Below are 66,181 nucleotides of genomic sequence, written 5' to 3'. Positions count from 1 at the left end.
GTACCTTCCACGCTGTGCCCTGTTGTGGGGTTCCTCCGTTCGTCTGGACTTGTTTTTATGTCCCCTTGAGGAGTTTTGTGTGTTTCGGTCAGGAGAGGTTAAGAGCTGCTTCTTACTCTGCCGCCATCTTAACCCGGAAGCCTAGACTTCAATCTTTGACAGTATAAAGTCTCTTCTTTAACATTAAAAAATAAATCATACTAGGTGGCTCAGTGGATAGAATTCTGGGCTTGAAGCCAGGAAGACCCAAGTTCAAATCCAGCCCTCAGACACTTAATAGATGTGTGACCCTAGACAAGTCACTTAATCTGTTTGCCTCAGTTTCTATAAAATGAGCCAAAGAAAGAAATGGCAAAAGACTCCAGTATCTTTGCTAAGAAAACCCCATGATCCACAGTATCAAGAAGAGTTGAACACAACTGAACAACGGTAACAAGTCAATGAAACAGTCTTTATTAAATGCTACTATGTTCACTGTGCTGGAAATACAAAGAGATGTAAAAATGAAACAAAATGAAAACAAACAAAAACAAAAAACAGTCCCTGCTCTCAAGTTCATACTGTAAATGGAGAAGATGCAGAATGGATATTATTAGTTATTTTCAATTAATTGTAAGTGTAATTAAGATAAAGGGCTACTAAGACTCCAATGTGTATACTAATTTTTATGGGGAATAATAAAACTAATAGTTGGCATTTCTATAGCACCTACAAGATAATGTAGTGTTTCCTTTGTTCCTCATGATGATCCTGGGAGGGAGATATCATTGTCCTCATTTTACAGGTGATGAAACAGAAGCTGACAGAGGTTAAGTGACTTGCCAAGATCACACAGCTAGTAAGTGCCTGAGGTCAGATCTGAACATAGATTTGCAAGGCCTCTCCTTGCAATAACCCTGCAAGGTAGGTGAAGACATTGGATTATTCTTCTGATTGGCATCATTCTATCATTTTATAGATGAGAAAACAGATTCTAGGAGCTTGCTCAGTCAGCACAAGAAACAGGCTCATGATCATTTGGCTAGTACCTATTTAAGTTGGGAACTGAAACTCTATTCCCTTCTAAGTTGGAAAGACCCAAGTTCAAATCCAGCCTCTGATATTTACTAGCTGTGTGACCCTGGGCAAGTCATTTGTTTGCCTCAGTTTCCTCATCTGCAAAATGAGCCCAAGAAGAAAATGGCCACCCGTTTGACAGCTCTATCTGCTCATGCACTGCATTAATCACAATTTAAAAAATATATCCTCCACAAATATGATTCATTCATTCATGAGGTCTATTTGCTTATTTGTGGTTTCATGAATCCCTTGCAAAAACTCCCCGACTCCGGGGCTCTGTGTCTTGGGAACAGAGCTCTGTCTGGGAGGCAGGACACCTGGGTTTGCTTTTAGATTCACTCTGGCTTTGGCTTGTGTCCCCAAAGGGATAAGTCCCCTCACCCCTCAGATTCTCTTTTGGCTTCTGCAACAGAAGGCTATTTCTTTCTACTTAATACCCTAGTAGGTGTTTTGAGCCTTCCTGATAGCTTTTTAAAGCCCATCAGAAGCCAAAAATCAGGGTGCCAAATGCCACTCTGGTTGGACCTGTATTTCTCGTGCTCCCCAGGGCCTCAGTCTTCACCTCAGCAGCAGTATCCCATCAGCTGGAAATGAGGGAGGAAAGCCATCATTTACTGGCTTCCCAGGTTATGTCTTGAGAAATTATTTTTCAGCTCCGAGCCGAAAATGATCTCTCTCTTTGAATTTCTTACGGCATTTTGTCTGAACTCTTTAAACTCATCACACTCTACCTCGTACTGGACTGATCTGTAGAGATATCCCATACTAGAGCCATCACTACCTCACCGCCATAAATATAGAGCAATCCCATAACATTTCAGAATAAACCGTGAACGAAAACAGCTCTAAACGACAACAAAATTCAGCTCAGACATAATGGACAGCGTTGGTAATGACTTAATAGAGAGCTTATGAAGTCTGAGTTGCCTTTATACGAGTAACAATCACTTTAAAAATTTTGTTGGTGTGTAACTGTTTGGGGTGATTGGGTTTTGGGGTGGAATGAATCTTGAGTTTGTGGGTACTTGTATTTGTTTTTAAAGGCAGGGAGGGGAATTGGGGGCAGCTGGGTGGCTCAGTGATTAAAAGCCAAGCCTAGAGAGGGAAAGTCCAGAGTTCAAATCTGACCTCAGATATTTCTTAACTGTGTGACCTGGACAAGTCACTTAATCCCCATTGTCTAACCCTTAGCACTTCTGCCTTGGAACCAATACTTAGAATTGATTTTAAGATGTTAGATAAAGGCTTTTTTTTTAACCCTTACCTTCTGTCTTAGAACCAATACAACGTATTGGTTTTAAGGTAGAAATGGTAAGGACTAGGCAGTGGGGGTCAAGTGACTTGCCCAGGGTCACACAGCTGGGAAGTGTCCGAGACCAGATTTGAACCTAGGACCTCCCATTTCTACACCTGACTTTCAATCCACTGAGCCACCCAACTGCCCCCCTCCTTTTTTAAGAGAAAAAATGACACCTGTTAAAAGTGAGAAAAACCAGAGCAGGAAAAACAGGCATTTTTATCTAGTAAAAGATCATTTCTGTTTTTTTTCCCCTGTGGCTTGCATAGTTGATTCTGGGTATGTGGCGTAAGAAACAGGAAAACTGTAGACCATTGTCCTTATCCAAACAGAATATTTGCCAGCAGCTAAAATGTGAGTAGAAACCATCTCACCAGCTGGGTAAATTGTGAATCATGTCACGGCCAAGGTAGTCTTGGCACTATAGTCACCAAGTCACAACAAGGGTGCATCCTCCGAGGTCTCCTCAGAGATGGCCATCTTTCTTGAGTCTGAGGGTCATCAGGAAGCTTCCAGGTCCCTCCCCAAGCCCCTCATTAGCCTTCTCTCAATGTTGGTTTCCACCATATGCTGAAACACTGAACGCCTTTCCCTTTCTACTTTTATAAACTGATTTTGGAACTAATCAGCTCCAAACCAGTTTGGTATTCTTGTGTCCTTGAAGGACTCGCTGACGCCAACATTTTATAGGTGGTAGGGTGTGTGGTGTGAAAACAATTTGCCAGCCAACTTTTCTTCTGTTTCACCCAAAGTGGCTGGAGATAGATGGCAGTTACTCAAGAGCTGGCTTGTGTCCTTCTGGAAAGAACTGTGCTTTCTCTAGCAAATGGCTCAATGCCTCACCCCTTTGGGCTCCCAAAGTTTTCCTTTCCCCCTGAGGGCTACCAGCTTCCCCACACCCCTCAACCTCCAGTGGATTTGGGAGACAAACATCAAACAAGTGAGAGATACCCTGATTAGCTTACCTTTTATTAGTTATGCCAGTATACTTTGCCTGTGTTTGCAATGGTTCCACAGTGCAAAGAAGGAAATACTTGGTTCTGCTGGACATGCCCAGTTATTTATAAAGACAATGGACCCCAAGAGGAATCTCTTCTCTGCCAAGGCCATTTTATTTTGGATTTGTGGCTTACTGATTTATTACTTAACTCTAGGCACTTATGATTTTCATCCTGAGGGAAATTAAACAAATGAGATTCTGTGAGCAACTACCCAACAGACATGCACTAATGATTTAACATTACATTGTTGGGTCAAAAATCAAATTTGCCATGAGAAAGGGGGCCTTAGGAGGCCAGGAATGAGCTGAGGGGATCAGAGCCATTACTGGATAATGTTGAAGGTGTACAGCATAATGCAGTGATGGTGAACCTTTTAGAGACCAAGTACCCAAACTGCATCTTCATATCCCATGTGAGCCCCCCTTTGCCCCAGACAGTGGAGGAAGTGTTCCCTTTGGGCTGCTGGGCAGAGGGACAGCTGATGGGAGAAATGTCCTCAGGTGTGGGGAGAGGGGAGGCCAATGCAGGCATAGTGGAAAGTGTTGGACTTGGGAGACAGGAAGACCAGTGTGATGTCGGGCAAGTTGGTCAATCTGAGTCTTGGTTGAACTTCTCTGTAAAATGGAGATGGCACATAGCACCTACCTACCAGTTGTGAGGATATAATGAATTATGCACATATGTTTTTCAGACCTTAAAAATAGAATATAAATGTGGAATTATAGGAGTGGTGGGGAAAGTACTCATTAGAATCCTAGCTCCTCACTTTCCTTTTTGTGTACAAACACCTCTCTGAACTTTTTCCTAATCAATAAAATGAGGAAGGCAGACAGTGATCCCTAATATCCTTCCAAGATTAATCTATGATTCCATTATTGATTTATCTTTTGGGGAAAGAATTTTCATTAAAAAAAGAAGGGAAAAGGCACAGTCACTTGAGACCTTGAAATAACAATTTATTAGCAGAACACTGCAATGGAGACTACAACTCTAAATCTTTTACTAACCACTATGACCATAAGACTCACAAAGATGGATATTCATTTAAATACAGAGAGAAGCTGAAATTCTTTTTCCTTATATAAACTGGAAGGAAAAATCAAGAACAAGTTGACATGTTTTTACATAAACTGATGTTATTTCCCTTGACAATTAAAATTAGACTGGACTGAATCTTCAGAAAAGAAACAAATTCATTCTTTCTGCATGAGGTTCAGCATAAAGGAAAGTTTGCTCTTTTTCTCCTGGCATTTTATGATCTAGTCCAGTGGTTCCCAAACTTTTTTGGCCTACCGCCCCCTTTCCAGAAAAAATATTACTTAGCCCCCTGGAAATTAATTTTTAAAATTTTAATAGCAATTAATAGGAAAGATAAATGCACCTGTGGCCATCACCGCCCCCCTGGGTCACTGCAGCACCCACCAGGGGGAGGTGGTGCCCATTTTGGGAATCACTGATCTAGTCAAAGATACCTGTAAGTAAAACCACCTCAACATAAGCTGTTTTTCAGTCAAACCTAGAAAATGGCCAGTGTCAATACTTTGGAGCATTGCTAAAGAATTAAACTAATTCTAGTAGCAATAGTGATCTGATCCACCTCTACACACACACACACACACACACACACCCCTGCACTGCAGGGGAACACCCCAATTTAAATTGTTTTTTGCTTTTTTTTTAAAGCCACAACTCTAAAGAGTAAGAACTAGATTTAGCCACTCTGATATAAACTCATTCCAAATATTCACTTTTTTTAAAAGGCTACTTCAGCTATAGCTTAGTAAAGTGTTCATGATTTCATCCACATTGGAGGACACAAATATAGAAGAACGGCTGCCTAGACAAAAATTTGGTAGTTTGTTTCTTTTAGGATTATAGAGGAGGGGATCCCCATTTGAAATAAAAATGACATAAAAACTAAAATGTAGGACTTTAATATATCTAATATCTTCAATAAGCATTTATTAAATGTCTGTTGTGTGCAAGGGTTAAAATCAGAGTAATCTGAAGTCTGTGGCCAATTCACTTTAAATAGGATTTTGGCCAAAAAAAAAACAAAACCCAGAAACAACCTTTGTCACCAGCAATTATTGGGGTGAAGCTAAACAAACCTATCTCTATGTAATGATACTGTTGTCTCATAAAAACATGCAAGAAGAGAGGCAGATCAGTGGCTCAGTGGACAAGGATATAGGTCTGGAGATATGAGGTCCTGGGTTCAAGTATGACCTCATATACTTTCTAGACCCTAGACCAGGGGTTGGCAACATATGGCTCTCGAACCATATCTGGCTCTTTTGAGGGCTCTTTCTGCAGGAGCCATAAAGTCCATTTTTTTTCAGGCACTGTTACAGGAGCGCACTGTGAGCACTGTACGGCTCTCACGAAATTACATTTTAAAAAATGTGGCGTTTATGGCTCTCACGGCCAAAAAGGCTGCTGACCCCTGCCCTAGACATTTAACCCTAATTACTTAGCCCTTATTGCTCTTCTGCCTTGGAACCAATAAACAGTATAGATTCAAAGACAGAAGTTGTTTTTTAAAAAAAACATGCAAGAAGGGCACAAAAAATAACGACTTATACAAAGTAGGAAAAGTAGAAATTTAAGTACATTCACACGAACTCTGGGTAAATTAAAAAAACAAACAAGGACAACAAACCTTTTTAAAATTCATACATGGAAAAGAAATCTCAGGTCAAATCAAAGAATTAATTTGTTAATTTGTTAAAATTCATTACCAAGTATTTTTAAAATTTTCAACCAAAATGTTTGGATTTTCTTCCATTTGCTCCAGTTTGTTGCTGAGAATCCTGAGTTGGCAAAAAATTATTTTAGAAATAAAGGAACAAGGAATTTCTTTAAAAATTCAGACCCAGATCTTAATCTTTATTCACCAGAGATATTGTGTGCATGATACTGATTACTGATTTTAAAATGTTTTCATTGGACACACATTTGAAAAATTGATTTACTGATTTAGAAAAAAATCAGAAATGATTCACAATAATGTTCATAAAATACTAAGTTATGAATGTAGAGTCAGGTATTGGTACGAAAGTGAGCAAATCAAGTGTTTGGCAGCATTAATTCTGCACCGTTTCAAAAATATCATAACCTGAGAAGGGAATGACCACATGTAGCTTTTTTGTTCCCCTTCACCCAAATAGGTGGGGAGATGATCTTTGTTCTCACATTAAAAATATATTTTTTTCTTCAAAGGCATTTTTATTTTAAAATTTAAAAAAAATGTTACAAGGGTGATCTTAATTTTAAGATGCTACTTGGATTTGGGCTCTTATATTTTCTGGGACTAAACAAGGTGTCCCCAAAAATGTATATATACCTTTTTAAGCCCGTAACCCAAAAGTCTTTTCTTTTTCAGAAAATAAACACAATAGCTATTAATAACCAAAGTGTGTATCCGCTGGGAGGGAGGGGGAGAACCCTCCAATGTATCGGACATGGAAGTATTAACTTAACATGGCAACTATTATATGAAATTGGATGTTCACATGCCACAGTTTTAAGCAGATCCTTTTAAATCTGAACTTGCTGGTGAGGTTTCAGGTGGGATTCAGTGGGGAAAAAGTACACATGCACAAGGCAACAATTCCAAATAACATCAACGTTACATCAGGAGCACATGTTCTCCTCCAAGTTTACCCAGTGACTTTACAGAAAAAACAAATATCAGATCCCCATGTATGAAGGCAAATCCATGATGTCCCCCAAGTAAACTGCTAGAAGGAAAACTGTCATTCTCACTGTTATAGTTACTCGGTGCTTCTGGCAAACTGAAGTTATCGGGATCTGGCACGGAAAGTGGAATAACACTCATTTTTACGTGTTAAGCAGCTTATTATATATGCTTAACATAGGAGTAAGTAGGAATAGCAACTTACGTAGAGGGGTAGTTAGGAAGGATGGTTGCCCACAGGGCCCAGGAGCTATTTATTTAGGAGAGAGCAGGAAAGGTTATTCATCTTAGTAGTAAAAATGGTTGCTCTGAGGCAGCAAATTGTTGCCCATGTGAGCACGTCTACATACCTCCTGAGGCTAGAAATCTGACTTCCAAAAATATGTGGCATCTGACTGTGAGCCCAATACCAAATCAACTACACTACAAGGTATAAAATACTAGTGACTCTACATAATATCAGCCTGAACACTTGTTTTTTAAAAAATTCTTCAGTAGTCTTCCCTATAGTTAATGGATCTATACAAGGAGAAGTAGTTGCCCATACCCTTTCTTTTATGCTGATACCCACTGAGGATGAAGCTCTGGAGATAATTAATTACTGTGCCAGGCGTAGCCAGTCTACAAGGCTGGGCTGGACTATTGATGCAAGATGTCTGGAAGTCTGAACTGATTTACCTGGCTTTAATAATCCAAACTTAAAACTGATGTATATCAAGTACAGCCTCCTAAGACAGCAATGACTTCATCCCCAATGTCAAGTCCACATGGAATTTTCAGCAATTCTTAGCTTAAACTCATGTTCATTTAACAGTGTAAAGAGAGAGACAGCTATGTAGCTCAGTGGATTAAGATCCAGGCCCAGAGATGGAAGCTACTGGATTTTAATCTGGCCTTAGACATTTCCTAGCCATGTGACCCTGGGCAAGTCACATAACCCCCACTGCCCAGCCCTTACCACATGTCTGCCTTGGAACCAATATATGATATCAATTCTAAAAAAGAAGGTAGGGGTTAAAAAAAAAAAACAGCATATAGGCAAATCTGAAAAATGCATAAAGTTATTGGACAAGTTTATAAACTCATCATTTCCAGGTTGGTTGAATACAATAAAGGAATTCAGATACAGATTCCTTTGGCATTTTAGAGTCATCCAACGCCAATCGTAACTTTTTTACTTTTTAAAATAAAATTTAGGGGAAAAAAAACTCAATTGGCTGGCAACAAATGTGAAGAAGGCCAAACATTCTCTGGAGAAATTTAATTCCTGACCTCTCCTTTGTAGGGAGCTCAAGCAGGCCGTGACCCTGTGCCTCAATCCTACCCCTGAGATCTTTTGGATACATATCATTGCCTAAGCCATGCCTAACAACTTAACTGAGGAGACATATTCTAGAGAAGTCAGAGAACCGTGGTCTGAAAAGTACTCAAGCTAGCAAGAGCATCATTATGTGCCGAAATCAGGACAACTGCATCATACTAAGGAGCTGACTATTTTCCAAGGAAAATTATAAGGCCTGGGAATCTTCAGAGAAGAAAACTGGGTGGGAGAAAAACTGCTCCTCAATAAAGGAATATTGCCCCAACCTGTCATCCTTCAGTTGGGAGTATGGCTCGTGACAATTCTATGTTGAAGATGAGCGGCTCTAGAGGCAGGGAGCAAAGTCTTTCATTTGAAAGGCGACACAAAAGGAAGACGTAAAATATGGTTCCTGAAGTTAGAGATTAACCTTCTGAATGAGAACCACCTAAAAAAATTCACTGTTCCTTGTGTGCTTGGTAACAACTCAAAAGAAGCTACAGAAGACTTCACTAACAGCTTCAACTCAATGTAAGAATGTACCGACTACCCAATGTAATGCCTTTGGATCACAAGAGGCTCAGCATACATCCAGCACTGGAAGGGACTTTGGACTTGGATAGACAGATAGACAGAGAGACAAATAGATAGACAAACAGAAAGATAGACAGACAGATAGATGTATGGATGGATGGATGGATAGACAAAGAGAGAGAGAAGAGAGGGGAAAGAGGACAGGAGGTTACAGACAGTCAGAGAGAGAACTATGGCCCAGAGAACTTAAGTAATTTGTCCAGAGTTATATAAATGTGAGAGGCAGGATCTGAATCCAAGTGCTCTGACTTGCAGGGCTCTTTCCTGGGTACCGAACTGCTTCAGTGATACTCGTACAGAAAGGCAAAACACAGACTGCATCTACTAGCATCCTGTTCTCAGTATGAAACAAGTGAACAGATACATCCTACATGCTTCAGCCCAGAAAAGCATGTGAGAAAGACAGCCCCCAAAACAAGGCAAAAGCTCCAGAGGAGCTACAATGAAATTATGCCCATAATCCAATTAGCTGAAGTGTCAACATGGTATAAAAGATCTATGCAACCTGGGTCTTTGGCATTTGGCTGAGAGGTGGGGGGGAGGAGCAAACAGGAAGAGATTCTCAATTATTATCCATCCTCATTTTGGTCATTAAGGAAAACAGTATATTTAAAAGAATAAAGTAGAAATCTCATTTCCTGTTGTTGCAATTCTGTTGCAGAGAAGAAAAGCTCCAGCCTAGTTTTTTGGCTATGTAAATCTCCACTGATGCTGCACACAAAGCTGCGTGGTTGAGTTTCTATCACCAATTAGAACTTAGCCTAGTTCAGTCTTGTTCATTTTTTTTAAAGTTGGCTCAAAGCTTTCAATGAAATGAATTTACCAAATAATTAATTTTCTATAGAAACTTTTGTTTCTGGACAAAATAATGTGTAAGAAGTAATATTGAACCTGAAAATCTACCAGATAGAGAAAGCAAAATATAAACCTTTTAAGGCACTAGTATAACTACCTCCTTAAACTGCAAGCTAAACCAAATAATGGTGAGAGCAAACGCCACAGAGGTGTGCATTGTGCTATAGTAATCAACTAGCCTTTTCTAATTAATGTTCTAAGGAAATCTCACTTGGAGCTTTTACCATAAGTTTTTCCACCTGCCCCAGTGTGAAATTTGGACACACAAATCCGTATTCAAGCTATAAAGGCTGGCTGAGTTTATATGTGCTGGAAGATCTACTACCACAAAATAACTCAAGTCAAGCCTAAATGGAGATGCCAATGAAAAATACACATTGAACATGTTTCAGCTATTCTGTATACATTCAACATTTGGTATGTATGAATCTTTCTCAGAAAGGAGCTTAGTTTTTTTAAAAAGTTCCTCTTGAAAGGTTTGTCTGGATAACTGGTTTAATGTAGTTTTGTGTGTGCATGCTTTGTTTCCTCCCCAACATCCCCTTTCTCCTTCTTCTCTGTATTTGCCTGAATATATTATTCTGAATATATGTAATATATTAGCAGAGATTAGCTGAAAAGTGGGCATGTGGAAGGGCAGGCCTAGAAAAGTCATATGCTACTATGGAAGGAAAGGAAGTGAAAGTAAGACGAGCAAGTCGGAGGACACAAGACAGCTTTTAGAACAGACAGTGGATGTCTCTCCTCATCCTTAGAAAAATGCAGAAAAGGGACCAGTCCATCCCACTATAATTCATGTTTGGGCCAGGACTACTGATTCTCTATCTCAAAAGGGAATTTTCTAGGAATTCTCCCACAAATAAAAATGAGGAGAGCAGTTAGAAATGGAACTTAAACTCCATTTAGTGTTTGCTTTTAAGAGTGTTCTAGCATTTTCAAGGCAGTGAGTGTTTTTTTCCCAATTTCTTCATTTTTTCACTTTAAAGTAATGAGCTTTTCCAACAACACTTATAAGGAACAATAAAGAACAGGAAAGGAATTCTAAAGTGCGCATTAGAATTTATCACACTAAAATATTTTATTGTTAAAATTATCCTCCAACTTGAGGAATATTTTCGATTTGGATCTTTTTAAGAGATAATGCCAATGAACAAGAATGTTGTCACAGAATATTTTCTTCCTGCTGCCACCATAATTCAGTGATAATTCAATCTGACTTGTATTTATCAAAGGATTTGGGAATAATTAATGATCATTTTAAAAACTAGCTTTCAAAATGGAGATCATGGTCTATCAGAAATTATCTTACTTTTCTAAGAATCAATTGAAATGGAGCAGATACTAGTGATTAATAAATACTGGACATGAGCCTGACCTTTCGGGAGTGCACTGACTTTTCCAGATCATGAGGTTGTCAGTCATTTCTTTATGGCAGCTAACTACTCAACAATCTCATGGTCTGAATGAATACTTTCCCTTTAAGTAAGTAGTTTACTTAACTCTAAGAACTGGCCCAGGATAAAAACTCCAGATCAACAGAAATCAGCCAACCAAAAGTCTTATTCATTGTTGATACCTCATTTAGTGTAATAAAAAAATTATTGTACTCTAGAAAACACACAAGGAAATCTAAAATGAAAATATTCTCATTAACATTATTCACATTTCAGTAATAAATTAACTTCCTTAAAAATACTTGTCAATTATTTCCTAAACTCCATCCTTATTTGCAGACGCAACAAGGATGAATTTTAAAAGTGCAGTAAAAATCCCCTTGGCTTCCTTCTCTGATTCAGGCAGGACTTTCTTTTCATTTAGTGGTTTCCAAGACACAACTTCTTGTTTTGGTGACGTTCTTCCTCCATTAACTTAGGTCTCAAGATACCATCTAAAGCACAGGAAGTTAAAATGAAGAAAACGACTTTAAATTGGGTTAAAATATTAATACCAGAAGACCAGGGTATTGTTAAATCAAAATACAATTTTAAAAAATTTGTTTACACTTTGGAATACTGAACTAGAAATTTTAGTGGCTTGTCAGTTTGTATGGCAACAGGATGAAGCCTGTTAAAAGCCATGTTGCCCTTTCTAGACCTGGATAAATGTTCTGACAATCTATGACCAACTCTACATAAACAAGGTAGTGCAAAATGCTTAAAAAAAAAAGTGCAAAAATCTCAAGGAGCCTATACTGAACCTACAACTTTGTGAATTATGATCTTAATCAAAACATGCATATCTAAAACCTGATAAATACTAAAATACTAATTTCTAAAAGTCTAGAATTCCATTTTTAGACATTCTTTTACCTAATTCCCTTCAAGAAGCTCAGATGCATCATTAATACCAGGATGGGTTTGACTTATAGTCAAAATGGTACTAATTATTGAATAAACATTACTTTGTTGTAACATAAACTTATGTTTATCTATAGCAAAGGTTCTTAAACTCTTTGGCAGCATGGGAAAGCCTAAAGAGCCCATCTTAAAACAACAGCTTTAAATTCTTAATTGAATTAATTTAAATTCTCAATTACAATTAAGAGTTCAGTGAAAGTAAAGATGTAATTTTTTCCTTTACAAGTTTAGAGATCCCCTGAAATATATCCACTGACTCTTTGGGTTAAGAATATTGATCTGGAACAAGATCAACCAAAAGGCTCATATAACTCAAATTTTTGTAGAATTATACAATAATCCAGGTTCTTCATTATGAGTCTGGAAAACCACAAAATGTTACAGCTATAAGGGACTTTGGAGATTATCTAGTCTAACTCCCTCAGTTTATAGATGAGTAAATAGGTCCAGTAAAGTTGGGTGAATTGACCAAAGACCTACAGGTAGCAGAACTAGAATGCGAACTCAAATTTTCTGACTCCAATTCTTTTTCCACTATATAAAGATGTCTTCTTTATCTCTGAGATATCTTTTGAATCCAAGATTAAAACAAACTCCATACAGCTAGAATGCTAGTTGTACTGAATCATATTTGAATTCTCTGAAAATTGGAAACCTAAGCATGTAACATATAACAACTCTAAGTTAATCAGAATCTTTCTCTCCCCACTCTATTGGTCTGAATAAATGCAAATTCCTCTGTTAACAATGCATATATTTCCATCATTTGATTCCATGAAATAACTTTCTTGATCTCTACAATAATTTTAAGAGCTGATTTTGATATTGGATACTACTTTGTTTTAACAATTGGCTAATTACTAACCAATTTTAATGGCTTTAATTGTTGGGCCTAAATGTACAGATTTGACTCATAAATTTGGTTTGCATAACTACATGCATAATCAGGCCAATTATTTATATGGCAAATATCTACTTAGTAAAGAGAAAACATCCCATAAGATAAATTTAAGCATCATTGTACTCAATGACAGGTTTCTTAACAGTACAATACTTATACTTACTCTCTATCATTTCAGACTCATTTAGTCCCAGAATATGAGCTTCCGTTGGATTCAATTGCCACTGTAAAAAGCACAAACATTTCATTTATGTAAAAAAATACAAAAGCACTGCCAAACTCCAAGTTTTTAAAACAATGAAAAAAACAAGGGGGCTGGTAGACCCCCAGAGGCATTTTCATTATAGCTCTACATTCATTACTGAATGCTTTATTATTGTCTCCTAGGAACACCTAGAAAGGACCCTAGAGATGATCTAATAATCCCGCTCATTTTACAGTGAGGAAACAGGCCCAGAGTGGTAAAGGGATCTGCCCAAAGAAAAGAAAAAGGCCCCTGAGTGGCTCTTGGGCAGAGGGAAAAGGAGAAAGTTTCCCTTCCCAGAAATAGCTTTACCCACTAGGCTGCCTCAGAACTGCCCTCCCCTCCTACCTGGCTTGACATTCCCATCCTTAGAGTTACTAAAGGGCCAGGTAAAGGCCCAGGCACTGTCTTCAGAAAGCTACAGTTCAAATGCACGTTACCTGGGAGCCTGTTTCCATGAGCACATAAGCATGAATTAGTTTATCACATTAGCTAGTTGGTATCTTGGGCCCTAAGGGGATGAGACACAAGACAGATAAATTTCAATGAAGGGCACATGGGAGCAGTAAGTTTGGGGTGGAGGGTGGGCATGGGGGCTTGGGTGCCTGGGGGAACAGCAGGGAGAGCGGGATATCTTACAATGCCAAGAGAAAGGCCGGACAGACACTTGGCCTACATTACAGTTTGTGCCCAGGGTCTGTTGCACTGGGGGCGAGCTGTTGTCTTTGAAGGGAAAAGGCACCGCCTCTCCATACTCCAAACAAAAAAAGCAGTGTGCTTTCAAGGACCCACTATGATATCCCACACACAAATGGTCTTCCCAGCTGCTCAACAGTAAGCCCAGAAAAAGAACATCCTGAGGGAAAAGTGAGGCAGGCCACTGACCACTCGGGCACCTTCCAAGACATTTACAGGGGGATTTTCCTTGTTTTCCCATTTTATAGGAATTTAAAAACAAACAACAGATTCCTCATCTAATTTAGTTTCAGAATCAATCTTTACTTCCAGTGCTCTAATGAGAAGGGAAGAGAATGGGTGTTTATATTATGTGCCTATTGTGTACCAGGTGCTTTTTAACAATTGTTGGCTCACTGGATCTTCACAACAACCCTGGCAGGTAGATGCTATTATTATTCCTATTTTACTGATGAAGTAACTAAGGTAGATGGAGATAAAGTGACCTGGTTAGGGTCACACAGCTAGTTAGTGTCTAAGGCTGGATTTGAACTCAGGTCTTCCTAATTCTAAGCTTGGTGCTTTATACCCCTGGTTGTTTCAGTTCTCTGATGAGGATATACACGGATTTAGGTAAGATAAAGAGTTTGGTTCTATGTGGATCACTTAGAAGTAATCTGGGAAATGGCCACCAATTTGCGGTGTAAAATCAGTTTTTAAGATAGTGCATCCCAGGCCTGATGTGGCAGTATTCCAGAGCAAAAACCAATTACCTCCCAATGATGTGGTGAAAAAGAATCAAAATAAACATCATGTCAATTCACCTTAAAGTTTAAAAGCCTTCAATTATCATGTGTCTTGGTGATAAGTTATTGCTGAGCTGAGTTCAAAGAGCTCTAGTACCACTCCAGGGATGTGTGGCTCATTGGAGGCCTAGCACACAGAGGGGTACCCGAGTGCAGAAAACTTCTGGAAAGCCTGGGCTGGGGGGATGGTGTGGCCAGAGGACAAGCTAAACAAGTACACTAAGAAATTCACTGGGAAGGGCTCACTACAGGATGGCAACCCAAATGATTTGTCACAAATTATCACTAGAGAAAAAAGCAAACACTGACAAACTGTGAGGGCATATAACTAGATGGCCAGTTTGGGCTATCAGAGGTTCTGAGCTGCAAGCATGTCAGGAGCTGGGAAGGGAATGGCATCACAGAGATTCTGGGAGCGCAGGCTAGCCCACTAGCAGCGGCAGCAGCATCTAAGGAAAAGATCACAAGGCTGAGTCTAGGGCTAGGCATTTGGCCCAGCCATGTTTACAGGTACTGGGAAGGCAGAGGCTCTGCTATGTTCTCCAAAAGGGCACAGGAGAGGCTGCTGAAGCCAGTATCCATACAGGAGGAGGGAGAATGTTAACCTGGCTGGGGTGCTGACATCTCCACATATGTATTATCATTATTCTGCCAGAGGAACAAGGATTCTCAAACTCCCAGATAATCTTAAATAAGTCTACCTGACCCATAATGGTGCTGAAATATTATTACAATTAAAACAAAAATAATTACTTAGTAAGACTTTTTTTAAAATTGAGGGTAAAAGCCGATTTTTTCAAGGAAGCATTTTTTGTGGGGCAGATCATATGGTAGATGGAAATTCTCAATAACTTGGGAAGCTTTTGACATGAAGAGCACTGATTCTTTGCTGGACTTTTTTATTTAAAAAAATAAACAACAACAACCTAAAGATATCCAGATAGTTACATTAATTTTTTTTAAAGTAAATTTCCTTTTAGAGGAATTTGAGAAAGAAATAAGAGCCATTCCTGAAGTAATCAGATTAGAGTTTTGAAAAAGAAGAATAAAGGACTAAAAGCAATACTATCTGTGTATACATGAGAAAGCAATTTGCCCAAAGTAGAATTATACCATGTTGAGTAGTAAAAGATAAAGGGAGAATGGCATTTTTATCTCCCTTTTCCCTCCCCAGACAAAAGGTCTCTTTGAGGCCAAGTAGCATAGGGAATGTGTTTGGTGGGGAGAGAAGGAATTTGGGTAGGGCGGCATAACAAGTTTTGTATGTACAGATTCTGCAAGTCCAACATTCATAGTTAAGAGTCTCTGCATATGAAATCAAATCAACCACCATGGTTTTCCATAAATGCGAAAACAGTTGGGAATTAATGCTTTAGACTATTTTTAACTACACATAGGGAAGGGCACTGTGAAAAAACACTTTCATCTACTTACTGTAAATTTGCTCACACCCTCAAGTTCCCCAAACCTCATGTAAGAGATGTCTGCCTTCTTTTTTCCAACATCTACATCTCCTGCATAGATTTGTTTAATGCCTGCACCTTTAATTAAAGGCACACACTCATCACATGGACACTTAGTTACAAAAATCATACTTCTTTCTTCTGGCTTTATTTCTTGACACCTAGAAATAAAAAGAAGAATTTAGGAGGTGTTTCTATTAGGAAAAAAATTTTAAATTCCAATTAAATATAAAAAACATTTTTAACATTTGTTTTTAAAATTTTTTGAGTTCCAAATTATTTCCCTTCCCCCTCACTAAACAAAGAAAGCAATTTGATATAGATTATAGATGTGCAGTCATGCAAAACATGTTTCCGTACTTAAGCTATGTTTTAAAAAAAATTTATTTATTTCCTACCAATTACATGGAATAACAAATTTCCACATAAGTTTTCCAAAGTTATATGATCCAAATGATCTCCCTCCCTTCTCCCAGATAAGCTACGGTTTTTAAAAATACTGAGAAGAACAGACTGAAACTGGTTTGTTTAAAACTAAACTGTAGCAATTTTTAAATGGTCATTAAGCTTACTGCTGGTGAAAAAGCATGCTTGATTTAAGAACATCTACAACCTATAAAACTTAATATTTCAAGAGATTGATAGGATTGGGTACAAATTCTGACCACTCTAGACAAAAAAACAAATGGTAGATGTAAAAAGAAATGCAAATGGAGAACAGTAAAGCATAAGCACAACAAGGTCACCTTTTTATATAACACTGCTTGAGTCCTCAATTCAATTTCAATATTTATTTAGTATTGTTGTGAGGAAGATTAGTTAGTAATTAAGTATTAAGGATGGACTTAGCAGGAAGGGCTGGAGCATTCCAAGATGGAATGAAGGAGCAGGAAGTAGGTGCTTGTGCCCTGAGAGAGACTCCATTAGTGGTTGGCACAAAATGTTGCTAGTCCTGAGAGATCTCAGACCTGCATCCTGATTTTCCTGGGATCCTAAGTGGTGGTGGTTTCTAACAAGAGGACAAGAACTACAGAGCAGCACCAACGGAAGAAGGAGTTTGGGATCTGGTGGACAGCATCTCAAGCCGACCCTCTCTACTTGGATACCTTGGACCACCTTGGCTTTTGACATCCTGTGATCACTGGTGGATTACAGTGAGAACCCCAAAGCCACTCTCAGCCTTTAGCTGTGCTGGTCAAACCCTGGCTGGAACCAGGTTTGATGCAGTGTCCATTACTGCTCCTTTGGGTTCTGCCCGCTTAGATCACCAAGATTAGAGTAGAGAAGTCCTCCCCTTGCCCTGTGGTTTTGCCATTTAGGTTTTAGTGTAGAATTCCCTATCCCACCTTTTAGTTGAACACAATTAAACCTGTTAAAACCTTTTACCTTGCCTGCTGGTTTCTAAGACTCTGGCCTAGTGGTGAGCTGGTGACAGTTGGTGACATTCTTGTCAGTTATCAGCAGCTTAGTTGTTTACTCTGATCTCTCCATCCTGGTCCTGTCTCTCCTACAACCCAGTGTGTGTACCCACAACCATTTAGATTATATTGTAAAATCCCTGGTGCCTCCATATTTTTAACAGTATCTATACTATGTTAAAGAGCACTACACTAAGTTTCATGGAAGATACAAAGATTAAGATTTCATCCATGCTTTCATGGAATTTAGAGTCTGACAGAGAAAGAACTTAGCCTCTTAAAAAGCAATCTTTCATCATGTTTTTTATGTTTATGTTTTAAGCTGCATTTATTGCAACCTGATTTCTACCACACTGCCCTTCCCCTGTCCTAACAATTTACTTCACAAAAACTAAATGTGACAAAACAACTCCCCCACAAAACGCAACAAATGTCACAGTAATGAACTATAAATAAAATAACATATTTCCCAGGCTAAGTTCTAGCAAATCTGTGCATACAAACTATAGTTTAGAAGTAAGAACAGTGAAAAGAGAAAAGAGGCTGCCTACACTCTGCTTTTCTCCCAGAAGTCTCAATGCAGGTGATAAGGATTTCAGTTCCAAATCCTCTTGGTTTTAAACTATAATACTAATATTGACGAGGAATGACAAGCCTGAGCAAGTCTTAAAAGTATTAAAAAGAATCTTGACAAGTGTTGTATCAGTTAATGTTGTTAACATCTTCATCCCAGATTGCAGGATGTAAGCCAGTCAGTCAACAGTATGCCAGGCACTGTGCTAAACGCTGCAGATATAAAGAAAGACTAATGACAGTCCCTGCCCTTGAGGAGCTCACTATTTAATGGAATGTGCCTGCTTTCTGGAACAAGATAATAGAATACAAGATCAGCAGATCCAATTTTAAGCTTTAAAGGGCAAGGTTACCTGTGGACCAGCCTCACTACATCTGTAAAAGTAATGAATTACTTGATAATGAAGCCTAACTTAGCCAAGGCCACTCTTAAAGACCAAGTACAGGGTGGTTGTGATCTGCACTGGTGGAAAGAGTACCCATGATGAAGGTGATCGTTGAAGTATTAAAACGAATTCAACATGATTTTTAAAAATGATGTGCTACAGATATAGGAAGCAAAGGAAATCTCAGTAGTGAAAGGCAGAACAGCAAGACCTAAAAACAAAACTTCAAGTAGTTCCAGGAAGGAGAAAAAGGGAAAGAAAGAGTATTAATTTGGTAGGGGAAGGGGAAAGGTATTAATTTGGCAGGGGAAGGGGAAATGGAGAGATCTGGTTCAGCTTGATTGTATTTGGTACTGCCAGGAGGAAAAAAAAATCAGAAAAACTCTGGAAAATACTTTAGCTGAAGGCCCCAGATGCAGGCCATTCAGGAACAGTTAAGTATAAGGGGAAAAAAAAAATTAAAAAAAAAAATATATATCATCTTAATTTTTCCTGAAATAAAGACTATCCAGTATTTAAAAAGTAAAACAATATTCAAAAATGCCTGAAAGTCACCCTCTAGACTAGACTCCTACTCTTATTAATAAATCTACCCACATGCAAAAACATTCCCATACCTAAATGTCAAGGCATTCTGTTCAGCATGGATAATGTATCTGAACTTTCTTATCTCTCGATCTTTCTGTTTATCATCCATGTGTGGGAAGTCAGCATATTCAGATCCAACAGGAAAGGCATTATAACCACATCCTATGAAATACATGGCCCCTGTTCCATCACAGGTTTTCTGTAAGTATAAGGAAACAGCCAATAGGTTTAATTTTAAATTCATCATTTGGTAGCAAAATAATTCAAGATGCATACATCACACTCCACAAAGCATAGCCCACAGCTAGCTGATGGCTCTGATTTTATTGGGGCCTACTCTCGCTAATGGGGGCTACAACAAAGTCATTATCACTTGAGCATCTAGTACAATGTTTTACATACAGTAAGTATTCATATATTTTCTTTGACTAACCAATCAAGAAGTAAATATGGAGTCCAAATCTTTTTGCCGAAATATGGCCTTGCCAAAGGTATGTTTCAAGGAAAAGGAAATACTCAAAAAAATCTCATGGATTTTACACTCATTATGTTATGTTTGAGATTGTTCTCTAACTGCTTAATTCAGAAACTTTCTATTATACTTCTCGGTTACCCCCATATCTAGGAGTGTTTGTGATAAAAAGAAAGAAGTTAATAAATGTCTGTTGATTGAATAACTGTATTGTGGCAATGGAATGGCAAGAGGTATTAATTAGTAGGCCAAGAAGTTAAGATAATAACTTGAATAAGAGCTCCTGTTAGAAAACACAGAAAGAGGATTGGTAGCAAAATACATTTTCAAAATACAGCAAGTATATCAATATGATCTGGAGATGTTGCCCTTAGAATGTCTATTCTTTATTAATGAAGAAAATGGACCACATCAATGGAAGTATTTACTGAACACCTTTGCTTATTGAAAAGACTTTTCTCTCTAACTTGAAGATTTTGTTTGCTCCTTCAGTGTTCTAAGAGTTATAATGGGAAATTATCTCTCAGTTGTCAAAGCTGGTGCTTAAGTACCAACATAAGGTTTGGATCTTCACAAATGTGAATATAGTGAAATCAATACAATCATATCAATATGTAAAAATCCAATCAAATGCCATTTATTAAGTAAACATCTACAAAGGGCTCACTGAGAAAATGGCTCTACGCTAGATTCCTAGAGGACACATAAACTTTAGAAAAGACTTATTGCTATATAAGATGCGTGGCTTACTGTCTGGTGGGAGAATAAGATACAAATCCATGTAGCTAAAATACACAATACTAAATGCTAAGGGGGGAAGAGAATAAGCATTTATATAGTATTTAGGGGTAGCTAGGTGGCACAGGGCATAAAGTGCCTGGTTTTGAATCAGGAAGATGAGTCTTCTTAAGTTCAAATCTGGCCTTGACTCTTTAGGACTATAAAAAACAGTAGGGCCCAGGTTGGTATTAGACCAGTAATCCTGCTGTAGTTCAACCTGTCATATACCTAAATGGCTGCCAAAATATGTGAGTGCATAGGAATATGGGGCTTTCCATTCTCAAGGGATTAAATAAAAAGCGTTTTGAAAGATCAATTTCTTCATTATATACACATTTTTTATTATGAACACAAAGAAACCTCATATCACTGATATTTAACCCTGTGAGTTGATAAAGGAATTTCTTCCTCTTTCTATCTGTCTGTCTGTCTGTCTGTCTATCCATCCATCCATCCATCCATCCATCCATCCATCCATCCATCCATCCATTTTTTTTTTTAATATTTTAAACCCTTAACTTCTGTGTATTAGTTCCTTGGTGGAAGAGTGGTAAGGGTAGGCAATGGGGGTCAAGTGACTTGCCCAAGGTCATACAGCTGAGAAGTGTCTGAGGCCAGATTTGAACCTAGGACCTCCTGTCTCTAGGCCTGGCTCTCAATCCACTGAGCTACCCAGCTGCCCCCATCCATCTATTTTTTTTTAAACCCTTGTACTTCGGTGTATTGTCTTATAGATGTAAGATTGGTAAGGGTGGGCAATGGGGGTCAAGTGACTTGCCCAGGGTCACACAGCTGGGAAGTGGCTGAGGCCGGGTTTGAACCTAGGACCTCCTGTCTCTAGGCCTGACTCTCACTCCACTGAGCTACCTAGCTGCCCCCCCCCTCCATCTATTTTTAAACCTTTACCTTCCGTCTTTGAATCAATACTAGGTATTGGTTCCAATGCAGAAGACAGTAAGGGCTAGGTAATAGGAGTTAAATGACTTGTCCAGGGTCACACAGTTAAAAAGTGCCTGAATTCAGATTTGAACCCAGGACCTTCCATTTCCTATTGGCTTGGCTCTCTATTCACTGAGCCACCTAGACTGTCCCTGAGAGGCAATAATATTGATAGAGGATTGAGACAAATGCCCAGAGTCCTAACAGATCTCACTCTTAAAAATCTAAAAAACTAAAATTCCAACTCAGATCAAGTTCTACTTACAGGATATTAAGATAAGAATGAAACATCAAAATAGATAGAAAGCAAATGGAAATAGAATTGCCAAGAGTTCTTTCATACTTACAGATTTCCCTTCTGCCCAAATCACAGCTCCAACTCCTGTTTTGTGATCCTCTGAAAGAAACAACCCCAAAAAAGGGTTTAACTTAGTAAGAAACTTAAGCCACCTAGTGTTCGGAGGAAAAAGTACTTTCTTATGAGAAAAACTAAAATCATGATATAGCTCATACATAGTGCTATGCCCATTTTAGAGATGAGGAAACAGATTTAGACATTTTCCCATCATTATAAAGCTAAGAAATAGAGCTAAGAATATCTGTAACGAAGTTTTTGTTTTTCTTTATTTCAATGGGTGGTGGTGGTGGTAATATTTTTGTTAACTGAACTAAAATATAATTTTTTAAAAGTAATTCCAAAGCCAGGATTTGGCAACAAGTCTTCTGATCCCTAAGCTCAGAATTCTTCCCCAAATGCTTCACTGTCGCTTCGGTGACAACAGTTCTTTTCATTGTTCACCAAAAGGTACCAAATTAGACTTGAAAGGTTTCTAGTATAGGAAGTCAAAATGCTGCATGTCAGTGATTGGTTTTATAACTGACATAATTTATGGCTGAGCTGACCAGATATGCCATTTTCATGACTCATACTCTGAGCCAAGTGGAGTCAGAAGGACACTTTCAAATTCCAACTCCACCAAGTACTACCTCTGAAACCTTACACCTTAATTTTCTCAGCTCTGTTTGTTCACAGTTGTAATGAAATCTAGAGGGCTCTATATAACTGTTAAGGGAAGCTAGGTGGCACAGCAGATAAATCGCTGGATTTATCAGGAAGACCCGAGTTCAAATCCTACTCAGACGCTTACTAATTGTGTGATGCTGGGCAAGACATTTAACCTTGTTTGCCTCAGTTTCTCCATCTGGGAAATGAACTGGATAAGGAAGTGGTAAACCACCCCAGTATCTTTGCCAAGAAAATCCTCAAACAGGGTCACAAAGATTTGGACACAACTGAAATGAACACTACCACCAGAACTGTTATTACTAGAGCTATTAAGGGGAGTTCAGCTCAGTAGTACTTGCAGGCAGCCCATTTCATAGGCACAACCAGGGTTAAATGTAACTTTTCAAATCTTCTAAAATAGCATGTCACAGTAGCAAATCTTTCCCCTCAAGGTGAGAGATTAAAATTACTTAAACGTTTCTTAGTGGGTTTAAGGCTCACATTGATCACAGAAATGTTCAGGTCTTTGACTCCTGTCATTCTCATATATTCTAGTCATAGAAAAGACATAAATCTTATAGGACAATAATCTTGTGGAAAAAAATCAAAGCATGTGAAAAAAATATTTTAAAAGTCATTTAAACAGCTGTTCTTAGGTTTGTAAAAGAGATTGTGTTTAAAACACATTTTGCTCCTTCACTGACTCTCAGTTTAGCTCAAGGAACAAAAAGTTCAATCTGTAACCCTGTGTTCATTTCTGAAGTAAGTGATGCAAATCATAAGATCAAAACCTCTGTTCTAAGAAAAGTTGCAGTGTATAAACATAAATCTGAAACAAAAAAAAAATTGAAGTCCAAGTTTTATGGTTCCGCTTTTCCTCTCACCAATATGTTTATTTTAAGCTTCCATGGCAAGGTTAAATATATTAAAAATAATTTCTATTTACATCAGAGTTGTTAGTGTAAGAGTATTAATGAAGTTTTTTAAAAGCTTGAAAAATATAGGGCTGCTCAAAAGCTCCCAAAGCTGTGCAACCGTCCTGAGGTTTTCTTCAGTAGAGAAGTCTAAAAATTTGGGGCTCTTCCTCCAAGGGATTAAATAAAAAGCATGTTGAAATATTAAGTTCTTCATTATAAACACAAAGAAGTCTCATGTCACTGATATTCTACCTTGTAAGCAACTAATAACAAAATTACTGTTCTAAATCTAAGAGAAAAAAAGGACTGAATCCATATTTATATATCCATCCCATAGCACACAAAGTCAATTATCAACATATAGCAGTGAAAAATCTCCTAATACTTCACTTTTGACAAAGTAAAATTTCCCACTAAGATAAAGGAAATTTAGGATAGTAGAACTGTCATCCAACAATTGTGGTTTTTTTTTTTTCCAGAAAGCAATTGTCAATTAGCATTTTACTTTTCCCTCTCAAATTTCTTCCCAAATAGGAGCAGATTTCATCATCTATACTAGCTAGCTAGCATTTATATAAATAGTACTTTACAGTTTAGAGAATGCCTTACACACATTTTAGCCTCACTTCAGGTATTACTTTGATACTTGTATAGATGAGGAAACAAACAGACGGAGATTATATGATGTGCCCAAGGTCACAGTTAGTAAGTGTCTGAGATTGGATTGTAAAAAGTTGTGACTAGAACTCAGCTCTAGACTTCCAGCTTGGAATCCTTTTTATAATTCCAGCCTTATCATAGGCACAGAGCATTGATTATTTGTAGCCAAGATTTCCCAAACAAGATCATGTCAATACGTGGTCTCCTGGACTTAGGTCAGTGATAAAGAACCTTGTATAGACCAAGTGCCCAGGCTGCAACCTTCACACCCCATGTGAGCCCTGTGCCTTACTCCAGACAGGGGAGGGAGGAAGCACTCCTATTAGGCTGCTGGGCAGAGGTGGGGGTGATGAGCGATATGTCCTCAGATGCGTGTGGAGAGGGGGAGGGGAGCAGCCCTCTCTGACACACATGCTATAGGTTCACCAACATGGACTTAGGTAAACAATGTAATTATGGATTTTTTCATTTGGGGATCAACCCTTTTTAATTTCAATCTGATAACTGTCAGAAAGAATAAGAAAAATGTCTGTCAGTTCTGGTTAAGAAGAGAATGAGTTACAAAAATCTTCATTACAAGTTTTTATAGGGAAAGGAACTAAACCTGTGATTTCACTGGTACAAGAAATTCCCTGGGTAAAGAAATTCTATCAATGCATATCCTCACCTTCTCTAGAAGGCAAATGCAGAAATAAATTCTCAAATATACCAGATTTGGTCCTACTTTGAAAGCTTCAAGGCTAGAAATGTCTAAATCCTTTCATTTTTCTAATTCTAAAATTTTATTGAAATTGTTCCTCCCACTACGGTTCTCTTAGCTGATAACTGTGAGAAGTTCAAATTTAGAATGACTGAGGGAAAATTCTGAGTTCTGTCCCAAAAAGATTCTGAAACACAGATTCACAGAAGCTAGAAGAAACCTTCAAAATTATTCAGTCCAACCCCTTTATTTTTTAGACTGTTTCTTTTAAGATCAGAGAATGTTGGTAGGAATATTGTATAGTTCCTGACTACAATTTCAATTTAATTTTGACGTCTCATAGGTTTCTGACATTAAAAATAGTAAGCTTTAAGGCATCTTAGAATTTAGCTTAATTTATGGTAGAAATACTACCATAACTTTTCTTTGGATATTTTAAAGGAAAATTATCATGATATGCACTAACTAGAAAAGGGTATCAAATCAACAATTTCATATTTGCTTTAACTTGGAGTAGATTATAGTAAGTAAATGAAGCTAAGTTGAATAACATGAGGTACAAATGCCGAAAGATAATTAAACATATTCTGCTTTTGCTTTCTCTAGTCAAAATTGGGGTAACTTATATCATCTGTATCATCCACACTCAATTTGAAACAAACTAGTTATACTGACATTTCAGACACAATTACTTTTAAATCTGTGCCTTCAATAACAACAATAACATTTTTATGTATGAGAAAGAAGAGGAAAAAGGGAGAAAGACAAGGTTTACAAAATGCCTTTCTTCTATCTACTCCAAATGATGGGAAGCAGTATTATCCCCATTTTACAGATGAGGAAATTGAGGCTCTGAGAGGTGGAATTAATTGTCCTATGATCACACAACTATAGTGTCTAAAGGAGAATTTGCAAGTCTGGCACTCTTTCCACCCAGTAAACCAGGCTGCTCTTCAAAGTCTATCTTTTCAAAGTATGAAAGTAGTTGTCATTAGATAACACATCATCTTCATCAAGCACCATCATGAACTTTATATATGTATTTTGAGGTTCAGAAAAAGAGATGTGACCTTGCTCTTCTTCTATAACTTTTTCTTTGGATTTTTTAAAGGAAAATTATTTTGTTATGTACTAACTAGAATGACATTCAACCAATTAGGTAAAGAGAAATCTATCTAGATCACAGGTACATTTCAGTGATCTAGAGTTCAAAGGGGATTAGTTGGGGGGAGAAGGGGAAGATAGTAACAGTAATGGATATTTAAAATAAATTTAATTCAAAACTCTTATCCTACCTGAGTCTCAGTTTCCAGTAAAATGATGGGGTTGGACTAGATGGCTTTCAATGTCCCTTCCAGCTCCAGATCCATGATTCTTCCCTGATGGAATCTTTACTAGAGTACCCAAAGTGAATTCTGTTAACTTTCTTTCTTCTGCCTGCCCTCTGGGGGCCAAATGTCGAAGGCAGGCAAAAAAAAGAATCCCCTAGAAAATTGTACCTTAAGTAGTTACAATTTGGCTATGTAGATATGGCAGATGGATCACAAGGAACTCTAATACCATTCTAAGGAATACTTCTACTGCTAAGTGTCCCACTCATTTATGCTATCATGTGGCAAATTATGAGTGTCTAAAAGCAAACAAAATGCTTAGCATGAATTAGCTGAATTGTAGCAAAGCTTCTGACAAATATACTACCAGCAAGCCCCAATTTACAAACTAAGAGCAACTCACCGGTCCGGTAGGCCAATAACCTGGCCTGTACCATGCAGTGCCTTGCAATTTCTTGTGGTAAACTTTGATTGTGAATTTCATTAATCTGCTCTGGATTGCTACAATAAAATCCGAAGTGTTTAAAGTTGGGCACACTGGAAGCTACTGTGGCCAAAAGTAGAATAAGGTCTTTCATGTTTTGCCTTAGATTGCTAAAGTATGGATTTTCACACAGGTTCTCCAAGCCTATAGTCATCAATATTTGCTTATGCATTTCTTCATTTGAAACCAGAAATAACATTTCATATTCCTTTATTCTTTCTTGTTTACATTCAAAATAAAAGTCAGAGTTAAAGCCAGGCTGCGTTTTTGCAATTCTTTGAATAAAATCACATTTGTAGGAGGTTTCCTCTACAAACTGCACCATATAACACACCAAAGGTTGAAGCAAGACACACACATGGGCCCGACTGTTTGACTTCAGTCTTTCCACCGCTTTGGCATCTAGTTTTGCATCTCCAGTACTCATTGGATTGGAAGCTTCAGTAAGCAAGCTTATTTCTGGATCAGCAGGCCAGTAGGAAATTCGGTTCACTCCAGCTGGAACACAAGATGTAAAAGATCTGAAACATCTTGAATATATCCGAACATCATCTGAAAGATTCTGAAACCTGGGATTTATGGGATAAACCCACCATCAACAAGGCAGTAAACCTAGAAACCTTGAGAAAATGGAGGCTCATCAGGAATCCACCTGTGAAGCAGATGCGGAGAAATCATCCCAGGGCTATTGGTGGGCTCTAAGAGTGCTTTGAAGTCCATGAGTTATACCACTATTTACAGTATAGAAATTCTGAACTTTGGTTTCTGGCAAAGTTTGCAAGAAATTAAAAAAAACTCATTGTGTCCAATAACCAACAAAGTGGGGGCAGACTACCTTGGATTTTACCGCCTGAGAGGATCAAACCACATCTTCCTGATCTTATCATATGTTATATGTAATGGCTTATATCCATCTTTCTTATATCAGGTTATTTATAGTTCTCCCTGCACCCCTCAACAAAACTCTAAAGGAGTTCTACTGAAGGCTGCATCTCGCTTCCTTCACTTCATGATCTCACTTACCAAATCTTGACACTTTTTAATTGAAAGAAAATTGAGCATCCCTTTACTTTTCCCTTCAGATAAGATTATTTTTAAATTCTAACTTCTAATACAGCAAATTCTAATTCTTAACAAGTCTAAAAAAGGCTTTTAGTGTGTCCTCCTATTAGCCACATCCTGTTCATCTATGTACAATGAATAGCTGGGCCTACACATAAATATTTACTGAGCTCAAGAGTGAAGTGGTCATATGTAACTTTTAGATGAATAACAAAACAGAGATGGATAAAATTGGAAGAAATGAGGGCATAAGTGGGAAAACAAAGAGAGAACATATTGGACACAGAGAAGCTCTTTTCTAGGTACCAATGGTACTAAACTCCCCTGTTCATGTCTCTAAGGTTCAACTTCTAAAGAAGTATTTGTCTTCTAAATTTTGAGTAGCAAACATGCTAGCATTTCAAGTTAACCAATTACAGAAATTCAGTCTTATAACAAAGAAAAAACAGAAGAGCAAAAAAGACATAGTAACCATGCCTAAAAGTATATCTAACATTCCTCATATCTTTAGTCTACTGCTTCTATATTAAAAGAAAATCATCATATAATTTTTTCTCCCTTTCCTAATCCATTATCAAGTGCTCTAACTGCTTCTAAAGTCTCTGTATGGATATCTCACTATTAGCACCTTATTCCAAGCACCATTTAAGAGAACATAAACAGCCCTTAGCCTTCCCTCATTTCCTAACCATTATGTACAATAACACCAGATCAATCTTTCTGAAAACACTGACATGCTTTATCCCTGCTCAAAATCCTTCAGTGACTCCCCATTTCCAATAGAACAATGAATCCCTCTCTCTTCCAAGTGGTGGGCCACAAGTAATAAATTACTTACAAAAGCTAAATATAGATGGAAGAGAATTAGCTGTCACTTTGTCAAAGCTATTGTAATAATTCTAGAATCCAGAGCAAAAGTACCATTAAAGATGCCCTAAGATGCCTAAATAGGACACAAGATCCTATGAGAGAAGAAACACAGGAACACTGCTATAGGGAGACTTAGCGGAAAGAGCATAGCTGGACCACAGAAGGACTAGCTCAGACTGTAAGGAGAAGGGAACATCACAGAGTATGCCATCTTATAGCTTCCTATTTTAATTATTCTTGTTAACTGGGTACTAAAATAAGTTGTTTCCATCAGCTTAAAGTTTAAGTATTGTCAATATTTTCAAAATTAACCTTCCCTGGTCAACCAGCCACAGTTACAGCTCTGTACTTCACCTCCCTTCTCTGACAACATTTTCAATGGAGAAGGAAATGAGGCCAAAACTCATCATCACAGCTTCCTCCCCAATAGAATGATACCTAAATGTCTCAAGGAAGAAATCCTATTGATGGCTTCTCACCATATGGAAATGTCCCATGGTTCTCAATCACTGGTTTTTCATCACTACCAACTTCCTTCCCATAGGTCATGATCACCAATCTTAGAATTTCTGGTTAAATAACACAGCTACTCCCCACAAAAAAAGTGGAGACTTTCTTAGAGAACAAAAATCCAAATGTGGCTGACATTGAGGCCCTCAACAATTTGCCCTTTTTAATCTTATTTCTTAATATTTAATAACAACAACACTCAGGGTCTACTAATTGGTTACTACTTTTGACTTCATTCTATTCTGTCCTATCTAAATTGTCAATATCCTCTCCTTGAAGTTTTGTCCAACTATACCAACTTATAATGTTCTCTCTCTTCCTTGAAATCTTTTATGTACTGTATTATTACTCATCTGATTTTTAGAAATATTGCCTTGAATTTTTATTTTACATTTCATGTGTTTATTTTATCTCCCCCGTAAAGACTTCTTCAGAACAAGCAATCTTATAAATCCCCAGAATCTGCATCCAATAAATTTCTGTAGAAAGAATTCATCTTCTTAGTTATCCATTATTAGAAAAGAATCAAGACTTTTTAAAGATCAGGACTAGATAATACATTTCCTCCAGACTGAGACACAGAAATTAAAGTGGCTTACCCAAGTGACTATCACTAATCAATGGCACACTGGGTTTTCTAACTCTTGCTGCTAGTGCTAGTCACTACAATAAGTTATGTCGTTATAGCTAATTACTACAGTGTTCTCAGCTAACCTTTATTCACTCTACAATGACATCTGTTTCCAATATGTATTTTTTCACTTACCATTTACAATCATTTTCAAACAAGCTGAACATGGCTTTCTGGAAAAATAAAGATCACAGTTTTTCATCTTTGACCCGTGTCTAATAAGAGCAATTTGCCCAGCATGTAAATCTTCACTAGAGCAATGGAGACCAACAATTTTCATGTTTTTCACCACCACAAGACCAGTTTTCTTCACCTATCAAAATACAAAATAATATTTCATTAGAGTTGAAACATTTAGAGAGCACACCATAATAACACTTGGTTTACTCAAATAAAAGAATTAGCTTTCTCAGCTGAAAATGGAACAAAAAGAAACATCTGGAGGGCAGATACTATTTCATATTTATTTTTGAAACCCCCAAGGCCTAGCAAAGTCCATTGCACATAGTAGGCATTTAAATAAATACCAGCTAAATTTGATGAATTTATTGTAAAAAACAAAACAAAACAAAACAGTGATGGGTTCAATGTTTTTTGCTAGCACAGAAAAAAATCTTCTAAGAAATATGTTTTAATTACTTTTTTTTTGCATTCTAAATGCTATTTACTGGTAATAAAAGTAGACTAATATGTTTTTATCTACTCTCTGACTGATAATTTACCTACCAATATCTTACTAGCCAACAGCTACACATATATCAACTTAGGTTTTTAGAAGGCTTGAAGTCTCAAGGCTAATGAAGAAAACAGCAAAGTATAACAGAAAGTTATCGTGCCTGGCAGTCATAAGCCTCAAGTTCCAATCTTGGTTCTTGGTTCCTTCATTTGTGTAATGAGGGGGTTGAACTATGCTAAGATCTAAGATCCTCTTCCAACTCCAGTAATTTAAGACTAGTTTCATAACACCATAATGAACCAAAGAAGGTAAATCTCAAATTAATGAATCAGTCATCACACAGAGTCCAACTACCATAATAGGGACTAAGATCTTAAAGAAGAAAAACAAGATTCAATGAAAATAAATCATTCTTCAGGGGATAATCCATCACAATCCTAAGTACTTATTAAAAATATGTTAATGATCATGTTGTTAGACATCGCACAAAACAATTAAACAAACATAGTTCTTAACCACTTAAGACATCAATATCATTCCCGCCTCTTTCAAAAAAACTCCAGTGGGTCCCTATCACCTACAAGATTAAACAAAACCCCTTCTGTTTGGTTTTCAATGCCCTTCATAAGTTGCCCCCTTTTCCTTTCCAATCTTCTTATATTTTGTCCTCTGTTCCCTTACTCTGTCCCATGGACACTGGCCTCTTTGCTGCTCTTCACACACATCTCTCTCCATCTCCCAACTCCAAGTACTTTTAACTGGCTGCCAATCATGCCTAGAAAGCTCTCTTACCTCATTTCCCCTCCTAGTTTCCTTCAATTCTTGCAAAAAGACTCTTTTCTGCAAAAAGCCTTTCCTAGACCCTCTTTAATTTTGTTATCTTTTCTCTGAGTTTGCACATCATCCTTCCCACTAGACCAGGGGCCGGCAACCTTTTTGGCCCTGAGAGCCATAAACGCCACATTTTTTAAAATGTAATTTCGTGAGAGCTCCTGTAACAGTGCGTGCTCCTGTAACAGCGCCTGAAAAAAAAACTGACTTTATGGCTCTTGCAGAAAGAGCCATATCTGGCCCTCAAAAGAGCTAGATATGGCTCGAGAGCCATACGTTGCCGACCCCTGCACTAGACTGTTAGTTTTTTGAGAGTATCCCCAGAGCTCAGCCCAATGCCTAGAAATAGTAGGCCCTTAAATGCTAGATCACTGACAATAATGATGCACAGGCACAAGCGGTGTGATTATAAAGTAATGAACGTGACTTTCATTTGTGGTATGTAGAACCGGTCTCATTACTTTAGCATAGCACCCTAAATATTAATTATGCAGTAAATTAGGCAAATTATGATTTTACAAAAAAAAAAAAAAAAAACAGAACCCAAAGTAAGTGAAAGAAGATGCATAGCAAGGTACAGATCACTTGTTTCTAATCAGGCACAGGCTGCTTGGAGGACACAGAATCTAAGAAGCTGTTTGAATTTTGAGAGAGACAGAAATAATAAAGGAAACACAAGGTATAAAACAAATGAAGTTTTGGACATAGAAAGAAGATGAATGTAGGGGAAAGAGTAAATCTATTTATGAGAGAGAGACAGAGAGACAGAGAGAGACAGAGAAGAACAAAAGGATGAAGCATGAGAATAAAGTATTTTAAGAAGAGGTAAAGGAGCATTGTTCTCTGCCTTGATCCTTGGGGCATGACAGTTATAGGCATGATTAGCTATGCATGTGTGGCTTCTCTGTACTTAAAATGTGCTTTTTCACTTGAGGGGAAAAAAGAGATTTCACTATAAAGTCTGAATTCTTACTTTAAGGACCTCTTAAAACATAAAAAATGATGTTAGTTTCATTTTTTCCTATAAATATTGAGTTCTTATTTTTTTATTGCTTTCAAATTTATGATTCAGTATACAGACTTCTTTTAGACAAAATGCTCCAGCCTTTGTACAAATCTAAATCTCACTTTAAAGTTCCCTTAAAACAGAATTTAAAAATCTCTGAAAAAAAGCACTACACAGAGAGAACTCTACTAACAGAAATGTTTTGAAAACATGAACTGTACTCCCAACTGTAGACATACATATGGACTCCTTGAGAATAAGGGCTATTCTGGGAGTATTATTTTGCTTTTCTTTGTATTCCTACAGTGTCAAGTACATAGTAGGCATTTAGTAAATTCTGGTTGACTTACTACAACATGGTACTCTGGAATGCCTCAATATAATTTCTAGATGGAATAGTTTGACAGTAATTAAAATTTTTAAGTCAACCAACAAAAAATTAAAGGAAAAAACTAATTATTTTATTTGAAATAACATCATGAAATTTAAGTATTTTTCATTGTCCATTAACAATGAACTGTCAATTAACAAAAGATCAAAAAATTATAGGGAAAGAATTTGCTTTAAAGTTCAAAAAGAAAACAGAATGTACAAAAGGTTGGTACCAAATTGCAATTTTTGTGTGGCCCATGCACATGTTCAGCTCCCTTTTAAAAAATCTATTCAGGAAGTTCACATAAGAGTAATTAAAACTGAGTGATTTCTAAAACTTCTACTAACACTGTACAAATTGGAGGCTCCTTGATGCTCTTTCTGAAACCATTTAATTTAGTAATATTCACACGGGACCTGACAATATGAAATTTCTGTAAGGTAGACAGTTGCAGAAATGTCAAGCCCCTAAAAAATGGACCCTGAAAAAAAATGTAATTTTTTTTTTCAACCAAGAGGTACTAGAAGCTCTTTATTAGCAATTAGATACACTAGGAACAACCCGATATTGACTGATGCAAGATATGCACTTAAAAGACTCCATTTCTTGTTAAGTTAAAAATCAATAAGAGCCGTTACAAGTTCTGAAAAATCTATGGAGCAATTTTTAAGAGGTTCTTTCAGCAGAGTCTAAGATTATACATTTGAGAGTGGAAGAGATCTCAGAAATCATCTATTCAATCTCATTTTAAAGACGAAGAAACTAAAGACGAGGGAGGTCAAATGATTTGGTGTGTTCAAGACATATCTGCTAAATATAGTAATGAAACAGATATATCTGGACTACATAAGCATTCTAGTTCAGTGAAGTCAAAAGAACTTCCACTGAAATAAGAATTATATATTCTTAATGTGTGTTTTAAAAAAATAACTCACATTGATATAGAACTGTAACATTCAAATGACCCTATAAAATAGGTTTTTATAGCTTGGGAAAGTGAGGGCTTATTATACTTGACCACACTTTAGTGAGAGCGCTAAGATTTGAAACTAAGACTTCCAACTCCATTCCATTATTACACAAATGCTACTTTTTCTCACATCTTCCTGATAAGTATGCTTTAAAAGACTACACTTTAAAAAACTCATCTAACTTTTTTGCAGAGGTTGTGTGGAAAACTTAAATGCACCAATCAAATAATTAATCAATTGCACTAAGATTGTATGCTGATAAATTTAGACTGTTCCCAGGAATGAAAAATAAGATTAAGTGTGATATTATGTTAGTTTCCTTTTTTCCAACAGAAACGTTTCTAGTTATTTTTCTATTGCTTCTGATTTTCTGATTCAGTACACAGATTTCTTTTATACAAAATGCTCTAGCCTTTGCATAAATCTAGAAGAATGCAACTAATATGTCAAAAAAGGCCAATGTGCATTGAATTTTAAAGTAAAATACTAAACTTATTTGAAATTGTAAAACCAAGAATTTTACTTTTTTCCTCTTCATATTTATCGAAGTGCAAGCTCCCTTTATTAACTTTATTTGCCTACTTCAGTAAGCTGGGAAATAATAAAAAATGTCATATTTGAAACTCATTGATGCCATGTATCCAAAAATCTCACAATTAAAATTCATTTGATTAAATTGAACCAACCAAAGTGATCAGGACAAATTGGTTATAACATTCTTATTTTGGCATGAGATTTACTTAATAACTCAAAGTTGGTAATTAAGAGAGAAATATGGAATCTGGAAGAATTTTTCAAAGGTACTCTAATAAAAAGAAGTGTAAGGTTAAATCAGATTCAATTAATTAAATTTTATTTAGGTAAACTTTTGAACCAATTTTCTGTATACTTTCTTGCTTAGATGCCTAAGAATCCTATTTACCTTGCAACATAATTACTTTTTTTTTATTAAAAACTTACCTTCTAAGAATCAATACTAAGTATTGGTTCCAAGGCAGAAGAGTTGGGACTAGGTCAATGATGGCAAATATTTTAGAGACCATGTGCCCAAATTGCAACCCTCATACTGCATGTGAGCTACTTCCTTACTACAGACAGAGGAGGGAGGAAGCACTCTCATTGGGCTGCTGGGGAAAGAGGGGAGTCATGTGAGAAATGTCCTGAGATATCGTAGAGAAAGGAGAGGGGAGTAGCCCCCTCTGGCATGCATGACATAGGTTCGCCAACACGGGGCTAGGCAATTGGAGTTAGGTGACTTGCTGAGGTTAACACAGAAAGTGTCTGAGGTCATATTTGATAACAGGACTCCCATCTCTAGACTTGGCTCTCTAATCACTGAGTTACCCAGCTGCCCGCTAATTGGTTGTCTTTTAAACTTTATTTATGATAGTATGATCAAATTGTCAGAATTTTTGGAAGGCGGAGCTAAGACGGCAGCGGAATAGCAGGAGCTTTCTGAATTTCCTTCCAACAGATCATTAAAAAGAGTCTCAAAAGGACAGAAATCAACATCAGATGAGTAAAGGGGCTCTCCCACTGGACACAGTCTTAAAGGTAGGCAGTGTTTGGGGATTTCCATGCTATACTTATCAAAGGGCAAACTGTTCACTCCTCCTCATGCCACCTACCACACCAGAGTCAGAGCAAGGCAAGGGCAATCTCTAAATTCTTGAGGGCTAGCTGAGGACATCACAGACTTACCCCTGAGGGCAGTGAAAGGCCTTGGCAGTGAGACTTTGGACCCGAGGCTAAAGAGCATGTAGCCTGGACAGCAAAGACTGGAAAAATAGCCTCAGAGCAAAATGCTTTAAAGCACACTACACAAAGAACTGCCTGCCCTTCTCATTCGAGCTTCTGACTGGGAAGGGAAGATACTACCAAGGCAAAGCCCTACAAGACAGAAGCTAAGAAAGCAATGTCCACCAACATGCAGGAACTGCAATCCACTATTAGCAAAAGGAATATGCAGCAGCTAAAATAGTTTTTGACCCTGGATACTTTCTATGGAGAGAAAAAGCAAAACATAGAAGTGACAAGCAAGCAAACACATCCAAATTTTCAAAAAAAAAAAAAAATAATGGAACTTGGTCAAAGGAGTTCAAGAACCAAGTAAGAAAGATGGAAGAAAAGTGAAAAAAGAAGAAATGAAAGTAATACAAAGAGAAAATAACAACTTAAAAGACAAAATTGCCCACATGGAAAAAGAGGCACAGAAATCAAATGAAGTAATAAGCAAATTGGAGACCAGAATTGACCTGCTAGAAGCCATGAAAAGCAGGACAGACCAAACCGAAAAGGAAAATCAAAAGATCATAGCTGAAAATCACTCTTTAAAGACTAGAACTGGGCAAGTAGAAGCTAATGATCTCACGAGACAGCAAGAATTAATAAAGCAAAATCAAAAGAATGAAAAAATAGAACGAAATATGAAATATCTCATTGAAAAGACAAATGACCTGAAAAATAGATCCAGGAGAGACAATTTGAGAATTACTGGTCTACTGAAAGCCTAGAAAAAAATAAAAGCCTTGACATCATATTATAAGAAATTATCCAAGAAAAATGCCCTGATATTCTTGAACAAGAGGGCAAAAGAGAAATTTTTAAAAATCTATAGATCACCCCCTACATTAAATCCTCAAAAGACAACCCCCAGGAATGTAATAGCCAAATTCAAGAGCTTACAGGCCAAGGAGAAAATATTGCTCACAGTCAGAAAGAGACAATTCAGATATCAAGGAGCCCCAGTCAGGATTACACAGGATCTGGCAGCCTCCACCCTCAAGGACCAAAAGGCTTGAAATATGATATTCAGGAAGGCAGAGAATTGGGTCTACAACCCTACCCATCAAAACTGACTATATACGTTCAGGGGAAAGTATGGGCAATTAACAAAGTTCCTAAAGAGAAGACCAGAACTAAATGGAAAATCTGATGTCCAAATACAAAATTCAAGAGAACCATAAAAAGGTAAACAAGAAAGAGGAGAAAAAAAATTAAGGGCTTCAATGAGGCTAAATTGTTTATATTCCTATATGGAAAAATGATATCTATAACTCTTAAAAATTGTTTTCATTATCATAATAAATAGAAGAATTATTCATAGGTAGAGGGTGTGGTACTAAGTTGTTTAAGATGATATGTTAAAAAAAGGCGAGGGATGGTACTAAGAGAAACATGAAGTAAAATAGGATAAATTATACCACATAAAGGGGCACATGGTGGGGCAGAGAATAATATTATAAGAAGGGGAGGAAGAGAGTAGTAACAGATAATACTTAAACCTTACTCTCAGTAGAATCAGTTCTGAGAGGGAAGAACAGTCAGATCTATTGGGGTATAGAATTCTATCTTATCCTACAGGAAGTTGAGAGGGAAAAACCAAGGGGGGAAGGGGGCTGCGATTAATAGATTTTAAAGAAAAATAAAAGATGAATAAGAAGATGTGGGAAGGAAAGAAGAATAAGGGTGGGGGAGAGGGGGACTGATTAAAAGCAAAACACTGGTGTAGAAGGAAATAGTAAAAGAAGAAAGGGCAGGACTAAAAGAGGAAATCAAAATTATGGGGAATACACAGGTGGTAATCATAACTCTGAATCTGAATGGGATGAACTCACCCATAAAACAGAGGCAGATAGCAGAGTGGATTAAAAACCAAAATCCTATCATATGTTGTCTACAAAAAACACACATGAGGCAGGTAGATATCAGGGTAAAGGTAAGAGGCTGGAGCAGAATTTATTGGACATCAACTGAAAAAAAGAAGGCAGGAGTCACAATCATGATATCTGACAAAGCCAAAGTAAAAATAGATCTGATTAAAAGAGATACAGAAGGTAATTGCATCCTGATAAAAAGCAGTATAGACAATGAAGAAATGTCAGTACTCAACATATATGCACCAAATGTTATAGCATCCAGATTTTTAAAGGAGAAATTATTGGAGGTCAAGGAGGAAATAGATAGTAAAACTATACTAGTGGGAGACCTCAATCTTCCTCTATCAGATCTAGATAAATCAAACCAAAAAATAAATAAGAAAGAAGAGATGTGAATGACATCTTAGAAAAATTAGTTAATAGATATATGGAAAAAATAAATAGGGACAAAAAGAAATGCACCTTCTTTTCAGTAGCACATGGTAAATTCACAAAGTTTGACCATGTAATAGGGCATAAAAACCTTGCAAACAAAATCAAAACAACTCTGAGGTACTACCTCAAACCTAGCAGATTGGCTAATATGACAGCAAAGGAAAGCGATAAATGTTGGAGGGGATGTGGCAAAATTGGGATATTAATGCATTGCTGATGGAGTGATGGAGTTGTGAAATGATCCAACCATTCTGGAAGGCAATTTGGAACTATGCCCAAAGGGCTTTAAAAGACAGCCTGTTCTTTGATCTAACCATATCACTGCTGGGTTTATACCCCAAAGAGATCATAAGGAAAAAGACTTGTACAAAAATATTTATAGTCGTGCTCTTTGTGGTGGCAAAAAATTGGAAAATGTGGGGATGCCCTTGAATTGGGAAACAGCTGAACAAACTGGGGTATCTGTTGGTGATGGAATACCATTGTGCTAAAAGAAATAATGAATTGGAGAAAATCCATTGAACAACCTCCAGCAACTGATGCAGAGTGGAATCAGGAGAACCTTATACACAGAGACAGAGACACTGTGGCATAATCAAATGTAATGGACTTCTCTACTAGCAGCAATGCAACAATCCAGGACAATTCTGAAGGACTTATGAAAAAGAACACTATCCACATCCAGAAAAAGAACTGTGGGAATAGAAATAGAAGAAAAATAACTGCTTGATCACATGGTTTGATGGGGATATGATTGGGGATATAGACTCTAAATGATAACCCTAGTACAAATATTAATAATATGGAAATAGGTCTTAATCAATGATACATGTAAAACCCAGTGGAATTGCTTGTTGGCTACAGGAGGGGGATGGAAGGAGGGGAGGAAAAAACATGAACCATGTAATCATTGAAGGGGGAAAAACCTCCAAATAAATAAATAAACTAAAAAAAAACAGCTTGCAAACAAATGCAAAAAAGTAGAAATAATAAATGCAACTTTTTCAGATCATAATACAATAAAATTATAATTAGTATGGGTATATGGAGAGGCAAATCAAAAATTAATTGGAAATTAAATAATATGATTCTCAAAAATTGGTTGGTTAAGGAACAAATCATAGAAACGATGATTTCATTGAAGAGAATGAAAATGAGGAAAAAACATGTCAAAATCTATGGGATACAGCCAAAGCAGTATTCAGGGGAAAAATTATATGCCTGAGTGCATATATCAACAAATCAGAAAGGGAAGAGGTCAATGAATTGAGCATGTAAATAAAAAAAGACTATAAAGAGAACAAATTAAAAACTTCCAGATAAAAACTAAAATTGGACATCCTAAAAATCAAAGAAGAAATTAATAAAATTTAAAATAAAAGAATTATTGAAGTAATAAATAAGACTAGGAACTGGTGCTTTGAAAAAATAAATGAAATAGATAAAGTACTGGTCAATCTAATAAAAGAAAGAAGAAAATCAAATTAACAGTATCAAAGATGAAAAGGGAGACCTCATCTCTAATGATAAGGAAATTAAGGTAATTATTAAAAACTATTTTGCCCAATTATATGGCAAAAAATATGCCAATCTAGGTGAAATAGGTGAATATTTACAAAAATATAAATTACCTAGATCAGTGATAGGCAAACTTTTTAAAGAGGGGGCCAAAGGAAAGGAAATGCTCATCTGTCAGTCTGTTTCTAAGGCAACTCTTTCGAAGTTTCATTATATTGTATCCTACTCATTGTATTCATCAGATTAGGAATAATGTTGCACAGTGGGATAGAATATTTCAGGGGCCACATCTGGCCGCAGTTTGCCCATCACTGGCCTAGATTAACAGAAGAGGAAACAGAATACTTAAATAATTCCATATCAGAAAAAGAAACTGAACAAATCATCAAAGAATTCCCTAAGAAAAAATCACCAGGGCCAGATGGATTCACAAGTGAATTCTATCAAGTATTTAAAGATCAATTAATCCCCAATACTCTACAAACTATTTGAAAAAACAGGCAAAGAAGGAATTTTACCAAATTCTTTTTTATGAAACAAATATGGTACTGATTCTGAAGCCAAGAAGATCAAAAACAGAGAAGGAAAACTATAGACCAATATCCTTAATGAACATAGATGCAAAAATATTAAATAAAATACTACCTAAAAGGCTTTAAGAAGTTATCATAAGGATTATTCCCTATGGCCAGGTGGGATTTATACCAGAAGTGCAAGGATGGTTTAATATTAGGAAAACCATTCACATAATTGACCATATCAAGACATGATTATCTCAATAGATGCAGAAAAACCCTTTGACAAAATACAATATTCATTCCTTTTGAAAACACTAGAAAGTATAGGAAAAGAAGGGCCTTTCCTCAAAATAACAAAGAGCATTTATTTAAAACCATCAGCAATAGGGATGTTAGATGCCTTCCCAATAAGATCAGGAGTGAAGCAAGAATGCCCATTATCACTACTACTATTTAATAATGTACTAGAAATGCTAGCAGTAACAATTAGAGAAGAAAAAGAAATGGAAGGGATCAAAGTAGGCAATAAGGAAACTAAACTATCACTCTTTACAGATGACATGATGGTATAACTAGAGAATCCAAGAAAATCAATTTAAAAAGTAGTAGAAACAATAACTTTAGCAAAGTTGCAGGATACAAAATAAACCCACATAAATCATCAGCATTCCTATTTGTTTCCAACAAAACCCAGCAGCAAGAATTAGAAAGAGAAACTCCATTTTAAATTACTATAGACAAGATAAAATACCTGAGAATCTACCTGCCAAGACAAATTCAGGAATTATATGAACATAACTACAAAACACTCTTCACACAAATAAAACTAGAACTAAGCAATTGGAAAAATATCAATAGCTCATGGGTAGGATGAGCTAATACAATAAAAATGACAATCCTATCTAAATTAATTTACTTATTCAAGCACTATCCCTATCAAACTACCAAAAACACTTCTTTATAGAATTAGAAAAAATTATTACAAAATTCATCTGGAAAAACAAAAGATGAAGAATATTAAGGGAAATGATGAAAAAAAATGTGAAGGTTGGAGGCCTAGCTTTACCAGATCTCAAACTATACTATAAAGCAGTGATCAATCAAAACTATATGGTACTAGCTTAAAGACAGAAGGGTGGATCAATGAAAGAGACTTGGGCTAAATGACAGTAGCAAGATAGTGTTCGATAAACCTAAAGATCCCAGCTTTTGGGACAAGGATCCACTATTTGGCAAAAACTGCTGGTAGAATTGGAAACCAATTTGGGAGAAATTAGCCTTAGACCAACATCTTATAGCCTATACCAAGATTAACTCAGAGTGGGTAAATGACTTAAATATAAAGAGGGAAATCATAAACAAATCAGATGAACAAAGAATAGTATGTCTGTCAAATCTATGGGAAAGGAAAGAATTCTACAAAATGTAAAATGAATAATTTTGATTATATTAAATTAAAGTTTCTGTACAAACAAAACCAAGGCAACCAAAATTAGAAGGGAAGCAACAAATTGGGGGAAAAATTTATAACAAAAACCTCTGACAAAGGTTTCATTTCTCAAATTTATAAGGAACTAAATTAACTGTATAAAAAATCAATCCTTTCCCCAATTGACAAATGGTCAAGGGATATGAAAAGGCAGTTTTCAGATAAAGAAACCAAAACTATCAATAAGCACATGAAAAAGTGTTCAAAATCTCTCATAACTAGAGAAACACAAACCAAAACAACATTGAGATACCACCTCACAACTATCAGATTGGCCAATATGACAGTAAAGTAAAATAATAAATGTTGGAGGGGATGTGGCAAAATCAGGACACTAATGCATTACTGTGGTAGAGTTGTGAATTAATCCAGCCATTCTGGAAGGCAATTTGGAATTATATGCAAAGGGCTTTAAAAGAATGTACACCCTTTGATTCAGCAATACCACTGCTGGGTTTGTACCCCAAAGAGATAATAAGGAAAAATACTTGTATAAAAATATTCATAGCCGCACTCTTTGTGGTGGCAAAAAATTAGAAAATGGGAGGGGGGGGTGTCCATCAATTGGGAAATGGCTGAACAAATTGTGGTATAAGATGGTGATGGAATACTATTTTGCTGTCAGGACTGATGACTTTCCATATGAACCTCAATGAACTGATGCAAAGTGAAAAGAGCAGAACCAGAACAACATTGTACACAAAAAATAATATGCTGTGGAAAAATCCAATGTAAAAGACTTTGCTATAGTAGCAATGCAACAAGCCAGGACACTCCTGATTGACTTATGTAAAAGAATGCTATCCACATTGAGAGAAAGAACCATGGGAGCAGAAATGCAAAAGCAAAACATATGGCATCATTTATCACATGAATACATGGGTATGTGATTTGGGATCTAGGCTTTAAAAAAATTACTCTATAGCAAAAATGAATATTATAGAAATAGATATCAAGTGACAACATTTGTACAACCCAGTAGAATTGCTTGTTGTCTCTGGAAGTGGGGAGGGAAAAAAAAATGAATCATGTATATATGGGAAAATATCCTAAAAAATAAATTAATTAAATTAAAATTTAAAAGTCCATTAGCATAGTCCTAGGCATAATGTAAACATTTAATAAATATGCTGATTGATTAAAAGAAAAGTCAGAATTTTGGATGAGATTTCCATTCCAAAGTTTAAGAAACTGAAAAATTCCAAATTTGCATTCCACTTAGTGTAATTTAATAACATTCCCAAAAGAATTTGGTGAAAGTAAACATTTTCAGTGAATTATTTCAGATCCTTGTTTTGCTTTATTTCACTGACAACTATGAAAGAGGATTCATGTGATCCTATTCACCAAGTAATCTATTATTAAACATAGGCAACTAAGAATAGACTGCTCTAGAAAAGAATCACTATATTTGCTATTATTAGGGATTCACCATTTATTATTTTTGTTTTTTGTCAATAACTATCATACTCTTCCATCCACTGACACTGATCTCTTTGCTGTTCCACAAATAAGACACTCCATCTCTTGGCTCCAGACATTTTTTCCTGGTTGTCCCCCCTGCCTGGTAATCTCCCTTCTCATCTCTGGCTTCCCTGACTTCCTTTAAGTCTCAAATAAAATCCTATTCAGGAAGTCTTCCTCAATTCCTCTTAATTCAAATGCCTTTCCTGTGTTATCCTATTTATTCTTTATTTATATAGCTTGTTTGTATAAATTTATATGTTATCTTCCCCCATTAGACTGTGAGTTTCTGGAGGGAAAAGATTCTTTTGCCCTTTTTTTTTTAAATTAAATCTGCAGTGCTTAACACAGAGCCTGGCACATAGTAGGTTCTTAAAAAAGTGTTAAATGTTAAGTAGATACTTAATACATTATGGACCACATTCATATAGCCTTTTCCTCACAATGACATTATGAGACAATTACTATAAATATTATTAACCTCATAAAGGGAATTATGATGGGAAAATCAAAGCTCACAAATTTAGTTATTTACCGAAAGGTAAGTGTTTTAAGTTGGGTTATCTGCCTCCAGACAGTGTCCATCCAGTACTCAAAACTATACAATGATGCCTCATTCCCCATTTCCTCCTCACCACCATCCTTTATAATTGTACCCAATAGCTCATTTCCCTAAGTTTCATTTTCTGTACTCTAGATAAACAACTTAAACAGGACAAGAAATCACACAAGACATCTACACTAATATATACTCTTATTTTTTAAGTCTTAAAAATGAACATAAAAGCAAAATAAAAACAGAATATAAAATATTTATGCATACTTCAATCTTTTAAGGATCTATGATTTTATCAGTACAGGATTTCCTCTTATCAATGTAGATACAACACCCTTACTTTTTTGTTAATAGTCTTCAAGATCTATGACTGAAAAAATTCCTCACCTACTAGCCAGACTTGTGGTGATCCTTTTTTTCACATTAGGCAGGCAGGTATATAGGCAAGAGACAAGCACACAGTGCTTCACCCAAATCACACTCAAAGTCCTGCCATGGCTTGTGGTCTCTCCTCACTGGAAGTCAGATCTAGCTACCTTTGTTAAGTTAGACAGAATACTATTTATATAAAACACTATGTATTTTTAGAAGGGTAGAACAAATTTCAAACCACAGCAAGGTCAAATCCCAAGTATCTCAGAGCCAGGTTAAAAGGATTTCCAGAAAAGTACAAATTATTTTGAGGTACCTATACTCCACGGACAGTCAGGTGGTACAGAGAATAGAATACTGAGACTAAAGTCAGGAAGATTCATCTTCCTGAGTTCAAATCAAGCCTCAGACACTTATTAATAATTGTGTAAGCCTGGGTAAGTAATATAATCTTTGCCTCTTTTTCATCTGTAAAATGAGCTGGAGAAGGAAATGGTTTGTAAACCATTCCATTATTGCCAAGAAAACCTCAAATGGGGTACAATTAAGAGATGTACACATCTGAAACAACTTAACATCAATTCTCCTGCCTCTTGGCAAAGGCTTAAGAGTATCATAAGAAAAGGGAAAGACAATCTATAAGGTCATTTCTAGTTCTAAGAGTCTATTATTTACATCACAAGAAAAAGATACAGATTCCCTTACAAAAATTAATGACATTTTATTTTACTACTTCCAAATGAAAAGGAATCTATTTCTTGAATTTTTACTTAAGCTCACATTTCTTATTATCAGGAATATTTCATATTAGTTAACACTTTCCTCTTCTTAGTGCCATCACAATATTGCTATTTACAATTCTCTGTTTACAGAATATTCACTCTAGAAACTTGGAAAATTATAGTAACATCCACAAAACATTTGGAGCCTCTTATAAATTCTATTTTAGTTAGCATGGCTCAAGGAATGTTTGTATAAATTCTGAGCACTAGTTCAAGTAATCGGTATGTGAAGTTTGGGTTTAAGAAAATTTCTTTTTTTAATCATCTACTATAAACTTCAATTGATTATAATTTTTATAACATATCATATTCTTATGATGTTGACTTTTATTGAGTGGCTTAATCAAGAACAACAAAAACTCCCTTACTCAAAAACTGTCAATCTTGAGGATGAGTGAAAAAAAAGAATTCTAAGAGGTTTTAAGAGGGACTGACTGAATGCCTCTTCTAATACTTCTAATAATAATTGAAAGAAGTCAGTCTAAGTAGCAAATAAGCACACTTAGTTGTACTGATTTTCAATGTTGGATTTTTTTTTTTAACAAAACATACACATACAAGCCCCTCCCCCCCTTCTTAGCTCAGAGAGCCAATTCATGGATCTAGTGCTAAAAGGATCTGAGACAATTAGTTCAACCTCTTCACTCTATATACATGAGGACTAAACAGCAGCTACATATCAGTGAGGTAGGCAGATTAAATAGGTAGATACATAGACTGACAGACAAAGGTATGTTTTGTTTTGTTTTTTAATTCATTCACCTGTTTTCTGTCAATAGGTACTCTGGCCACATCTGTATTATCTCCCAAGGGTCCACGTTTGTCCTCTTCCTTTCTCTGATTAACAACAAAATTTTTAAAAGGTTAACATCTAGATATATTCTGTGTTTAGTTCTAGGTCTATATTTTCTTCTCAACAATATTCTTTTCCCTTTTATTTTTAAGAAGTAACAAAAACTTTCATGTTTTTCTGCTGAGACATCACCTTGAAAATATTTATATAGAATAATTCCTTTGTCTTGATTTTCTTCCAGTACAGATTTTAGGCCAGTTTTTTATGTAACCAATATTGTCTTTTTCTCCTTAGACATCTACATATTTTAAGACAAAATTTTCTCTAGGAGAAAAACTTCAAAATTCATTATCATGAAGCCACTGCTTTGAGAGATAAGCTCTAAGAACTAATTTTTTATTACTTATACTAAATTTACTAATTACACATGAAAGGCCTACCAAGTTTCCATTTCAACCAATTTTTTTTTATCAGGAAGAAGCAGCAAATCAAGTATAACTTCCCCTCTAGATGGTCTTGCAACTTCATTATTAAAATTCTCTATAGTCATTAGAAAAATTATTAAATATAATTAGAACAGAAACAATATAAACCTTTACTAAAGATAAAACTAAGGTAAATACAATTGACTTAAGAGTCTAAAGAAGTATATAAGATGCATAAAGATTTTCTAAGCAAAAGCTAGGGATATGGCTGTGCCTAGAAGTCAGAAAGATTTTTTAAAATTCTCAGTTATAATAGTAGGGTGCCATTATCTGTGGCTTTGCTTTCCTTGGCTTCAGTTATCCCTAGTCAGTAAGCTAGCTGCAGGTGTCTTCTGCTTTCACTTTGAGGTTTTTTGTTTTTTTTTTTAATGGGAAGGTAGGAAGCTGCAAAGCACTAAGCCACAGGACATAAGCCAGGAGAGGGCGTGGGTATAAGAGGTCAGCAGGTGTTGGCTTATATTAACAGTTTCAGCCATCCATAGTAAGTCTTGAAACATATTCCACACAGATATAGGTCCCTACTGTGTTTCCACTTCAAAAGAATTCCAATTCTTAAATTCTGATAACTTATATTTATACATTAAGTTGGACAAATTACTATTATACATTATCAATTAATAAGTTCTTAATTAAGCAACTACTATGTGCAAGCTATTGTGCTAGGTGCTAGGTATACAAATACAAAAGTAAAATGGAGAATGGTACTATATGTTCATGGATCTATAAAAAACAAAGACATATAAAATATAAACATTTGGACAGGTCATGGTACTAACCATGGTGAACCATGAAAGGCCTCCTGAAGGGGATGGAACTTGAACCAACCTTGAAAGAAGTTATGGTAAAGGTAGGAAGGAAGAGGTAAAGAAGGATATTCAAAGTGTAAGGGGCAGCCAAAATGAAAGTATGGAGGTAGAAAATGGAATGCCACATAAAGGAAATAGCAAGTTCTCCAGTTTGGAGGAGCATGTAAAGGAAAGTGTAAATTTTCAATTAATATCCAATAACTCCAAGTATTATATTTTATAAAGTTTATTAATAATCATTTGAAGTAGAAGTAAAAGAACAAAAATAAAAACCTGAGTAAAGCCATGTGAGTAAATTTTTCCTGCCAAGCTCTCCCCTAAGCCTCCCCAGCCATGTTCCAGGAAGAAGAGAGTGCAAGGGCATAGCTACAAAAAGACATATCTTCCCTATGTTACATAGATATGTTAATGGGATGCTGGAAGAGCGAGTCCCTGGGGAGCAAAATTCTAATTACACAAAAGTAATGTTTAATTATCCTAGAAAGACTGACGTTTAAAGCCCTACACCAGTAGATCCAGTAAAAATTTCATCTTAGAATCAAAGGGGAGCTATTAAAGTTTCTTGAGCAGGAGAGCAGCAACAGAGTCAAATCTATAATTTGGAGAAAAACAGTTTAGTAGCTAGGTGGATGATGAACTAGAGAGAGAAAGACTTGAGGCAGAGACACCTTAGGAGGCTATTACAATAATCTAGATGAACAGGGTTGAGGACCTAAACTATGATAGAGGATTTATGACATGAGTGATGAGGAGAGGACAAATTCACGAGAATTATTTTAGAGAAAAAATCAATAAGACTTGGCAACTAATTTCATGTAGGAGGTATGAAAGGAATTAATTTGATAGAATTTGAAGATATTTGCTATATTAGCAAGACCTCTATCCCAAGAACAGATTAGATAATATTAGATAATATCTAACCAATAGAGCTTTTGACATGTTTAGGATAGTTTATGCCAGAAACACTGGAGTTATAAAATTAAAAAATATTTATTTTTTGGCTGGCTATTAAATTTCTCAGTAATACAGTATAATCTATTCATTACACATTAAGTTATATTATACTGATATGTTAGTATTCTTTAAATACAGAATTGAAAAACATTCTTTTCTACTCAATATACCATTACCTTATAAACCTGAAACGTTCAGCTGATAAACACATTATATAACATGTATCCTTCAAATCTATTTCAAAGTCAGTGGTCTGAATTCATAATGCATTTTTCTTATAGAAATAACATAAATAGTGGTTAAGTTCCTAACCTAGTCTACAAAAATCCATTTAACCATAAGATGTTAAAATAGAAGCCACCAACTCTTATGAGCTTAAAGTCCATGGGGGGAGGGAGGATGTATATAGGTAAGGAATGAGGAGAAGCTCCAAAGGCTGATTAACTCCTCCAGCAATTTCAGGGTTCTTACGACTCTGACACTGGCAGTTCTGGTAGTAGTGGCTGGGGACCAGGGGACTACAGGAGAACAAAATGGGAATATAGATGAACAGATTTTTCCGAAGTCATATGTTTGTAATGAAGGCCTGCCTATATCCCAACATCACAGAATTTTAATGCTGAAATAGATGTTGGTCATCTAATCTAATTCATACCTAAATAATATCTTCTACGATATCCTGTCAAGAGATTATCTAAGCTCTCCCTGCGAACCTCTGGTGATAAAAACAAAACACTATATCCTTAAATAAACTATTCTATTTTCAAGAAATTTTTCCTTATGCCAAAACAAACTATTTGTAATCACTACCCAATGCTCCTTCTAAGGACAAACAGGACAAGTCTAAGTACTCTTTTACAAAACAGCTTTCCATATATTTGAAGATAGCTAACATGTCCTCTGAAAGTCTTTTCCTTAGTCTAAGCATTCCTAACTTAAACCAATCCCTCAGTTACATGCTCTCTAGTCTGCTTACTATCCTCTGGCCCTACCATAAGGATGTCAATACCCCCTCTTAACATAAAGCAATTCTGAACTAAACATAACACTTTTCATGTGGACTCTCCAAAGTGGAATACGGTGGGACAATTACTTCCCTCATTCTGAACATCAGATTGCTATTAATGCAGATTAAAATTGTATTAGCTTTCTCAGGGTTCACATTTCATATTGTTGTCCCTTATTAAGCTCCCCAAAATCTACTAATGTATTTGTGTTAACTAAATTTTTTACATTTACTCCTTTTAATTTCATCTCATTAGATTTGATCCATCATGCTAGTCCAGTGAACTCTTTTTAGATACTGACTCCATGATTCAATTAAAAAAGTATTTAAGTTCATATTAAATTCTAAGCACTGAAGATTTAAAACCAAAAATAAAAGTTCCCTCTCTACTCAATCTTTTTATATGCAAATTTGTATAAGCATATTGTATATGCTTTCATTCAAATCACAAGAACAGCTCTATATTATTCAATAATTAATAGGTAGGGGAATCTATATATTCCAAAATATTTATAGCAGCTCTCTCTGTGGTGGCAAAAGAACTAGAAATTGAAGGGATATCTATCAATTGGTAATGGTTAAACAAATTATTGTATATGATTGTGATGAAATACTATCATACCATAAGAAATGATGAGCAGCTTTTTATAGTGGCAAAGAATTGTAAATTGAGGGGATGCCCGTCAATTGGGGAATGGCTGAACAAACTGTGGTACATGTTGGTGATGGAATACTATTGTGCTTTAAGAAATAAGATGATTTCAGAAAAAGCTAGAAAGATCTACAGGGATTGATGCAGAACAAAAGAAGCAGAACTGGAAGAAAGGTGTACACCAGTGATGGACAAACTTTTTTAAAGAGGGGGCCAAAGGAAAGGAAATGCTCCTCTGTCAGTTTGTTTCTAAGGCAATTCTTTCAAAGTTTCATAGTATTGTATCCTACTCATTGTATTCGTCAGATTAGGAATAATGTCGTGAGGCCCGATAGAACACTTCAGGGGGCCAATAGAACATTTCAGGGGGTCGCATCTGGCCCGTGGGACGTAGTTTGCCCATCACTGGGCAATATTGCATGATGATTATCTGTGAAAAATTGGCTACTCTCAGCAATGCAATGATCTGGGACAATCCTGAAAGATACAATGGGTAATGCATGAGCTCTTACAACAATGACCAATAAGGAAGTATGTTTTGCATGACAATAAAAATAAATTTTTTTAAATGGCAGGCAGATTAATTTTTTTAAAACTTGGAAAGAACTATATGGGATAATGAACAACAAATTAATAGAACCAAGAGAACATTATACACAGTTGCTTTTTTAATACTTAAAGAATAACTTGTGAATGGTACCTTCAGAGAATGAACTAAAAATAGAAATATAAAAGACATAATTTATGCATATATCTGTCTCATAGATGATAACCCTCTAGGATGTGGATAGGGGAAGGATGGGCTGAGATACTTCTAAATAAATTCTAATTAAAAAAACTAAACAATAGGGGGAGAATGAGGTAGCACAGTGGATAAAGAACCAGGCCAGGAGTCTGGAGGATGTGGGTTCAAATTTGACTTTAGACACCTCCTAGTTATATGAACTTGAGCAAGAAACTTAACCTCAATTGTCTAGTGCTCACCACTCTTCTGCCTTGGAATCAGTACTTGGTATTAATTCTAAAACAGAAGGAAATGGTTAAAAAAGCAATAACAATTAATATGACATTAAATCTATTTGAAATTTTTATGTTTATATGTCTATACATGATGTTAAAGCTTTAAAGGTGCCAACAGGTAATAGAGATGGAATTAGGCCAGGAGATTCTAAATACAGATTTTGTGAGGAATAGGTTCTGACAAGATGGTGGACTCCTCTCATAAGCCCATATAATGGAATAAAAAGAAAAGAAAATTGAGTTAAGTTTCATGTTCCTAGCTTAAGTTCCTTTCCCCTCACATCCATGTCAGCAGGACATGTTGAGGAACACATGATACGTTAAGTCCTTTAAGAGGCTAACAGGTGAAGTTGCTTTACTTTGATTAGTTAAAACCCATGTGAATGATTGGGGCTGTACATTGTGTGGGGATCAGCTGGTTTTCCTGACTAGAGACTAGACTCCTGGTCTCTAGTAACAGGCCAATAAGGGGAGGATACTGATTTGCATTAATAAAAGGGAGCCTGAATGCTCCCATTCCTTGTAATTGCTGGATGTAACACCTGTAAAACTGGCTCTTGAGTACCTGTTCTCTGTGAGAATGAAATAAAAGAGCCTTTGCCTCATTAATGCTGAGTTCAAGATTCTTTTGAGTAGGTAGTTATTCCTGTCAGATTGCAAATAGGATATCTGAAAAAAATTTTTTAAGTATTGATTTCTTTAGTTTTTAATACCTTTACAGAATTTACCAAATGAAAAAACAGGATACCAAGAAAACAGTCAACCCAAGAACATTTAAAGTTATATAAAGATGATCTTGTGACTTTATAACCATATAACTGGCTTGAAATTATTTTTATCAAAATGTCAACAAGCCTAAATAGTTTGTTTCATTTTTCTTTGAGTGAACTATTTTTTCTTTATAAACTTTTCAAAAGTTTATATATAGTAAGGTAACTAATTATAGTATATATTGCCAATAGCATTCTCTAGAATTGAAATAGTCTGTATTGACTTTATTACTAAGTCATTGGCACATAATTACTAGCCACATACAGTTTTGCACCTTTTACCATTTCTCATTCGTTTGCAAAAATTAATTCTAACACAGTGATAGGCAAACTTTTTAAAGAGGGGGCCAAAGGAAAGGAAATGCTCATCTGTCAGTCTGTTTCTAAGGCAACTCTTTCGAAGTTTCATTGTTTCATTCACTATTCATCGAATTAGGAATAATGTTGCACAGCCTGATAGAACATTTCAGGGGGCTGCATCTGGCCTGCTGGCCTTAGTTTGCCCATCACTGGTCTAACACAATTTCATTAAAATGTTTCATGAGTTTCTTTAGTATAGGATATAGTCTTGTCCTGCTCTAGTTGGTACAGTGTAAAGATCTCTGGAATTGGAGTCAACAGGATCTGAGTTTGAATACCAGTTCTTTTCTTTCTTTTAATACAAGTTGGTCTAAGCATTCCATCTATCTGGGCTTCAGTTTTCTTATTCAGTAAAATAAGGGGATTAAGATTACATAACTTCTAAGGTCCTAAATATTTTACATATTTTCTGTGAAAACTTAAATGTGATTTTTAAGTCTCAAGGCTCTAAAGAATCTTTATCTCAATGTTTTACCCATAAAAATGACTCTTTATGAACTTTATATTTTAACGAGAAGTAGTAACAGGCAAGTAAACAGTAAGAACTAGTATTAAAACTCAGAAGAAAAATTAGTAGCTTTAAAAAATAAGATCAGTTAGATTATAGAGAAAAGGGATTTTAAAACAGAGGATAAGAGCAAAGATCTGAAGAATAAGAGGAAGATTATCTAAAAATGTTCTAACACAGAGACCTAATTCAATCTAATCCAATTCAACAAACATTAATTACTTCCACTGTACAAGGCATTGTACTTAAAGGGGAAAAAACATCTTTTATTGGAAAATTATATATAGACTGACTTCAAGTCTAAAGCTCTATCCCCTACATCATTGCTGCCTTTCTATCATCTAAATAGATAATAACAATAGCTAATGATAACTAGGATTTATGTAGTATCTTAAGATTTGTAAAACACTTTACTTATTATTATTATATTATATCATTTTTATCCTCACAACCACAACTCACAACCCTTTTTTCCAGAGGAGGAAATTCTAACAGAGGCTAAGTGTCTTGTCCAGAGTCATACACCTAGTAAGTAATCTGAGAATGGATTTGGACTTCCTAGCTCCCAAATCCAATCCTCTACCCACTGAACCACTTACCTGCCAACCCAAAGCTTGGCTAAACAAATTGTGGTACATGAATATAAAGGAATATACACAATAACTATAACAATATAAATAGAAACAATCAAAAGTGAAAATGAATATCGTATAATAATGATGAAACTTGGCCTTTTGGATAAGAGGAGGGGAAAAATAAGCCTCCTTTGCCTTTCTTCTGAGGTTAGGGCACTATAGATGTGATACGTTTCCTATATTGTCAGTCAGATGTTGCATATTCCAAAACCATATTGTCTGCTGGTACTTCCCTATATCCACACATTTCTGATAGGAAAAAGGGAGAAATGACAACTTCAATCAATGCCCAATATAATGAAAACCAAGGTCATAGCACCATCTAAGGCAGTGATTCCCAAAGTGGGCGCTACTGCCCCCTGGTGGGTGCTGCAGCGATCCAGGGAAGCGGGGATGGCCACATGTGCATTTATCTTTCTTATTAATTGCTATTAAACTTAAAAAAAATTAATTTCAAGAGGGCTAGGTAATATTTTTTCTGAAAAGACGGCAATAAGCCAAAAAAGTTTGGGAACCACTGATCTAAGGTAAAGTTTTCTCTCTGGATTAGGAATTCTATTCTGGCCTTCCTATACCCTTTCTATCAGATGTGGTTCTGCAAGCAAGTATATGATGAACCTGGATGCTACACTGTACACTGCAAATGCTGTGGGCATTCTAATGAGGTAGTGCAGAAGATAAAGCACTGGACCTGGAGTCAGAAAGAAGAGTTCAAATCCAGCCTCAGACACTTTTTAGCTGTGTGACCCTCACTTAAACTTTGTCTAGCTCAGTTTCCTCATCTATAAAACAGGGATTATAATGTATCTACCTTTCAGAGTTGTGAGAATCAAATGAGATAAAAAAATATTTGTAAAGTACTTAGCACAGTACCTGGCATTTAGTAGGTGCTATATAAATGCTAGTTATTGTTATAAATGGATTGTTTTTGTTTTCTTTTCTTTTTTCTTTTTTTCTTTTTTTTTAAACCCTTAACTTCGGTGTATTTGGCTCATAGGTGGAAGAATGGTAAGGGTGGGCAATGGGGGTCAAGTGACTTGCCCAGGGTCACACAGCTGGGAAGTGTGTGAGGCCGGTTTTGAACCTAGGACCTCCCATCTCTAGGCCTGACTCTCAATACACTGAGCTACCCAGCTGCCCCCCTGTTGTTGTTTTTTAACTTTTATTTTTGTCAAAAGTCATGATATTTGAAATGCTCAAAAAGAGATGAGCTTCTCATGGCTTTATTTAGTTTTAGAAAACATTTGACCCAGGATTTAAAAACTAGAATAATGAAAGTTATGAACAGTCTGTTAGAGGTAAATATCCCTAAAGTTCTACCATGTAAAGCACTGTTACAAGGAGTTACTTGCCTCTGTGAAGTCTACTTTGCTCTGCTAAAGGAGCTAATTACAAAATCTAGTCAAGGAAGGGGGAAATAGGAAGGAAGTAATATTGCTTACATGTATATTATGTAATCTTAAAAAAAAAGCCACCTTTTTGTATCTACCACTTTAGTATTTTAAATCCTCAAAGCCATAATGGTGTCCTTCCACCTAGCTCCAAAACAGATGCAAATGAAGGCTTATTACAGTCTCCCTAGGAGTTCAATGAGATTTCTGAAAGTTTTTGAAAGCAGGGAAAGCTTTACTTTTACACTCACTTAAGTCTAGTTCAAATAAAAGTGTACATGTAAAAATAAGAAAATAACAGTAATGGAAAAAAAACCTAGGCAACATTAATAAATATTTGCGTGAATTGAATATATGTTGTATCTTTTCACTATGCTGGCTTTTTGTTTATAAAGTGATAACCATCCTTATATATTTCTAACCTCTTTTAATTCTATCTAATTAGATCTAAGGAAGAAAGTGTGCACAAATCAATCAAGTATTTCTAGATCCTCTACTATAAGCACAACACTGCCTGACATTTTCAGACATTCAGAAGTAATATAACACATCAACCCTGCCATTAGGGAGTTTATAATCCAATGAGGGCAAAATTAACTCATAATTAAGTATTAAATTACGTTAGACTTAATTTACAAAGTCAGAGTAACTCCTGAATATCAATGGGGTCCCCAAATCACCTTTCTATCTTTAAAAAAGTTTTCCATTAAAATATTCAATTGTATTTATGAGTAATACAATTGTATTTTTGAGTAATAAATGTCAGAATGCACCTCAGAGGGGCTTTTCAATTTTCAAATCTTAAGGTTAAGTTTTTTCTTTCTTTCTTTTTTAAATGTTACAAAGTCTGGAAAGCCAGATTAGAATTTTAGACCACATTAGAACAATGATGGTGGGAGGGAGAGATAAGTGACATAAAAAGAAAAGTGAACTCTACCTGTAATTTTTGCTTTTTCTCCACAGATGGGAAGAGTTCCATCCAGAGACTGAGCAGAGTGAAAAGATTAACTTTAGAAAGTCTTGGTATTTGACCTACAAAAAATAGAAAACAAACATACGTTAAAATACTACTGTTGTTGTTCAGTCCTGATTCAACTCTTCCTTGACCCCATTGGGGGTTTTCTTGGCAAAGGCACTGAAGTTGTTTGTTATTTCCTTCTCCAGAATGAGGAAACTGAAGCAAATAAGTTTAAGTAATTTGCCTAGAGTCATACAGCTAGTAAGTGTCTGAGGCCATATTTGAATTTTGGTCTTCCTGACTCCAGGCCCAGCACTCTATTCCCTACTCCACAGAGCTGCCTCGAAAATACTACAAGCATTCTTTGGCTTATGAAAACTTAGAACTGCATCTGGAGAGTCAATTAGGGTCCAGCTCATATTTGACCTCAATCACTTTACTAGCTGGGTGACCCTGATGCTAATAATAGCACCTACCTCAGGAGGATAAAAAGAAATCATACTGAAAAAGTGCTTTGCAGACCTTTCAATGCTCGCTGTTAGTGCTGGTTAGAGATAGCGGTGCATTCGGAAGTTATCCCGCCCCGCCTCCGGAGAGGCAGCACAAAACTGAGTACACAGACTCGCGCCTGGGGCGCAAGGTTTGAATCCAGCGGCGCTTGCTGTTGGGGCGAGCATGGAGATGAATCCCAGCGCAAAGGAGCGGATGGGCTGCAAGCAAACCCGTGTATTTATCACAAAGAGGCGACAAGAAGTCCCCAAAACGTGGGAAAAAAGGCAAGGCCAGGTGTAGGGGTGGGAGGTACACGCAGAGAACCCTAGCCAAAGAGGTGGGCGGGGCGGGGGGGAGAGGTTCCCCCGTCTCTATTCAGGCCCCACCTAGTTGTGGGAAGCTCGGGGCACCGACCTCGGGGAGAGAGCGCCCCGCAACGCCTAGGAGAGTCTACCGGGGAAAGCCCGCAGGGCAAGACAGACACCTGACCTGAGCTGCAGAGGTCAGGGTCAAGGCTCTCTGACACTCACCAGTCATACTGCCAGTCTGCGTGCTCACTGACCGCCCAGCCCCCGCGCTCTCCAAATTTTGCATCTGCTCTACTTCTTTCATCCCAACCCTGGAGGTCTCGGCTGCCCGCGGGAATCCCCGGCATTAGGCATGATCTCGAACCCCAACAGGCTCCTCCTTCCGCCTTCTCCCAGCAACCGTAAAGCAACGGCCGCCGCGGCGCACGGCGCTGACGTCACACCCTCCCTCTTGCTATATGGCGCGGCTCTGTGGCGTAAGCCGGGCGCGGAAGACTTCAGGGGAGGGGGGAATGGAAAAAGTGAAAAAGGAAAGGAGAAAAGGGAGGAGGAAAGAGGAGAAGGAAGAGGAAAGAGGAAAAGGAAGAAAAAAGGTGAGGATAAGGAAAGGACGTTCTTGCCCAAGCCAGCCGCACTTTTTGGTTCTTAGCTCTGGGATCATAGGTGAAAAGAATATCTTATTCTATAGTGAAATACACATCGCATCTATATTTATAAGTCCCCTTATTTTGGACTTGAGAAGTCAGACTAAAGGTCTCCCGGGTATTATACTGAGGAGACACTATTTGAACACAAGGCTGAGGTCCAAGCAAAGGTACCAATTGTTATAGTATTTATAAAAAGTAACCCACAGTAAAGACATTGGTGCAAATGAATAATGCCTGTATTTTTCACTCCTGAAGTGCATAAGATTATGTTTAAGGCATGACTGTCTGTCATTCAGGACCCAGACAAGGCAGAAGAGGAATAGAGAAGTTCTAAACAAAATAGTCTATCTTCATCGCATGCAAATGATTGCATATGCTGTATTATAGGCTGGGGGACACTAGGTGGCGCTCTATAGAGTGCCAAGAGCATTCATCTTCCTGAATTCAAATGTGCCCTCACACTAGCCTTGTGACCCTGGGCAATTCATGTGACCCTGTTTGCCTCAGTTTCTTCATCTGGAAAGTGAGCAGGAAAAACGGCAAACCACGTCCGTATCTTTGCCAAGAAAACCCCAAGTCTTATCTAGAAGAGTTGGATACGACTAAAAACGGACTGAACAAATCTGTATGTAGGCTGTGATATAAGTGTATAATCCCCAGTAACACACATTCTTCACTTAGCTGTGTTTATTGCTGCCTACTCATTTGTGTCACCAAGATTCTGCCCTTTGTCCTTGTTTTTTTTTATATTCTCTTCCTTGGTAATATCATTCACTCTCAGGTCTTCATCTACACATTTATACCGATAACTTCTGAATCTCTATACTTACTAACTCTAAACTCACTTGTAAGCCCCAGACAGCTTATTTACCTGGCTATAGAGCATTTTCAATTGGTTGTTCCACTGGACCCTCAAATTCAGCTCAATCAAAACTGAACTCCCTAAACGTACTCCTTCCAACTTCACTCTGTCAGTGGCTTCACCATTCCTTTAATTTCCCACATTCCATTTTTTTTTACTTTTCTCCCTTCCTCATCTTTTGTGCCCAGTAAGTTAATGAAACCCATCAATTCCACTTTTGCAAGATCTTTAATAAATCCATCTCTATAAAATTATTATTAGAATTATTTACACATACAACACCTTTCTGAAAGTATTAAAACAATCAGTCTTTTGTATAGACCACACAATTGACTGAAAAATATAGAAAAAGATCCACTACTCTTATTTTTGTTGATCATAAAAAAACATTTGATTTTATCTGATTGACTGGAACCCAGGATTTAATTTGGTCACACAATTAACTGAAAGATATAGAAAACACAAGATTCCACTATTATTTTTTTGTTGATCATGAAAAGGCATTTGATTTGATCTGCAAAACACCACCTTAAATATAATCCTTACAACATGTCAAAATTGTACATGCCCATTTAAAAGATAAAACAATAAAACATTGTTGTGACCCCTTTATGTTTAATATCAGATAAAGCTTAAAAATAGAGATATATATGCTTAATAAAGGTGTTCATCACAGTTATGGAAGAGATCTAGTACAGTCCAAATTAAAGAAGGATTCCTTAAAAATAGTAAAATCCTCCAGATACTCCTATTAATGGCTGACATGCTAATTGCTTCAAGTGTGGGAACACTGCAGAACATCAATAATCACTAAGACCAATAATTACTCACAGGAGTTTAGCCCAACTATCCATATAGGAGAAAAAATGTGTAACAATTATAGAAGCAGCTAGGTGGCTGAGTAGATAGAAAGCCAGGCCTGGAAATGGGAGGTCCTGGGTTCAAATATGACCTCAGACACTTCCTAGCTGTGTGACCTGGGGCAAGTCACTTAATCCCAATTATCTATTCCTTATTGTTTTTCTGCCTTGGAGTATTGATTCTTAGACAGAAGGTAAAGGTTTAAAAAAAACAATAACCAAAAAAAACCAAAACAACCACTTGCCAAAATACGATATGTAGTAAGTTTGTCAACAAAAGAAGGAAAAGAAAAAGAAAAGAAAATCAATTTATTGGACATGCTATTAAAAAATTTGAACAATAGGGGCAGCTGAGTAGCTCAGTGGATTGAGAGCCAGGCCTAGAGACAGGAGGTCCTAGGTTCAAATCCGACCTCAGACACTTCCCAGCTGTGTGACCCTGGGCAAGTCACTTGACCCCCATTGCCTACCCTTACCACTCTTCCACCTATAAGTCAATACACAGAAGTTAAGGGTTTAAAATAAAAAAAAATAATAACTCTAAAAAAAATTTGAACAATAAAACTAAAAATCCTTAATTAACAGAGAAAAAATTCCGAATATCAAAGGTGGATTTAATAAATTTGTAAGGAAGAAGACTATTGAACTAATATGGAAAACTAGGAGCCGAGATTTTAAAAATAGTAAAATAGATACCCAACTAGCTGACTTTAAAAAGAGAAAAACAAAATTGTATTGAAAATGAAAAATTTTTGAGGGGCAGCTGAGTAGCTCAGTGGATTGAGAGTCAGGCCTAGAGACTGGAGGTCCTAGGTTCAAATCCAGCCTCAGACACTTCCCAGCTGTGTGACCCTGGGCAAGTCACTTGATCCCCATTGCCTACCCTTGCCACTCTTCCACCAAGGAGCCAATATACAGAAGTTAAGGGTAAAAAAAAAAGAAAGAAAATGAAAAATGTTTAACATTTGAAGAGAAAATAAGGGAAATTATTAGAAACTATTTTATATGAACAAAATTACAACTTTAAAGAAATAGATGAATATTTAGGAAAAATATAAAATATCTTGATTAACAAAAGAAAAAATAAATGAATAAAATAAACAATTTCATATAGCATTTTGTTTTCTGAATCTCTAAAACACCCTAAATGTCATATTGTGTATGTACTTTTGGTGGTAGCAAATATTCTACTAGAAAGGGGAAGAGAATAAGCATTTATAAACTACCTATTATTGCCTACCACTGTGGTAAGTATTTTACAAATTACAAATATTATCTCATTTGATTCTTATAAGAACCCTGTGAGGTAGGAATTATTATCCCCATTTACAGTTGGGGCAACTGAGGCAAACAGAAGTTAAGTCACTTGCCCTGAGTCACAGCTAGTAAGTGTTTGAAGATGGATTTGAACTATCTTCCTGACTCCAGGCCCAGTGCCACTTACCTGACTATAAGTTCCTTAAGATAAGGAACAGGTCTTAGTTCCTAGCACAGTTCTTTGAACAGAATAAATAAGGTACTTCATAAATACTTGCTAGTTTGTCATTTTGTACTGTAACTTCTACTGTTGATCCCAGTTTCATCCTTTAGAACCTAGCAGAAAAAATCTAATCTCTCTTCTACAAGAGAGAACTTCAAATGCTTAATACTGCTATCATGTATACCTTCCACTCCCAACCCCCAAGTTTTCTCTTCTCCAAGTAAAGCATCTCATTGGGAATGAGGAGTTTGGAGTAGGCATACTGTTCCTCCAGTGCTTTGGAGACTAGAAGGAGTACAGTACAGCAGAGAATGACCAGGCACACAGTATCTTCTAGAGAGAGTCAAAGATAAAAGGAAAGGTCAAAGAGAGAGAGAAAGATGCATCTATATAGAGAGAGATATCACAGAAGAGAAATTATAAAACTTTGATTACATGAAACTAAAAAGGTTTTGCAATAACAAAATCAATGTAACTAGAACAAGAAAAACTATTCATTGGAAAAAAATCATCATATCAAATATCTATGATAAAGATTTGATATATAAGATATAAAAATTTTTCTATGTATCTATATCAACATCAAAACATTTATAGCAGTACTTTTTGTTGGGGCAAGAAACTGGAAACAAGATGGGCATCCATCAGTTTTAGAAAGGCCAAATTAAGTGTAATATATGAATGTAATGGAGGATTATTGCATTGTAAGAAATTACAAGTATGAAGAACTCAGAGAAATGTGGGAAGGTTCGTGTGAATATAGAGCAAAGCAAGCAGAATTAAGCATGATATACATAATAATCACAACAAAAGAAAGGAAAATAACACTAAAAAGACAGAACTCAGATCATTGCATTTACCAGTCTTGACTCCAAACTTCAGCAATACTTCATGTGTAGGGCTGGATTACTATAGATGTTCAGTGAGTCAGATATAATTACTATGTTGGTTTGTATCAATTAATTTACTTTGTTCAATGGGAAAGGTAATACTGGGAAACAAGAAGAATTTTTTTAGAAAGGTAATATATAGAAGGAACTGATGAAGTATTATTACCATAACTGAATCTTTTTTCTGATAGGAAATGAACCTTTACTTGTAATGCAAAAAATTAATAATGTCATTTAACCTTTTTTTTATCAAACTATTGCAGGAAAGAACTAATATAAATCACAGTTAAAATATTACAAATGCTAAATTACAACATGAAATGGATAAAGTAACAGAATAAGGGAAAACATTAGATGACAAAACTGGGAACACAAATAAAAAATAGTGGATTACCTTCAAAAGTAGAAAATACCAAAATTAGCAGGAAACCAAATAGCAGGCTTCTTAAATAATTCAGTTTTTAAAAAAGAAATAGAATTGGTTATTTAGGAATTAGTGAGGGAAGAGAATTCCTGGTCCCTCCTGATAGATTAGGAGAATTCTATCAAATTTTTAAAGATTAATACTAATACCACAAAAAATATTCACAAAATTGAGGAAGTACCCAATTAAACTTTTTTCTGAAACAATTATAGTCCTTATAACTAAACCAAGAATGATAAAAATGAAGAGAATTATTAGTTCTATGCACTATAGACATTATAAAACTATAGACAACTACAAATGTCTAAATATGACTAAAAGCCATTTCCCAATAGATAAATGGACAAATATGAACCAAAAGTTTCCAAAAGTATTGCAAACTATTAAGAATCACATGAAAGAGTACTTCATATCACTTATAATAAGAGAGATTCAAATAAAAAAAGGTATCACCTCACATCCAGTCATTGGTAAAGATGTATATCTTTATATATGTATATATAAAGATGTATATCATGTATACCACAATATTATAGCATTTTTTGTCATGGGGGAAAAAAACTAAAAACAAAGTAGCTATTCATTGACTAGGGGATGAATACACAAACTGTGACACATAAATATTAAGAGAATATTACTGACCTGTTAGAAATGATGAAGAATAGAGAGAAGCAAAGAAAGACATCAATGAATTAATGCAAAGTGAAGTGAGCAGTGCCAAGAAAACAGCATGTACAATAACCACAATAATGTTGGTAGAAAATACAATGGTCACAAAAAATCAAATGTAGAAGTTGGAAAACTATAAAGAATAAACATGGCCTCAAAGAAGAGATATAAAAGGAAACTTTTGGAGAGATAGGAGGTCCATGTATGTGAAACATTATATACATTCTCATATCTTTAAAAATGTATTGGTCAGTTTTACTGGATGTTTTTTCTTTTCTTCTTCACTTTAAATTATTTTTCTTTGTCATATGGGATGGCTTTCTGAGTAGGAGAACATTGGGAGAAATTTAGTTGATGTAAAACAAAATATATTGATACAATTTTATTCTTAAGATACCTGAACTAAAAACACCAAATGAAGATATTAAACAATTCAAACCCAGAAAAAGAAATGGAACTAGATGTAAATGAATTATGCTAAAGATGGAAAAAAAATTAAAATGACAAAACAAAACTTCCAGGTCCTGATGGATTTACCAGAAAATTCTGTCAAACTTTTAAAAAACAGTTAATGACTTAAATTATTCTAAAAAACTGGGATGGAAGACACTCTAGCTCTTTTTATGAGATTAATATAGTTCTAGTATCCAAGCCAAGAAGGATAAAGCAGATAAAGACAACTATAAACCAATAACATTAATACATGTTGATTGATTAAATAAATTTAAATAATATCCGGTCAAACAGTCCATGGCACTTTAACCAAGAAATTATAAATTGTGGCCAACTTTTGTGTATGTGTCTATACCATTTGGATGCAAGTTCTTTGTGAGTAAGGATCTGTATCTCTAGTAGGTAGCTCTGCTCCAATTACATATTAACTATGGATACTTGGTGATTGCTTAATTAAAGTAGAAGTTTAAAATGAGGTATAATTACCAGGATTATCTATCCCTGAGCCAGGAACCTTTGGATGACTTGTGCATTTCTGGGGATCAATAGTCGATTTGGGGGGTTCTGGTGGCCAGCATGACTCCCATGGATATGCTAGACCTATATTAATCAAAACAAATAAAAATATGTCTTAAACACAACTCTGAACCAATAATTAATATTTCCCAAACATAATTCTCAGAGAGCAAATTCCAGGCACTTGTTAAAAGAACCACTGAATGGGGCAGCTGGGTAGCTCAGTGGATTGAGAGCCAGGCCTAGAGATGGGAGGTCCTAGGTTCAAATCTGGCCTCAGACACTTCCCAGCTGTGTGACCCTGGGCAAGTCACTTGACCCCCATTGCCTACCCTTACCACTCTTCCACCAAGGAACTAATACACAGAAGTTAAGGGTTTAAAAAATATATATATATATAAGAACCACTGAAAAGTGAAAGAGAAGTTTGAAACAAACTCCATATTCTCTTAATTGGATCAGTCACTTTGTTAAAAATCATAGTACTGCCAACATGAATTTATCTTCCAGGGCTTTCCACACATTGTCCTTGAAATCATCTTTAGAAAAGTAAACTTGGTGTCATATTGGTTACTAAGTCGTAAGAAAAGAATATCTAAAAAAAGCTAGAAAAATTTATGCTACACACAAGAGGTGATTGTCAAAACCAGTGCCAAAGATATTTGGGGATCATAGAATTAGAGAATTTACCGTTAGAAGGAAACTGAGAGATTATCCAGTTGAAGTTCCTAGGGAGAATCTTTAATCCAGGTATCTCAGAGGTTATATCTCAGAGTTTAATCCAGGTACCTCAGAGACTAAACAAGTTTATAAAATAAGTAGAGATTATTTTACTCACTGTTAAGCTGTGTTCCCAGAGACAGAAGGGAAGGTCACATGAAGCAAAGGTCTACTGTTAGAGACTTCTGGCCACACTGAACAGAGATCTGATGCCAAAGAAAATAATAATTTACGTAGCTGAAACCATCCATTGCTTAATGAAAGCCAAAAATGGACTTTAATCTTTCCGGATGCTTCAAATGAAAATAATAGAATAATGCTGTATTGTTCATCTAAAGTGAATAAATTATACTAGTGACCAGATGGCCATTTCTGAAGGAAAGCAACCCTTATCTGTCATCACTCACTCTCTCTTTCTTATCAGTATACCTTTGCCTAAGAACCTACAATTAAATGCTGGATTTGTTAGTTAGCAGGACAATTGTTATGTGACTCTAAAAAGTGATTCAATATACTATGTTTCAGAATAATGTTTACTGAAAAAAAACCTTAATCTCCCTAAAGCAGCCTAGTGCAGAGAAATTCTATCTTTTTAATGAAAGCTCTGAAAGAACAAAAAGAAACAGAAGGAAAAAACAGAATCTCAACACAAAACCCCAGATATATTGACCATATTGAATTAAGATCATTTAAATATGAAACTGGAAGGACAACAACACACAAAAATGGAAAAGATTTGTTAAGTTCTCTGAAACAAGCTGTTTTCTCACCAATGACAGTAGAAACTCTACATGGGAACTCTAATGTCCCTGATGTTCTATAGGAGGCGGTTATTAAAGAAAACAAAGGTAGGAAAAACAGCTGGCCTAGACCAAGGATACACAAAAGAAGTATATATTTGAATATATATGTACATATATGTATGTACGTGTATGTATATATATATATGCATATATATACTTATATTTAGACCAAATATATCCAAAAGAAGCATATACTGGAGGCAACACAATTTTGAGAAATTAATTTTCAAGTGTGGCACGATACCCGGTACATGGAAAGTACTTAATAAATGCTTATTGGTTGACTGACTGACAAAGAATCAGAAAGAAGATATTGTATGTTCTGGGGGCGGGGGCAGGAATTACCCAAGGAAAAGAAAGTGACAGACATCTCTGACATAATAGTATAAGTACTAGCTTATATGTCTATTCTTTTCTCTCCAAAATCTTAATGAAGATAATTTATGTATGTATGGAGGTCACCTGTAATAAAAATATGAGAAGGGAATTAGAATAGATCAAATCTTACCTAATTAATTGAGAGATATATAGGATACATGATCCTGTTGCGCATATTATTTAACTTTTTTAAAAATTTGATTCTGTAGAGCAAAATATTGTCTTAAAAGTATCTCCCACACATGTGTTCAGATTGCTTGATAAATGTAACAGCATAAATCACTTTGATAATCCTCTGATTTTTAATATCAAAGTATCAAGGAAGACATATGATTAAGAAAGGTATTTGCCATTTGTTGGGGAGAATGTCCATAACAGAATCCAGATGGAAAAGGTATTCCCTATAGAGAGTAAGATCTTTCAGATAATTTCAGAACATATTTTGCTAATTGCATCAAGCTTTGAAACAATTTCAAAACATTCTAAATGAGACACCACTGAAAAGAATTCAGCCTATCTACCCAGAAGAAATCAAGGGAGTGAAGAATGCCTACTCTCAGATTCTGATTTGTAGTTAGGACAGCCCATACATCCAGTTTATGAGTACATAAATCTTTGACAGATATATCAAGAAGGACAGTGAACTGGACCCATAATTGAACAGGAGATAGAAAGGCAACGAATCATATAATTAATAATGAATTATGAGCATGAAGCTGTGCAAAGAATATTTTCTAAGAGAATGATTGGTAAAGGGGAGCTTCTCATATACCAAAAGTAAAGGATAACAGATGAACAGCCTACAACAGTGATGGTGAACCTTTTAGAGATGGAAGTCCTAGGTGCCACCCCCACCCCACCCCCCAGACCATGTGCAGTGCCCCTCCCACCACCACATGCTGGGCACACTCAGCCCCCGTTACCCCACACAGGTGAGTGCTTTCATTGGGCTGCTGGGCAGGGGGGCAGGTGAAGTGAGGCATGTCCTCAGCAAGTGTAGAGAGGAGGAGGGGAGTGGCCTAAGTGCTCTGCTCCTTTCCAGCTCTGCCACCTGTGAGCTGCCCACTTTACCCTCTGTGCGCTCTCATTGGGCTGCTAGGCAGAGGGTCAGGGATGTGAAAAAATGTCATCAGGTACAGTGGAGAGGGGGAGGAGAGCAGCTCTGGCTGAGGGAGGAGAGCGGCCGAGTGCCCACAGAGAGTGCCCTGTGTGCCATCTTGGGCACCTGTGCCATAGGTTTGCCATCACTGGCCTACATGCTGCACTGGTACCATATAATGTTAAATCTAGAGAATCCCCACAATACTGGGTAAAAGCCCCAAATTCAAATTATAGAACAAAAAATACATGAGTTGCATAGGATGAAGTATGGATGTGTTGCAGGCTGTAGAAACATGAACCTCATGAAATACTAAAGTAGGCTTAATAACAAAGATAATAGAAATAAGAAAAGGGCAAACAGGGCTAGATATTTTAGAGCACTAATAATCTGTGCTTGAAGAAAGGACTAAGAATAATTTATTATTAAAACATTCACTGTTTAGACAAAAATGCTATTGTTAAAGAGAGACTGTTGAATATATTTAAAATTTTTAAAAAGCTTAATGATGTCACACAGGGACAAACCTGATTAGCTAAGAAAATCAGTCAATACTTCCCCTCCATTCCTTGGGCCTCTATACAGCAAATGGAGGAAGAATCAGTCCCTTGAGAAGAAATCACTCTTGGTCAAGAGGAGGAAACTTTCCTCTCCTCACTTCATTGGTTATGTTGTTTTCATGTCATTAAAGAGACTGGACCAATAGGAGTCACTACAACCATATAGGAACAGAGAGGCACTGATAGATATGAACACTTGTTTTTTTTTAAACATTTATTTTAAAAATATTTTTCCATGCTTATATATTTCATTTTCTTTCCTTCCCCTCCCGTCTCCTAGGTCCAATAAGCATTTCCACTGGGTTATACAAATGTTGTCACTTGATACCTATTTCCATATTATTCATTTTTGCAATAGGACAATCTTTTAAAACCAAAACCCCAAATCATATGTCCATATAAACAAATGATGTCATTTGTTTTTTTCTGTGTTTCTACTCCCACATTTTTTTC

The 66,181-nt window shown here is 36.3% G+C and overlaps 1 protein-coding gene across 1 annotated transcript; it reads right to left on the bottom strand.

The window, feature by feature from the left end:
* Positions 1-10,865: 10,865 nt before the first annotated feature.
* Positions 10,866-55,741, bottom strand: CDADC1 (cytidine and dCMP deaminase domain containing 1). Its single transcript, XM_044666042.1, has 10 exons — positions 55,590-55,741; positions 54,547-54,641; positions 44,992-45,066; positions 29,715-29,892; positions 26,426-27,004; positions 21,756-21,805; positions 19,247-19,416; positions 16,224-16,413; positions 13,228-13,288; positions 10,866-11,694 (listed from the first exon to the last, which is right to left on the bottom strand). Exons 1-10 carry the CDS (start codon positions 55,669-55,671, stop codon positions 11,621-11,623), a joined length of 1,554 nt encoding a protein of 517 aa, XP_044521977.1. The 5' UTR covers positions 55,672-55,741; the 3' UTR covers positions 10,866-11,620.
* Between the last annotated feature and the right edge of the window lie 10,440 nt (positions 55,742-66,181).

This window comes from Gracilinanus agilis, chromosome 3, assembly GCF_016433145.1.
Source record: "Gracilinanus agilis isolate LMUSP501 chromosome 3, AgileGrace, whole genome shotgun sequence".
NCBI lineage: Eukaryota > Metazoa > Chordata > Mammalia > Didelphimorphia > Didelphidae > Gracilinanus > Gracilinanus agilis.
Note: the sequence above shows the minus strand (reverse complement) of the source record. Positions and strands in the feature narration are given on the sequence as shown.

Coding starts and splice junctions, on each gene's coding strand:
- CDADC1 (XM_044666042.1), bottom strand. CDS start 55,671: ATGAAAGAAGTAGAGCAGATGCAAAATTTGGAGAGCGCGGGGGCTGGG. Junction 45,067..54,546: donor AGAAAAAGCAAAAATTACAG/GTAGAGTTCACT, acceptor GTTGTTAATCAG/AGAAAGGAAGAGGACAAACG. Junction 13,289..16,223: donor AGGGTGTGAGCAAATTTACA/GTAAGTAGATGA, acceptor TGCTTTTTACAG/TGGCAATTGAATCCAACGGA.